Source organism: Phocoena sinus, chromosome X (assembly GCF_008692025.1).
Source record: "Phocoena sinus isolate mPhoSin1 chromosome X, mPhoSin1.pri, whole genome shotgun sequence".
In the NCBI taxonomy this organism is placed as follows: domain Eukaryota; kingdom Metazoa; phylum Chordata; class Mammalia; order Artiodactyla; family Phocoenidae; genus Phocoena; species Phocoena sinus.
The window spans coordinates 38,544,053-38,616,141 of NC_045784.1; positions in this window are offsets into that span (position 1 = coordinate 38,544,053).

A 72,089-nucleotide genomic window follows, 5' to 3' on the forward strand; every position below is an offset into this window, starting at 1 on the left:
ATGCATTGATGGGTAATCTCATAGAAGACAGTTGCACTGGAGGGTCACCTGACCCACAATAGATTTTATGTGTTCAAAGAAATAAACTTCATGTGTTAATCTACCAAAACTTGGGGCTTGCTTATTACTACAACATAACTCAATTCTATTTTGCTTAGAACAGGCTCAGATCATTGTATTTTCTTTCATGAGGCAGATAAAATACCTCTTCTGCTGTATGATGGCCAGGATATGAGTTTTACTGTTTCAGAATAGGAGAAAGGAAAGGCACTGAGCCCACCTCTTCAGAATGGAGGGATTATAAGACAAAGAAGGGAGACAAAGGGAGATCAAGAAAGGCAAGCATGGATGAGGGCTTTTGTTTTATCGTTTCTCAGTGTTGGTGTGGCAGAGTAGGAGTACAGATATCTGGATTCTTCCAAAGCCGCCTTCTTTGTCAATTTCACTTCCCATTTCTCATCGTGTATGTTAACTTTTATCATTCAGTAATTAAGTTTTCTCTTCCCTGGCCCTGGAGTTTTTACTGTTGCCCTTACACAATCCTATTTAATTCTCTTTTTAGTCCTGGGGTTACAAACACTCATTGGTACTCATGTTAGACTCATGATCCAGTGGAATAGAAGCATCGCCTTCCAAAACTGGTTTCAAAGGATGATTTAGTTGGATAAAGCACAGTCAGTATACGTCCGAACTCCCTGATTACTGAAATCAGTCACTCTAGTTTCTCTGCACGCTTTAGTATCTCTGACCAAGTTAATAATTTCCATTTTGCTTTCCTCTGAATACGTTTGCCAAATTTTCTACTAACCAGCACATTCCATTGCATTCTTAATATTCCCAATGTTTCTTGGGTTAAGATTCGCTCCTCTATTATGATGATGCTCTCCTAGGATGTCTTACAAGTGCTATTTTTCTAGATAGCATTTCATTTGGCCTTCACTACTTTGCTGATGTGCTTATAAGCCCATGCTTGCAGGTTGCTCACTGTTGTTATCTAAACCAAGTTCTGATTAAGCCTGTTAATCTCATCTACATTTTACAAAAGCCAAAGCTTTGCTTCCTCCAATTACAGGTTCAGTTTTTTTTACCAGTTGTCATACATCTTCTTTACTTGCCACCAGCCAAGCTTGCAGTCAGTTGGTGATAATTACTCTATCCTGAATTGCCACAACCTTTTGATCTCATTTCATAATGTTTTAACTATAAGTTGTACATGCTTTAATATAATCTTGTCCAAATCAATGCAGAGAAACATTGTTATCAGTATATAAAGTCAGGAGGCTTAAGAATTTGCTTCTTTCTGGTTTCATTGTCACAAGGTAATTCATTTCTAATACTGAAACGTGAGATGAAACACCTATAGCTGTAAACTAAGATATGGTGATGTGGATGTTGCTGAGATTTGGAGTATGTTGAAGTCCAGGTGACTAGGATATCTCTTCAGAGAGACAAGACTAGAATGTTCTTTGTAACCTAGAAAGTCGAATTCTAACCAGTTGCATTGTATTCAATCTGAATAGATGGGGGAAAGTGGACCTAGAAAAGAGGAGTAAAAAAAATGTGTCCAAAAGGGGAGATACACTGGACCTGAGGGACACACATTTTATAATCAACAAATAGAGTTTGGTGCACTGTGCTTGCCTGCCCCACTACAACAGATTTATCCATAGCCAGAACTATCCACCTCCTTTGGCTCTAAGTTCATGCTGACCACACAACTTATAAATTACTGTTTTGGTTACCCAGAGAACTTGACACAAGGTAGGAGATGCACTGGACCATGGTGATGAGTGTTTGAGTTTTGGATAAAGTGACCATATGCCCTGCTTTGTCCTAAACAATGACAATTTGTACCTCTTGTCCAGGCTTAATTGTTAATAGTTACTTTTTTTTTTAATCTTAAAAGTGTTGCAGTTTCGACAATAAATAACGTGATCATTCTAGTTTACGGGTAATTCTTTAGCAATGACTTCACTTGGATGCAATTTATACACCAGCCTCTTCTGTGTAGTCTGTCTCTGAGATCCTGATCAGCACAGAATAGACTGACAAATTAATCTGCTAGATCTGCAAATATGAGGAACAGACTGCAAACTTTGGGATTCCACCAAGATGCCACCCTGTGAAATGCTGAATGATTTCTTCTTGGACATCTCTAATTCATTTCTTACTTTCCTGTATGTGAAATTATGGTGGACTTGCTTTTAGACTTTTTGGCTAGGTTACACTTAACTTTCTAGGCAATTATCAGCTTTTAAATTGTCCTGAGAGGTTTTAAGATGTAAAGAATTTCTTAAAATTAATTGCAACTTTTTTGAAGGGTCTCAAGAATGTTTGGAATCACTAGGAACAGAAGACTGAGTTAGTGTAGGATGCTTGGGAAACGAAAACCATGAGAATTTTAACTCCGAGAAATGTCATGTAGTCGATCACAGAAATGAGAATAGAATATACAGCTGGTAAAAACTACCGAACGGTTGAGAAAGATATTAATTCCCCCCAAAACAGTTGTCCCATCATTGAATATTTTGGTTCCCTAAGCTATACAATGTTGTCATGATGATATTTAGAAAACTACCCTCGTAGAATTCATAAGGACTCATGTATCCAGCAATTCCCAAGGGTAAACAGGACTAAGACCTAAGCAGGAGCTGTGCCCTGACCAGCCTGTGGTATATCTGATGTTTACCACTACCAATGGTTATGATATTCTTTGCCTTGTGGATAGATATCAATGATAAATTAATATTTCTGGTTATTAGTGTGTAGATGGTTTCTTCAGGGGCTTGTCACAATCAGTCATAATACAGAATAAAATAAGACTGCTATAAACCTACCACTTGAGTTATGTAATATTTAAACTAGAAACTGTTGTAAAAGACATTTTAAAAGTTCTGTTTGTGACTGTCTATTCTTGAGGTATAGGGTAGGGAGACAGTGAAGGTGTATTAGGAATTATTGTCTTAGATGTTTTCTAATTCATAAAAATAGTAACCAACATTTGCTTATATGCGAGAGAGGGTTATTCTTTTCATTATTCTTTTCATTCTTGGCACTTTTTGGTCTTGTATGTCTGCTTTACCCAGAATTATTTAGACTCTAAATATTTAAAGTAAGTCCATTAAATACAAAGGAATTTTTCCCCGTAGTATCTTCATATGTAAACTGAATCTTTCTTTCTTTAATTACAGTGTGATGATTCCTCTTAACTGCTGGAACATGACCAATGATTTTAAATAATGGGAGGATGGGAAATGGCTTGTTTATTTCAACTGGTCAGCCATTTACGCAGAGATGAAGTAAATCTAAATTTCCTTTTCACTCCTCAAGTGAACCTGCTGACTTTGTTTTTTTCTCTTTTTTTGGCTGTGGTGGGTCTTCGTTGCTGTGCACAGGCTTTCTCTAGTTGCGGTGGGCAGGGGCTGCTCTTTGTTGCGGTGCACGGGCTTCTCATTGCAGTGGCTTCTCCTTGCGGAACACGGGCTCTAGTCGTGTGGGCTTCAGTAGGTGGCACGCGGGCTCAGTCGTTGTAGCTCGTGGGCTCTAGAGCGCAGGCTCAATAGTTGTGGCGAACAGACTTAGTTGCCCCATGGCATCTTCCCGGGCCATGGCCACGGCTCAAACACGTGTCTCCTGAATTGGCAGGTGGATTCTTAACCCCTGTGCCACCAGAGAAGTCCCTGACTTTGTTCTATTGGATAGGACTTCTAACCCCATGTCTACTGTCATACAAATGCATGCCATTAATCATGAGGAAGCAGGTAATGAATGACAATACAAACTTAAATGGTCTCCTGTAGGTGTGACAATTACATCTACTTCATATGGCTTAGATTGCTTTAAATAGCTGTCTGCATTATTTCTGTTTCTCTTTGTTCTTTTCCCTTTTATCTATTTCCTTTTTATGTGACCAAAGACAACATTACTGAAAATCTGGAAAACAGACTCTAAATAATATAAGCATAATCAGTAAGTCCAATCAATAGTGATGGTTCCTGCTAGCACTAGAGATCCTATTTATTTTGAAGTTCAACTCTTGTATTAATCCTTGGATTTATTTTTGTCTGAAAAAGCAAATGATTTTTATTTTCTAGCAAAAATCAACTTGAAAACTAGCTTTTTTGTGAAATAGTTTTTATTTCTTATTCAAAAAGTAATATATTCCTATGATAAAACATTAAAACATTTTAAAATATCTATGATTAAGAAAGTGAAATTACTTGTACTGCAGATATAGTTGTATAGAGATATAAGTGTTATCTATCGGTCTAGATCTAGATATATCTAGATCTAGATCTAGATATAGTTAGAGAGAAACAGCGAGAGCAAGCTGGTGATCCCTATATCCAGAAATCTGAAGAAACTTTAAAACTGCTAAAATTAATTTTAAATAATTGGATTAAAAAACAAATATACATTTAAAGCTTGTGTTTTCTTATGCAGAAAATTATAAGACACTGATGAAAGAAATTAAAGATGATACAAATAGATGGAGACATATACCATGTTCTTGGATTGGAAGAATCAACATTGTGAAAATGACTCTACTACCCAAAGCAATCTACAGATTCAATGCAATCCCTATCAAACTACCACTGGCATTTTTCACAGAACTAGAACAAAAAATTTCACAATTTGTATGGAAACACAAAAGACCCCGAATAGCCAAAGCCATCTTGAGAACGAAAAACGGAGCTGGAGGAATCAGGCTCCCTGACTTCAGACTATACTACAAAGCTACAGTAATCAAGACAGTATGGTACTGGCACAGAAACAGAAATATAGATCAATGGAACAGGATAGAAAGCCCAGAGATAAACCCACGCACATATGGTCACCTTATCTTTGATAAAGGAGGCAGGAATGTACAGTGGAGAAAGGACAGCCTCTTCAATAAGTGGTGCTGGGAAAACTGGACAGCTACATGTAAAAGTATGAGATTAGATCACTCCCTAACACCATACACAAAAATAAGCTCAAAATGGATTAAAGACCTAAATGTAAGGCCAGACACTACCAAACTCTTAGAGGAAAACATAGGCAGAACACTCTATGACATAAATCACAGCAAGATCCTTTTTGACCCACCTCCTAGCTAGAGTAATGGAAATAAAAACAAAAATAAACAAATGGGACCAAATGAAACTTAAAAGCTTTTGCACAGCAAAGGAAACCATAAACAAGACAAAAAGACAACCCTCAGAACGGGAGAAAATATTTCTACATGAAGCAACTGACAAAGGATTAATCTCCAAAATTTACAAGCAGCTCATGCAGCTCAATAACAAAAAAACAAACAACCCAATCCAAAAATGGGCAGAAGACCTAAATAGACATTTCTCCAAAGAAGATATACAGCTTGCCAACAAACACATGAAAGAATGCTCAACATCATTAATTATTAGAGAAATGCAAATCAAAACTACAATGAGATATCATCTCACACCAGTCAGAATGGGCATCATCAAAAAATCTACAAACAATAAATGCTGGAGAGGGTGTGGAGAAAAGGGAACACTCTTGCACTGCTGGTGGGAATGTGAATTGGTACAGCCACTGTGGAGAACAGTATGGAGGTTCCTTAAAAAACTACAAAAAGAACCACCATATGACCCAGCAATCCCACTACTGGGCATATACCCTGAGAAAACCATAATTCAAAAAGAGTCATGTACCAAAATGTTCATTGCAGCTCTATTTACAATAGCCCGGAGATGGAAACAACCTAAGTGCCCATCATCAGATGAATGGATAAAGAAGATGTGGCACATATACACAATGGAATATTACTCAGCCTTAAAAAGAAATGAAATTGAGCTATTTGTAATGAGGTGGATAGACCTAGAGTCTGTCATACAGAGTGAAGTAAGTCAGAAAGGGAAAGACAAATACCGTATGCTAACACATATATATGGAATTTAAGAAAAAAAATGTCATGAAGAACCTAGGGGTAAGACAGGAATAAAGACACAGACCTACTGGTGAACGGACTTGAGGATATGGGGAGGGGGAAGGGTGAGCTGTAACAAAGCGAGAGAGAGGCATGGACGTATATACACTACCAAACGTAAGGTATCAGATAGCTAGTGGGAAGCAGCCGCATAGCACAGGGATATCAGCTCCATGCTTTGTGACCACCTGGAGGGGTGGGATAGGGAGGGTGGGAGGGAGGGAGACGCAAGAGGGAAGAGATATGGGAACATATGTATATATATAACTGATTCACTTTGTTATAAAGCAGAAACTAACACACCATTGTAAATCAATTATACCCCAATAAAGATGTTAAAAAAAAAAAACTGATGAGAGCTGAGTAAGGTGCATAATGTAGTTATCAGTATTGTACCCATGTCAGTTTCTTCCTTTTGGTATTGTACTATAGTCATATAAGATACCATCACTGGAGGAAGCTGGGTGAAGGGTTCATGGGACTCTGTGCACTATTTTTGTAAGTTCCTGTGAGTAAATAATTATTTCAAAATAAAAAGTTAAAAAAAAATACAATAATCAATACCTTTTATCTACGTTTTTGCAATAACCATTTTAATATGGAAACAGTCTAGTAATACTTTAACTAGAAAGGTCTAAAAACTATATGAAGATATCTATAAAGTTATGCCGAAGAATGTTAAACAACACTTAGAGAGGGAAGACGCATTGTATTCATATTATATAAAAATGTAAATAATTCCTTCATTAATGATGAGCATTATTGAAATTTTAATTAGCATTCCTTTTATGTGAACTGGATAAAAAATATTTTATAACTTATATGGAAGAATAATAACCAAATATTGGTCAAGCAAATTATGCAAAATAAAAATAGTTGCTAAGGAACTCACCTCACCAGATAAATATAGAGCTACCATACTTCAAGTCATATTGAAATGACACAGAAATAGACAGATCAGTGAAATAAATAGAATAAAAAGTCTAGAAATAGATCCAAATAAATGTGAAGATTTATATATGATAAAGGTTTTAGTCCAACTTAGTGGAATATGGAAGATTTATTTTACCAGAGGTACTTGCATAACTGATTTTCCATCTGGAGTGAAAAGGCTAGATCTTTACCTCACAACACATATAAAAATTAATTCCAGATGAATTCAGAATTTAAGTTAAAAATACAAATATTTTAAAAAATGGAAGATATCTGCACAATTTCATAGTGGGAGAGAATTATCATCCTAAAGAAAATAGGAATTTAAAAGTTATATTTGAAAAAAACCAGGACTATTTAAAACCATTATAAAACAAAAATGAAAAAGTATGGCAAAAGGCACTATAAATGCAACCTAGAAAATGCAAATTAAATCAAAAGTTAAATATAATTTTACTCATCAGAATGCCAAAACAACAATGATTTAGGACTTTAAATCTAGGAAAGTGACTATGGATCTGTGAATTGCTATAACAGTTTTGGAAACAAATTTGTCAATGTCTATTTAATTTCTTAAAAATATACATGTCCTTGACTTAGCAATCCCAAATTTTAGAATTTATTCTCTGGAAGTAAAAACAAAAGTTTGCTTTACACATACATAAGAACATATACACATGTGTGCATGTGTGTGTGTGTACATGTGTGTATGGTTTCCTTCAGTAAACCTGTGCTAGGGAAAAACCTAGAAAGAATCAGAATGTCCACAATATATGAACACTTGAATGAACCGTAGTAGTATATCTGTGCTGTGATGGTTAATTTTATGTGTCAACTTGACTGGGCCACAGGGTGCACAGATATTTTGACAAATATTCTGGGTGTGTCCGAGGATGTTTGTTGATGACATTAATATTAAAATCAATAAACTTTGGTTAAAAGTAGACCGCCTTTCCTAATGTGGGTGGACTTAATCCAACCAGCTGAAGGTCTAAAAAGACTAAGATGGAACTCCTCCTGCCTGACTGCCTTTGAGCTGGGACGTTGATTCTTTCCTGCTTTTGGACCATACTGAAACATTGGCTATCCCAGTGTCTCAAGCCTGCTACCATTCAGACAAGAACTTACACAATCAGCTCTCCTGGATGTAAGGCCTTAGGATGCAGACTGAAACTACACTCTTGGCTCTCTTAGGTCTCCAGCTTGTCAAATGCAGATCTTGGGACTTGTCAGCTTCCATGATTGTGTAAGCCAATTCCTTAGAATAAAATCTCTTTATATACACACACACACCCTATTGGTTCTATTTCTATGGAGGACCCTGAGTAATGCACACACTATGGAATATTATGCAGCTGTCAAAAAGAATAAGATGGAGTCATATTTATTGACTTGAAGGATGTCCATGAGCTATAATATAATGCGTATGGTATGATTCCATCAGTGTTAATATAAATAAAATAATTTTAAAAATATGTGTGCATGTGCCTATTTTTATATTTGTGTGGGCAGCATGAAGTGTGAATGGACTCACACCAGGCTGTTAACATTAGTTGTCAGGTTAGAGGAGCTGGAGAATGGAATGAAGTGTGAAGAGATTATTAATTTTTTACTTTAATATTTGTAATATTTCACTGATAGTGGTAAGTTACACTAATTTTACAATTTCTGAAGAGGCTTTTGAGATAAAATTCACATAGCATAGAATTCATCATTTTAACGATTTAAAAATGTACAATTTAGTGATTTTTTTAGCATATTCTCAATGTTGTGCAACTATCACTGGTATATAATTCCAAAACATTTACATCACCACAAATTAAAACCCTTAACTCACCAATAAACGATGAACAAAGAGAACTTGACAATTCAACAAAATGCAGGAAAGACAATCAATTAAAAGCCAAAATATGCTAAATACAAATTAACACAGAGCTTGGGAAATAGAGAATATAAATAAGATTGGAGAAACGTGTGCAAACACATAAATCCTCATACTAAAGGTGGACAGACTTATGTCCCTAATAAATGGAGACCCTCTTACCAAGGGAAATGAGAAAGTTTTTCTTTCCTTCATATTTTTTACTCTTTTGGGAATTGAGTTCCTGTTTTCTGAACACTTATTACTTTGTAACGTAATTCTACAACTTTATTAACTAAAGCATATAATCCTCTACATTTACATATACCAAGAATAAATTCAAGATGGATAAAAATCTAAACCTAAAAATCCAAGGTATTGATATAAAAATTAAAGTGTACTTTTAAAATTTTTAAGTAGGAAAAATATAGATGTAAAAAAGGAAAAGAATGACTGATTTTATCATCTGAAAATTAAAGGAAATTGCCATATCCCCCTAAATACAAATACTTGGAAGAAGATATTTGTTACATATAACATATAATATATTAATATCAAGAACGTATAAAGAAATCCTACAAAATAATATGAAAACCACAATCAACACAACAGTAAAAAATAGACAAAAAAGAAGAAATATAAATATTATACTAATATCATGTAAATTACATACCTTCAAATGAATTAAAAGCAAGAAATATAATTATTCGGCCATCAGGTGAAAGCTGAGGATTAATAATGGCAAGAATTAGCACAAATTTGGGGAGTCAGGCTTTCTCATATACAGTTGTGTAAATTGGCAAAATAATCTTGGAGGATAATTTAGCAGTATGGAAACACATTTAGGTGCTTACTGGTAGCCATCCTTGAGAAAGACTTGGCATGCATGTGCACAAAGAAGCTTGTAGATGGAGATTAACTGCAACATTTTTTGGAATAATAATTGTGAAAAATTAGAAACCTAAATGCCCATCAATAAGGCTATAATCAAATAAATTTTGGAATATTCATGCCATTGGATATATGTAGCAGTTAAAAAGAATGAAGTACATCTGTTTGTACTGACACAGAAAGTTCACCAAGACATATTGCTTTTGAAGAAACAAGTAGAAAATAATTCAGATAGCTAACCTACCAAGTTAAATATCTAAATTTCATATATATAAATGAAATGACTGAAAAAAAAATGGAAGAAATTCACCAAACTATTTAAGGTGATTACTGCTGAGAAATAGAGTGGGAATGCAGGAAGGGTTTGCTCTGTTTACTTCTGCATTGGTTTAATTTTTTGCAATGATATTGATTATAATACTTGTGTATGTTAAAATACAAACTACAATCTAAATAGCCTTGAAAAACTGTATTATCAATATTACTTTATCATCTCATTTGTTTTCATCATTAGTGATTTATCAATTTAAATTGTCTATTTAGAAATAGGTGAGGGAGATTAAGAGGTACAAACTTCTAGCTGCAAAAGAAATGAGTCGCAGGTATGAAAGGTACAGTGTGAGGAATATGGTCAATAACTATGTAATATCTTTGTTTTTAAAAATTTATTTTTGGCTGCACTGGGTCTTCGTTGCTGTGCGTGGGCTTTCTCTAGTTGTGGTGAGTGGGGGCTACTCTTATATGCCGTGCACAGGCTCTAGGCACGCGCAGTAGTTGCAGCACGCAGGCTTTAGTAGTTGAAGCACTCGGGCTCAGTAGTTGTGGCTCGCGGGCTCTAGAGCGCAGGCTCAGTAGTTGTGGCGCGTGGGCTTAGCTGCTCCGCGGCATGTGGGATCTTCCCGGACCAGGGCTCGAACCCATGTCCCCTGCATTGGCAGGCGGATTCTTAACCACTGCATCACCAGGGAAGCCCTTTGTAATATCTTTGTATGTTACATACCATACCTTGACTTATCTTGGTGATCATTTTGAAATGTATGGAAATATCAAATCACTATGTTGTACAACAGGAACTAACAGTGTTTAGATCAATTATATTTCAAAAACAAACAAACAAACTCATAGAAAAAGAGATCAGATTTGTGGTTACCAGAGGTGGTGGGTGGGAGAAAGGAAAATTGGATGAAGGCAGTCAAGAGATATAAACTTCCAGTTATTAAGATAAATAAGTACTAGGGATATAATGTACAACATGATAACTATAATTAACTCTGCTCTGTGTTATATATGAAAGTTTTTAAGAGAGTAAATCTTAAGTGTTCTCATCACAAGGAAAATTTTTTTTTCTATTTCTTTAATTTTGTATCCATGTGAGATGGTGGATGTTCACTAATCGTATTGTGATAATTGTTTCATGATGGCTGTAAGTCAAACTGTTATACTGTACACCTTAAACAGTGCTGTATGTCAATTATATCTCAATAAAAGTAGAAGAAAAAATAACTTGTCTATATCAAAGACATATTAAAACAAACTAAAACAGAAAAAAATTAAAACCTAAAACAATGTTTAAAATAACTTTAAATGCAATAAAGTGCATAATTATTCTTAATTTTACTTAAAAATTATGGTTTTCATACATAGATTGGTACAATTCACATTTTCTGTCCATAGTATTAGTTCAAAGAGCTGGACTAGACTGGGAATCAGGAGGCCTGAATTCGAACTCACGTTCACCAATGTGCTAACTCTGGCAAGTTCCTCACCTGTTCAAACGTCATCATTGTATCATTTAAAGGGGATAGGCTAGGTGACCTCCAAGGTCTAACAACCTCTGATTCTGTGACAATCTCAAAATCAAATAAGTGTAGTTCAAGATGTTATTATGACTTTCATGTCCATAGATTCCATTTTTTAGGAACCTTTCAAATTCAAGTAATTTTCCCCATCTTTTCAAGAACGTACTGGTCACACTATATATCTGTATTTGTCACCTTGATATAATCGTCTTTAACAAAAAGAGTTTGAGAAATGGCTTCCTCAGAGTAAGATACTGGTAGATATCGCAGATAGCAAAGTATAGTGGGAATAGCATAATTTAGGAGCCAAGGAGGTATATATTCTCTGGAACACCTTGTAAAAGCTATTTAAGGGGACTGAACCTCATTGCCCACATCTATGAAGTGGAGCTAATACTACCTACCATTATATTTCTCTATTAATATTGATAGCCACCATTTACTAAGCCCACACTACATGTCTGGCAATGTATCAAGCACTTTACACAATATCTAATTTAATTCTCACAATAAATCATAGCTGCAGAGGAAAGCTGAGTTACTCTGTGACTCACTGTAGGAGAACGCTGATCTGTTGTGCAAAGGAGAACATGTCTCTTGTGTATGATGTAAGACCTCACTTTTGTTATCATGGTGATATCTGAATACAGAGTATATCGCAGTAGATCAGTGCTAGTAGCAATAATAATGTTCTTTTACTGCCAAATCATATTCCTTCAAGGCTAAATCTTTACTCTTATTTTATTTTGGAAACTCCCAATTAAGGAGTCACTATGAATAGTGGGAAATTTAATGCCAGGTCATATGTTGGTTCTCTATACCTTTGCTGATGAATACGTATTATAATTCCACTTTTCTTTTTATTTCCACTGATTTTGATTACAACCAGTTGATCCTTGTCAGTCACCCCGTATAATGTCAGCCCCTTCAAGGATCTTGCTTACTGGAAGATTCATCAATGTACAGAAGAATTGTTTTCACATATTTCCAAAATTATATGTAATTTTCAATTCTACCAAAATTAATTTGTGAATGCAACGCCATTCCAATCAAAATGCCAACAGGAAGTTAAAAAATAGAATGAGGAAAGCTAATTCTCAAGTTATCTAGAAGACAAATGCTTAAGACCAGCCAAAGAATTTTTGGAAACAATGGTGAGGAGAAAAAACAAACAGGAAATAGTATATGGGTTGTGATTTGGACTGAAATTTTATAAGGGAGTCTTCATGAGTTAGAAGCATGTCAGCAATCATGCTCACTCTTAACTATAATTATACCAGTGTTCACTGGAGTAGGTACAATTAGGTTATTGTTTACAACATTGTCCTTTTGCATTGGTAGACAGGGATAGCTTCTATTTTCTTAAAAAATATGGCATTAAAATTGAGACATATGCTATTGGCTGCTCACTCGAAAGCTATTTCTCCTTCTTTGGGAAGCAAACATAACCGACTCCAGGAGGAGCAGCAAGCTTGAGGTAGAAAGCCACCATCCTGTAAACAACAGAATAGAAACGGAAAGAACCTGGGTCCTCAGTACATCATTAAAATGCTGGGTCACCTATAAGACCACCCACTCCAGGGCTTTTTATTAAATAAATAAAACTATGTTTATATTTTAAGCCATTTTAGTCAAGTTATCTATTACCTGAGGCTAAAAACATTTCTAATTGATACAAGTGATGGAGGCAGAGGGGGGTAAAAATAAGCATTCTAAAATACATTTTACTTATTGAAAAGAATAAGCAAATATATAAAAATCTGTTGATCCACATGATATAAACAATGTCTTTATTGAAAAACCACTGAAATCCAAAAGCACGTATGGCAATAAAATGGAGAGAGCCAAGAAGCTGATCACAGGGATTAGAAGCGGAAAATTACTCAACTATAAATTGATTTCCCTGCTTTCTTCATTAAAGTCAGATTAGTTTTGTGAAATGACCAAAAGATTCTTCTGAGTATTTGTATGGCTCTATTCAATCATTTGTTATATATATATTTAAAATACACACACACACACACACACACACACACACACACACACACACAGAGATCTTTGGTGTTCAATGGGTTTTGACAGTTGTAGATATCTGTATACTTAGGACCCCAAAGTTGACAATAGCATGAGGGCAGCAGTAAAGTCGAATATTTTCCATTCTTTCCAAGTTTTCCTGAAACACTAATTTTTGAGGTAGGGAAAAGTTCCTAGATACACAAGGATTGCCTTGAGTGCCCCTTGAAGTGAAATATATTGGGGAAAGTAATTTAACTTCTGTAAACCTCAGTTTCTCATCTAGAAAACATCTTTAAGGTCCTTTTGAGTTTTAACATTCTATTCCATTAATCTTATTTTAAAAATTAACAGATGCTTTGGTGCAGGGAATTGTTATACTGGTACTGGCTTTGGATGTCATAGATCACATGTGGGTGTGATGTTGCCATTGAACTTTACCACCAATAATTGTTACTTTTATTTTGGTTTTACAGATTCAAAATGAGGGTTCTTTATACAATTTTACTTTCTTAAACAAGTCCACAGAGTACTCTTTGTTAAAAGAATTCTGAAAACTGTTAAACCTAACTACTGTCAGATATTTTAATTTAATCTTATATTTTGCCCTGGGAGAGAACAGTTGTAGTGAAAAAGTGAAATGTTTTTGCCTCCACTGGGTCCACACACTAGATGCCCTTGGGGCTATAAAGCTTGACCTTCAGTCACTAAGGATTTCAGTCACTAAATGTTCCCAATAGCATGAGCTTCTGCCTCCACTTCAGTAAGAGCATGAAGTATGACTCCCCTAATATCCCTGGATCACTTTCTGTGCTTAACAATGGCTCTCAAGGGAAATGCTTGTTATAGAGTGCCTAACCAGAGAGAAAGGATGTAATCAGAGCCCTGGAGAGAGAGGTATGGGATCTGAAGTCCACTTCTTTTTTACGACCTGTAGTAACTCAGCTAAAGATGTTAGGATTCACTGTTTAGTTAAAGGCAGAAAAAAAAGGAGGTTTCAAAGGATGGTGAGAAGAGCTGAAACTTACTATAAGCCAGTGTGGCAGGACTGTCTATGGCGATTTCAATGTCTGCCTTGTTCTTGCTGTAGTAGGAGATAGGAAAGATACTAAAGTACTTTTTTTAGTTCTAGGTCTGCTTATGGGAGGAACAACCAAAACTGTTTTAAGACCTAGGACCTTCTAAGCTCCATGTCTGGGACAAGAAACAGCTAGTTTGTGTTTTAGATGGCCTTAAAGGAACCTATTGGCCAGGCCCTTGTAGGGAATGTTAGACCTATAGAGGAATTAAACTTGAGCTTCCTTATAGGGGAAGAGATGTAGAAAGGCTGAAGCTCAGACAGGAAGTGGCAAGTGGCTCCTTACCCACATTTACTGGACTTCATAAATCCCAGACAATATAACTGAGATTGGATTGCCTGTCAGCCTTAACCAGATGCTTTGAGTTTACAAAACGAGTCATATTGTGTCATAGCACCAATTTTTACAGGCTACACAGATAATACTGAAGTTTCTACGGTTGGGATCTATTCTCTATAGGGGATGCTTCAGTTCTTGTCATGCATTCTCCTTGTCAGAATCCCAGCAGGCCATGGTCACTCTAATTTCTGATCCAAACAGTGGGTACTGTTTGGGTTCATGTTCATGGTGCCCATACAAGGTAATAATTTCAAACTGCACAGTTTGTCCTGTTAAAGAAAAAAAAATTATTCTGACACTTGTTAAAATAGTAAGGAAGACTTTACTCAGGACTGTTATGATAGTTGTCAAGACTATTGCAATAGGGGAGAAATCAGGCTCAACTCTGAATTCAGCAAAGACAGCGGGGGATTTATAGCCAATGAGCAGAATGAGGGGGGATCAGTGGATGGAAAATTAATAAAGAAGAGATATCAAGGATAGGGGGATTCTTGATAAACTGATTCAACAGGATTCTTGCTGAAGGCAGGTCAAGGATTTATATATAAAAGGTGGGAAATGAGTAACCTGATGAGATATCACAGGTGACCAGATATCAATGGGGGGGGGGGGGGGTCTCCCTAGACTGACTTAGTAAGATCTTGCTAAAACTGGACTAGGCAGGCTGAAGATAGGGTCCAAGGACCAGGCCTGGTCAAAAAGAGGACTCAGAGGAGGCGGACTAGAATTTGGTAAGGAAATAGTCTTTGTCAGTCCCAAGTAAGTAATGATTATGATGATGGTAGCTTACATTTATCTAACAATGGCAATGTGCCAGGCAGCTTGCAAAGCTCTCTTTCTTTCTCCATATATACATACAGAGATAGATAGATAGATATATGTGTGTGTGTGTGTATACCTTTTAATTTTACTTCACAGACACTACATGCATTAGATACTAGTCTTATTCGATTTTACTGATGAGAAAATTAAGGCTCAGAGGTTGTGGTAGACATCATGTTGTATCACCCAGATCCCCATTCAATGAAGAACTGGTTTGCCCCAGTTGCAGAAAGTGCCTTCTGCAGACAGATTTCAGCTTTCAGCCTCTAGGATCACCTTGGCTGCAGAGAGCTCCCTCACCCACGGTCACACCCCTTTAGTGTGTGCTGGAACCTGCAGGTACTGCTCAAGCCCATTGTGTATATCTCTTCCTAATATCATGTATAGTGACATGAGGTTGATAGCTTGAAATAGTCACGGATGGGAGTATTTACATCATGGAAATCAGTAAACACTACACAGATTGGTCATTCCCCCCACCCTCCCGCCACCACCCCCAGAGAGCCAGTTGTTAAATATTTACCCACATCTAATGACTATGTGGGAACATAAAGACCTGACATCTGGATCCAACTTGAGCCAACTCTATAAGACCTTTCTAGCTACAGAGCCCCTCAGGAGATTGGTGGAGGCTATTTTGGGGTTTGCACTGCAACTAGATTTCTCCTTTTACCCATTCCTGCTTCCTTCGCATCCCTTCCACAGACGTTGATTCCAAGCTCCTCCTAAATAAACATCCTATACCCTAAACTCCATCACTTCCTGGGGAAACTAACCTTCCAAGGAGGTTAAATAACTTGATGAAGGTCACTCAGATAGTAAGGGTCAGAGCCAGAATTCAATCATCTACCTAGCCCCAAAGCCCATGTGCTTAACAACCATGCAGTGTGCCTCTAGATGTCAATGATAATTCTTGGAGAGCAATGACTTTCTATTTCTCAACTACTTTTGATTCTACATGGCAATTTTAAAAAGCATTCAGGGTGGATAACTCCGAGAGATTAGTCTGTGCCTCATATTTTACAGTTATTAAAATTGAGGAGGTAACTCGAGATATTCATAAAAAGACAGAAGAAGATTTCTTACCAGGAGTTATTCACCATGGGATCAACATGGAAAGTGAACCTGGAAAAATTGGTGATGTAAGCAAAACTTGTCTTGGTTTTCTCCTCTTTTCCATTCAATGCAATCAATTCAATTTAATACATTTATTATTGCCTACAGTGTGTAAAACATTGTGATAGATACTGTGGGGAATACAAGATAAGAAGTGTTTCCTAAAATTCACCATATAATAGGCAGGTGAATAAGCAGGTAAAAGGCAGAAAACTAAAACAAAGCAGAATGGTACACTGATGCAAATGACGTGCTAAGGAACTATAAGAACTTATGATACTAATTTTACGGATGATCCTGGAATAGGTGGAACTGGAATTTGGCCTTGAAGAGTGAGATTTTGACAGGCAGCAATGGAATGTGGGGGGGCAGACTTGGGGAAGGGAACAGCTGGAACAATTATTTTGAGGCAAGAAATATCAGAGAGTGTGAAAGGACAAGAGCTTGTTCTGGTGTATCTTGAATGTCTATGCTATTTACCTGTAATAACCTGATATCCTTATTTTATTAATGTTCTTTAAAAATCTTAGTCTCCTGGAAGGATCCAGAAAGAGCTAGGTTTTAGGTATTCTTTTGACCTTAACTCTGCTCGAGTATTCAAATTTTTTATTTTTTCTCATACTTATTTAGGCACTAATCCTCATTGGAGTTAGGAAATATTTCCAGAGGAATCTTGGTTGGAGATGAAAAACTGGGGGAAAGGGTTTGGTTGGAAATAAAGCTGCGAAAGTTAAGAACTGAAATTGTGGGGAGGCCTATAAATGCAAATTTGGGTGTTTGAACCATAGCACGGGAGAAAGGGAATGACACGATCATACTTGTTTTTCAACAAGAAAAAGGTAAAGTGTGGAGATGAGTTGGAATAAAAGTGTTACCTAACAAAGTTTGTGTGCCTGACACCCAACAAACCAAAACATCGGACTCTGGAGCAGAGAAAGGTTGATGGCAGGGCCAAGCAAGGAGAATGGGTGGCTTGTGCTCAAAAACCCCAAACTTCCTGATGGTTTCGGGGGAGAAGTTTTTATAGGCAAAATTTGTGGGGAGGGCTGCAGGGTGTGTGACTTTCTTCTGATTGGTGGGTGGTGAGGTAACAGGGAGGTGCTCCAGGAATCTCCTGCTCAGCCTGAAGTTACCATCCTCCACCTGGGTGGGGGCCTTGGTTCCTGCAGATGAATTCAAATATATTGTTATGTATACTCCTTGAGGAGGAACCAGGACCCGGCTTTCATCGCTGCACTATTGTTCCTTGATTGTTCCTTGACTGCTCCTCCTTTGTTTCTGCATTCTTTCCCTTCCCTGATTAGCAACTGTTTGAATCTGCCTCTTCAAACTCAGGGAAGGTCTAGGAGGCTGAATGAAGGCTATTTCCTACAAACTAGAAATGGGGACATGGAAAGGAGTTGTACCCAGAGGGCCCCACAGGGTTCTGCTCAGTTTCAATCCCCGCTTTTCTTTGATACTCCTCAATCTTGAAGAGAACAAGTGTTGGACAAAGAAAGGAATAATGTTTTGGATACAGAGTTTCTGAGCAGAGGCACTCGGTTTTAGGGGGGCTCAGTTTCGATAGGAATGGAAGCGTATGGGATCAGGAGGCTATAGGGATAGGCCAGCTGAGTGATAAGGACATTCTGGATATAAGGTCAGCAATAGAAAAGAAATGATATAGTAGGAATACTGAGAAGGTAGAATTAACAGAGAGTTGATTATACAGTGAGTAAAATACAAGGAAAAGTCTAAAACAAAGATGTGTTTAGGGGAAAAAAACCCACTGCCAGTTTGTAGTTTTGCCAAAGAAAGAGGTTTACTCCCAGTTTAGTCTAGTTTTACCCACATCTCTCAGCAGGGCAGTTTCTACACTCCCTAGTGGAAAGCATTCTGTATTGCAAAAGCCTCCACTGCATATTCATTCTCATGTCCAAAGAACTTGTCTCATGTCCAATGTAGAAAACACCAGCTGGCAAGAATGGACAAGGATTTCAGATAACCTTGCTCATTTCTCTGCATCTGTCTCCTGACAGAAGTGGCCTAGGAGAAATTCAGGATTAATCCCTAACTTTTTTTTGTTTCAATTGTTTCTCAAATATACAAAGGCTAAGAATTCGGTGTCCTGGGAGCACCTACGCATATTTCTAGAATTTTCAATTGAAGTAAGACTTAACCAGAGGCAAACAATTATTCAGTTCCCTTTGAGGGACTTGATAGTCTCTTAGAAGAATCTGTTAAATTCCCCTTACAGTAATCACTAGAATCACAAAGAGCTTCCCTGTGTCCTAAGGCATTTGGTAGTCATTTGTGGTAAGGACCCTCATCCAGTTTTGTTTTAGTTCTACCCAAACTAAAGGACTTTTATCTCTTTATATAGATAACTCCTAAGAAGTTAAACATATCCATACTCAAATAGACATGTTCCTTTGGCAAGATATGTAAATTACAACCTTCTCTAACCCACTGACCTTCTCTGGAGTTAAGTGTTAAATGTTCTGAAAGAAAGTTTATCCATGAAACATCACTCATCAATCCTCTAAGGTAAGGTAGCTTTCCTGAAGAATGAGAAAGAGAAAATCACCAACAAAGGCTATTATTGATTAACTAGCTCAAGTCAAATCCCCCAACCTTCCATAGTTCTGAAAACGTGAAAAGGAAATGCTCTTGTCTTAATTTGTGTGTAAGAATCATCAAAAACATTAAATTGGCTCCTGAGTCCTTTTAACCTAATCCCAATAGCCTTTGTCAACATCCTTGCTTTAGGGTATGGCAAGATATTCCAACCTTAGCTTGCACATTTCCTGCCCCAGAGCTAGAATCAGCCATTGTTCCAAAGAACCTTTGTTCCTTTTAATGAGAAATGATATTTAGAGACCACAATTCAGGTACCAGAAATACTCATTACTATTAGACTGCACATTGCTTCTGGCCTTTTTGGACAGTAAGTAAGTTCATCTAATTCAAACTGTATTTTATATGCTTTTTTCAGGGAAGGGAAACAGGTAGAGATACAGATGAAACAGAACTGCCCATACAGTTGTTGATAGTTGTTGAAGTCAGGCAATAAGTACATGAAAGATTATAAGCTTCTCCTTTGAGAATGTTGGAAATCCTTCATAATATAAAGTTTTTAAAAAGTCTCTATAGGAACAGTAATGCTAGCGAGTGATGTTGAAGTTGCCTATAAAGGGTTTGAATAAAAGTGTTTCATGAAATGAGAGCAGGAGAAATTATAAAGCACTAAATGTGTATATAATGTTATTTAAAATGTGTGTATATGTATTTAAGTTAACATATTAAATATTTTAGAACTTTGAAAATTACATCTACATAATAGATAGATAGATATTGAGTTGGCCAAAAACTATGTTCAGGTTTTTCTGTAAGATGTTACAGAAAAACCCAAATTAACTTTTTGGTCAACCCAGTGCATACATGCATATACATATATAGAGAAAAATAGGTATAGCTAATGATCACAGATCTTTCGGGCAGAACCTTTTATTTGAGGCTCCAAGGTCTTCTATTAGGTAATCACTGCTTATTGCACTCAGAAGATTATTTGTGACCTTAAGTGAAACAAGACTCAACAGGTATTTATGGGGCATCTTTGAGCTGTGCACTAAACTCATTGGGTATGATATTAATTCATTTACATATATTCATTTGAAATGTTTATAAAATAAGACAAGATTACATAAGGTAGACATCAGGTGTTTCTGGCGTCAGGAGCGGAAAGGTGCTTCAGTTTGACTGGTGAGCCAACAAAACTGGGCATCGGAAAACCCCAGCATAAGTGGAAGCTGTAAATGTTGGAGCTTACAAGAAAGCACCAAGAGAAGAACAAGGAAGAGAGGACCTTCAGGATGGCAGAGGAGTAAGACGTTGAGATGACTTTCCTCCCCACAAATACATCAAAAATACATCTACACAGGGAACAACTCCTACAGAACACCTACTGAAAACTGGAAGAAAATCTCAGACTTCCCAAAAGGCAAGAAACTCCCCACATACCTGGCCGTGTGGTGGACAGGGTCTTGGTGCTCCGGCCAGGTGTAAGGCCTGAGTCTCTGAGGTGGGAGAGCTGAGTTCAGGACATGGGACCACCAGAGACCTCCCGGCCCCACATAATATCAATTGGAGAGAGCTCTCCCAGAGATCTCCATATCAATGCAAAGACCCAGCTCCACTAAACGACCAGCAAGCTCCAGTGCTGGACACCCTATGCCAAACAACTAGCAAGATAGGAACGCAACCCCACCCATTACCTGAGAGGCTGCCTAAAATCATAATAAGGTCACAGACGACCCAAAACACACCACCAGACATGGTCCTGCCCACCAGAAAGACAAGATCCAGCCTCATCCACCAGAACACAGGCACCAGTCCCCTCCACCAGGAAGCCTACACAAACACTGAAACAAACTTAGTCACTGGGGGTAGACACCAAAAACAATGGGGACTATGAACGTGCAGCCTGGGAAAAGGAGACCCCAAACACACTAAGTTAAGCAAAATAAGAAGACAGAGAAACACACAGCAGACGAAGGAGCAAGGTAAAAACCCACCTGACCAAACAAATGAAGAGGAAATAGGCAGTCTACCTGAAAAAGAATTCAGAGTAATGATAGTAAAGATGATCCAAACTCTTGGAAATAGAATGGACAAAATGCAAGAAACGTTTAACAAGGACCTAGAAGAACTAAAGAGCAAACAAGCAATTATGAACAGCACAGTAAATGCAATTAAAAATTCTCTAGAAGGAATCAGTAGCAGAATAACTGAGGCAGAGGAACGGATAAGTGATGTGGAAGATAAAACAGTGGAAATAACTACCGCAGAGGAGAATAAGGCAGAAAGAATGAAAATAATTGAGGACAGTCTCAGAGACCTCTGGGACAACATTAAATGCACCAACATTCGAAATATAGGGGTCCCAGAAGAAGAGAAAAAGTGAGGGACTAAGAAAATATTTGAAAACTTCCTTAATATGGGAAAGGAAATAGTCAATCCTGTCCAGGAAGCACAGAGTCCCACATAGGATAAATCCAAGGAGAAACATGCCAAGACACATATAATCAAACTACCTAAAATTAAATACAAAGAAAAAATACGAAACGCTGCAAGGGAAAAAAGCAACAAATAACACACAAGGGAATCCCCATAAGGTTAACAGCTGATCTTTCAGCAGAAACTCTGCAAGCCAGAAGGGAGTGGCAGGACATATTTAAAGTGATGAAAGGGAAAAGCCTACAACCAATATTACTCTACCCAGAAAGGATCTCATTCAGACTTGACAGAGAAATTAAAACCTTTACAGACAAGCAAAAGCTGAGAGAGTTCAGCACGACCAAACCAGCTTTACAACAAATGCTAAAGGAACTTCTCTAGACACGAAACACAAGAGAAGGAAACGACCTATAATAACGAACCCCAAACGGTTAAGAAAATGGTAATCGGAACATACATATCAATAATTACCTTACATGTAAATGGATTAAATGCGCCCAACAAAAGACATAGACTGGCTGAATGGACACAAAAACAAGACCTGTATATACGCTGCCTACAAGAGACCCACTTCAGACCTAGGGACACATACAGAATGAAAGTGCAGGGATGGAAAAAGATATTCCATGCAAATGGAAACCAAAAGAAAGCTGGAGTAGCAATTCTCATATCAGACAAAATAGACTTTAAAATAAAGACTATTACAAGAGACAAAGGAGGACACTACATAATGATCAAGGAATCAATCCAAGAAGAAGAAATAAAAATTGTAAATATTTATGCACCCAACATAGGAGCACCTCAATACATAAGGCAAATGCGAACAGCCATAAAAGGGGAAATCGACTGTAACACAATCACTGTAGGGGACTTTAACACCCCACTTTCACCAATGGACAGATCATCCAAAATGAAAATAAATAAGGAAACACAAGCTTTAAATGATACATTAAACAAGATGGACTTAATTGATACTTATAGGATATTCCATGCAAAAACAACAGAATACACTTTCTTTTCAAGTGCTCATGGAACATTCTCCAGGATAGATCATATCTTGGGTCACAAATCAAGCCTTGGCAAATTTAAGAATATTGAAATCGTATCAAATATGTGCTCTGACCACAATGCTATGAGACTAGTTATCAATTACAGGAAAAAAGACTGTAAAAAACACAAACACATGGAGGCTAAACAACATGCTACTAAATAACTAAGACATCACTGAAGAAATCAAAGAGGAAATCAAGAAATACCTAGAAACAAATGACGATGAAATCACGACAGCCCAAAACCTATGGGATGCAGAAAAAGCAGTTCTAAGAGGGAAGTTTATAGTAATACAATCCTACCTCAAGAAACAAGAAACATCTCAAATGAACAACCTAACCTTGCACCTAAAGCAATTAGAGAAAGAAGAACAGAATAACCCCAAAGTTATCAGAAGGAAAGAAATCATAAAGATCAGATCAGAAATAAATGGAAAAGATATGAAGGAAACAATAGCAAAGATCCATAAAACTCAAAGCTGGTTCTTTGAGAGGATAAACAACTTGATAAACCATTAGCCAGACTCATCAAGAAAAAAAGGGAGAACACTCAAATCAACAGAATTAGAAATGAAAAAGGAGAAGTAACAACTGACACTGCAGAAATACAAAGGATCATGAGAGATTACTGCAAGCAACTCTACACCAATAAAATGGACAACCTGGAAGAAATGGACAAATTCTTAGAAAAGCACAACCTCCCAAGACTGAACCAGGAAGAAATAGAAAATATAAACAGAACAATCACAAGTGATGAAATTGAGACTGTGATTAAAAATCTTCCAACAAACAAAAGCCCAGGACCAGATGGCTTCACAGGCGAATTCTATCAAACATTTAGAGAATAGCTAACACCTATACTTCTCAAACTCTTCCAAAATACAGCAGAGGGAGGGACACTCCCAAACTCATTCTACGGGGCCACCATCACCCTGATACCGAAACCAGACAAGGATGTCACAAAGAAAGAAACCTACAGGTCAATATCACTGATGAAGAGAGATGCAAAAATCCTCAACAAAATACTAGCAAACAGAATCCAACAGCACATTAAAAGGATCATACACCATGATCAAGTGGGGTTTATCCCAGGAATGCAAGGATTCTTCAATGTACACAAATTAATCAATGTGATAAACCATATTAGAAAATTGAATGAGAAAAACCATATGATCATCTCAACAGATGCAGAGAAAGCTTTCAAAAAAATTCAACACCCAGTTATGATAAAAACCCGCCAGAACGTAGGCATAAATGGAACTTACCTCAAGATAATAAAGGCCATATATGACAAATCCACAGCGAACATCGTCCTCAATGGTGAAAAACTAAAACTATTTCCACTAAGATCAGGAATAAGGCAAGGTTGCCCACTCTCACCACTTTTATTCAACATAGCTTTGGAAGTTTTAGCCACAGCAATCAGAGAAGAAAAAGAAATAAAAGGAATCCAAATCGGAAAAGAAGAAGTAAAGCTGTCACTGTGTGCAGATGACATGATACTATACATAGAGAATCCTAAAGATGGTAGCAGAAAACTACTAGAGCTAATCAATGAATTTGGTAAAGCAGCAGGATACAAAATTAATGCACAGAAAACTCTTGCATTCCTATACACTAATGATGAAAAATCCAAAAGGGAAATTAAGGAAACACTCCCATTTACCATTGAAACAAAAAGAGTAAAATACCTAGGGATAAACCTACCTAAGGAGACAAAGGACCTATGTACAGAAAACTATAAGACACTTATGAAAGAAATTAAAGATGATAGAAAGAGATGCAGAGATATACCATGTTCTTGGATTGGAAGAATCAACATTGTGAAAATGACTATACTACCCAAAGCAATCTACAGATTCAATGCAATCCCTATCAAACTACCAATGGCATTTTTCACAGAACTAGAAAAAAATTTCACAATTTGTATGGAAGCACAAAAGACCCTTAATAGCCAAAGCAATCCTGAGAAAGAATAATGGAGCTGGAGGAATCAGGCTCCCGGACTTCAGGCTATACTACAAAGCTACAGTAATCAAGACAGTATGGTACTGGTACAAAAACAGAAATATAGATCAGTGGAACAGGATAGAAAGCCCAGAGATAAACGCATGCACATATGGTCACCTTATTTCTGGTAAACGAGGCAAGAATATACAATGGAGAAAAGACAGCCTCTTCAATAAGTGGTGCTGGGAAAACTGGACAGCTACACGTAAAAAAATGAAATTAGAACAGTTCCTAACAACATGCATGAAAGTAAACCCAAAATGGATTAAAGACCTAAATGTAAGGCCAGACTCTATAAAACTCTTAGAGGAAAACATAGGCAGAACACTCTATGACATAAATCACAGCAAGATACTTTTTGACTCACCTCCTAGAGAAATGGAAATAAAAGCAAACATAAACAGATGGGACCTAATGAAACTTAAAAGCTTCTGCACAGCAAAGGAAACCATAAATAAGACAAAAAGACAACCCTCAGAATGGGAGAAAATATTTGCAAATGAAGCAACTGACAAAGGATTAATCTCCACAAGATACAAGCAGCTCATGCAGCTCCATATCAAAGAAACAAACTACCCAATCCAAAAATGGGCAGAAGACCTAAATAGATATATCTCCAAAGAAGACATACAGATTGCCCACAAACACATGAAAGGATGCTCAACATCACTAATAATTAGGGAAATGCAAATCAAAACTACAATGAGGTATCACCTCACACCGGTCAGAATGGCCATTGTCAAAAAATCTACAAACGATAAATGCTGGAGAAGGTGTGGAGAAAAGGGAACCCTCTTGCACTGTTGGTGGGAATGTAAATGGATACGGCCACTATGGATAACAGTATGGATGTTCCTTAAAAATCTAAAAATAAAACTATCATACGACCCAGCAATCCCACTACCGGGCATATACCCTGAGTAAACCATAATTCAAAAACAGTCATGTACCACAATGTTCATTTCAGCACTATTTACAATAGCCACGACATGGATCAACCTAAGTGCCCATCGACATATGAATGGATAAAGAAGATGTGGCACATATATACCATGGAATATTACTCAGCCATAAAATGAAATGAAATGGAGTTATTTGTAGTGAGGTGGATGGACCTAGAGTGTGTCATACAGAGTGAAGCAAATCAGAAAGAGAAAGACAAATACCGTATGCTAACACATATATATGGAATCTAAAAAAAAAAAACAAAAGGGTTGTGAAGAACCTAGGGGCAGGAAAGGAATAAAGACGCAAACGTAGAGAATGGACTTGAGGACATGGGGAGGGAAAGGGTAAGCTGGGATGAAATGAGAGAGTGGCATGGACATATATACACTACCAAATGTAAAAGAGATAGCTAGTGGGAAGCAGCCGCATAGCACAAGGAGATCAGCTTGGTGCTTTGTGACCACCTAGAGGGGTGGGATAGGGAGGGTGGGAGGGAGGGAGACACAAGAGGGAGGGGATATGTATAGCTGATTCACTTTGTTATAAAGCAGAAACTAAGACACCATTGTAAATCAGTTATACTCCATAAAGATGATTTTAAAAAGAAAAAGCAAACAAAACAAAACAAAAGAAAAAAAAGATTATGTAAGATAAACACAGGTGAGAAGGAGAGGAGGAAAAGATGGAACAAAGATACTTTTTGGAAATTAGGATCCAAGAATGAGCTTAATGGAAAATTACATCTTACAAACGTCTAAACTGTTGTTCTTTGTGGGTTTCGAACTTATTTTCAAGTTTTCTAGTCCTCAGAATGAAAAAGTCCAGCTTAATCAACTTCATAACGAATGGTGACCGCAAAATAAAGCTAAACCAAATTCTGTGGAGAAGTACTCATATTCCTGGTATTAAAAAAGAAAGATTCTGAAGATACAAGTCTTCTTACCCAAGCCAAAAAATTTCAGGCTTAACACAGGAGGTTTGCAAAGAGGAAGAAAGTGGTCTTTTCATTTATTGTCATTTTCTGGATTAGAAAACCAAGAAGTGATGTCTACCTATATTACATTGCAAGCCTCTTTGGTGGGAAGCAAAAGAAAGTGACTTTCCATTGGTCAAATCAAACTCAAGGTGACACTGTAAATATATAGAAATACTGAGGAGGAAAAAAATTGTCAGATCCCATGGAAAGTGGTACAAGAAACTGAGAATATGTGAGAGAATGACTTTTCTCTGTCACTGAAAAAAATGAGATTGTTTCCTTTGTCCTTGAAAACCTGAATTGGGTCTGTTTCTCAGGGTTCTCTCGTGGGCTTTTGGTGAATCTGCAGCCCTCCCCTTTCTGAAGACCAGCTTTTTCTGCTTTAGTTTTCTAATTCCCTCGTGGCTTCACTTTACATGGCTTCGACTTCAGCTCAGTAACTTCTAATTGGTTCATTCTAGGCGGATCAAATAGTCGTGGGAGGGGAGAGGAGTGTGTGTAGCAGAATGGTTTCTAGAAAAAGAGGTGACAATGGGCTGGCAAACAGTCCCAAAGTTTTCCACAATGCATCACCATTCCAAAATTATAGTGTGTGTTTAAAATTCTCATCTCCAACTGAAATCCTACTCAGAGTTTGTGTGTAATCCAGGGAAACCAGAAACTAATTTAGAGGGCCAGAATAAACTGGGGAACATGAGCAGAGGGAAGAACAATATTTCTTCTGAGTCTCTGCTGCATAGCAAACACATTTGTTGATAAAAGACATTTTACAAAAAAATGCCAAAAGTAATAAATGGAAAACTCTTCCCAATGTCTCTATTAAGTAACTTTAGCAGTCAAGGGCAGGCAATTTAAGGGATATTTTTCATGAGCCTTAAACTGCCAAAAAAAAATAATAAAATAAAACCCTTATATAAAGTCAGCATCTAAAGACTGATCCAGGCAGTTAGGGAATATGCTCACCACGTTATAGAAGGAATTTCTTGCTATGAAAGCTTGGTATCTAATTATTCCCCCAATTACATTTTATTTGAAGTGAGAACTGCCTCCTTTTATAATACCATATGAAAGATGTATTTGTTCCAAAATGGAGGCCAGTGTGTAGCACCTATGATTATATGAAATGGTTAATATCTACTAACTGGCTAGTTCAGTTAATGACAAAAACTATTTGATCATTAACAAAATATTATTTTGTAATCAACAATTAACTTTGGGAAAACAGAAAATGTAAAATGGTTAGAATCAGACCTATGTGCCTCTTGATGTGATACAATAAAAAGTCCCTAGTACATATATGGTGAATTCTTGCCATTTGAACTGAATTGAATTTGAAAATAATCAGACCTATATATCTTATTGCTAGTTTTCAGGAAATACAGAGGATAAGAGAACCAATTAATCAAACCACCATGAGGAAACAGATACTTCTAGAAGATGGGACATTCTGAGGATAATTGGCCTGGTATTTTTTAACAAGTCAATGTCATGGAAAAAGAAAGTGTGACAGCTGTTGCAGATTATATTACTTCAGAGCTCTCACAAATAAATAGAATGTATAATCCTCATTTAAACAAACCAGCTGTAGAAGACATTTTGGGGACAACTAGAAAATATGTGAATATAAACCTGGTAGTAGATGATATTAGAAATAATAGCTAATTTTGTTAAGTGTGATAATGATGCTGTGGTTATGTGACAGCATGTCCTCTTTAGAGAAGTAAATGGAAGCATTTTGGAATGAACTATCATGAAATCTGTCATTTATTTTGAAATACTTCAGTCAAAAATAGATGAAGAAATATGGCAAAATATTGAACATTGTTAATTCTAGGTTTTGGATAAATGGGTTCATTACACTATTTTCTTTAAGTTTGAAAGTTTTCATAATAAAGAATTTTTTTATGAGAATCCAAAATTTTATAAGCTATTAAACCCTAATGAGAAAATCAGGATCAGATAAACAAGAAAAAATTGGGATCAGATAAATGCAGAAACTATGAGTTTCATTTTCATTCTCTCTGTCAATGAACCTATAATTTTCCATAATTTTGAGTAAAATCAAAGGAACATTACAAATAGCTCTGGATAGTATTCTTCCCTTTCTTCATCAACTTACGATACCTTTTTACTCAAATGGGAAAATATTATGTTGGTTTCCATTTCCATTATCTTCAATTTCCCAAAAGTAGAAGGTAAAAACATGGCAGATATCCTAAAATCCTTTGCAAGAGTCAATGTGCTGTAAACATAGATATGTTATTCTTCTGTTTACTGAAACATTTGGGTACCTCATTGGTGGTTTTACAATTTGAAAATGAGTGAGCATTTTTATGGGAAATCCTGGTTGAATTCATGGATTCTTATTTAGTCTTCTGCAAGAAGCCTTCTAAGACTTGAGTTCAAGGCTGTTCTATCCTGTTATTGTCATAGCTTTCAGGTCAGAGGCTTTGCTTTCCTGATGGTAGTTTGACTGAGTTGCTTAGTTTGCATCATTGGTATCATGTGGGCCATGTGTGTTAGAAAGGAGGTCATCTGGATATTGTCATGTGGCATATTACCTTGATGGAACAGTGGAGTGGCCTTCATGTAGGCTCCCGCAGAGGCCATGAAAGAGAACGGCTCTTAAACCAAATTAAGATGTACAAATCACACAGTTTAAATTTTAAATTTAAATGTTAAATTTAAACTGTGTGATTTGTACATCTTAATTTGGGACAATTAAAACACACAATGAGAAGCAAGGGGAAAGAGATGGGGTAGGTTCACATACTTAGGACAGGGTACCAGTGGCAAAAGGACCACACCACCTGAATCCTAGGTTAGGCAATGGTTTTCTCTCTCTCTCTCTCTCTCTCTCCTGCAACCATCTTCTCTGCTATCAGAGTGGTTATGAGGACCAGACTTGAAGTTCAAGCAAGGAGGATCACAGACAGAAGGGGCCCCAGGCTAATGGCACACATTACTCTACTAGAGAGACACAGGGTAAAGAACACCTGACCACAGCTGTAGCTCACCAACAAACCTACTGAATAGTCATGGATTTTATCTACGTTTTCTGGGTAGAGCACATGTGGGGCTGGAATGGGACTATACTCATGGATGTATGGTTGATTTAGAAAAATGGATGGTTGATTCAGAAACTCAATGGATGGTTGATTTAGAAAAATGACACAGCTTCCAGCTATTTGTAATGAATATGATGTGGTCTTTCCATCCCTTTCTAACTCTCAATAGACTCTTGATTTTTTCAATCATACACTGCATTTATTGTATCTTTAACATATCTTACAGGTTACCAAATTACTATATATTTAATACATCTTCAGAATTCTGTCTATGTCTCTCAAGCTATTTGCTTACTCATTATTTGTACTTAACATAGCGTCTAAGTATTGCTACTATGTTAAAGCTACTAGCTCTACTTGCAATTTATGCTTGACACTTCTAATGAGTCTCAGATATCCTATTTGTTTTACTCTGGGACCACTAGTGGATGAATGAACCCATCTGGACTTAAATTTACACATCTGTAAAATGAAGTGGAGGCAGGAGATCCTGGAGACTCAGCCTTTTTGTCAATGATGCCCCTTGTGCAATTCTCCTTGGGTTAGATAACCTAGAATGTATAAAAGCAAAACAATGAAAAAAATAAGCCTTTGTTTTCCACATCGTCACCAATGTGGAAAACAAAGGCCATAGGTTGTGAATGTAGAAGGTGTTACATTGATCATTTTACGTTGAATAATATTTGTCATTTTACTGTGATGACAATGATGGCAATGATATCTTACACTGTACCAAACTATACTGTTAAAGTGCTTTGAGTTAAATTACATTTGCCGACGACCAAAGTCACCGTGTAAAGTCAATTACAGAAGATAATGATGCCACTTTACAGACAAGGACATAATCAGGGGAAATGAAATGACATGTGCTAATTTCAGGCCACTCATTGACTGGACCGTGTCCTTACAAATAAATATCTTTATTACAAGGGGAGCTAACTCATAGCTATTTGTTTTTCTTTAACACACTTATTTTCTGGCTCTGAGCCCACATTTACCAAACAAACTTCCAATCTAGAACTTTGTTTTCTGTTTGAGTGCTCGGGGTAGTCAGATCAATCTGGATGCCAGGATATTATCCAGACAACTATGTTTCTTAGTCAATATTGCTACGAAGACTCCTAATAAACTATAAGTTCAATGGATACAGGGATCAAATCTGTTGGATTACTATTTTATCCTCAGTGCCTTGCACCATGCTTGGTGCTTTGTTAGTATTAAACAACTGTTGAATGAATGAATGAATGAATGAATAGATTAACTAATGAGGAGTAAGAAGTCAAAACCTGAAAGAGAAGGCTGAATTTCTCCCTTTTAAATGTACCTAGCAAGCCAACATAGAAACTAAGCTATAGTGGAATGTCTGGTGTTTTCTTCCCGTTGGGCTCTGACTCCCTTTTTACTACCTGCTGGGTTGAGGAGGAATCCAACCTGGTACCCAGACGTAGCTATTCTTGTACCTAGAGGTGGTTATTTCTCTCCAGAACTGATATGTCCTGCCAGGACCTGACTGGCCAGTGATGAGTGACACCTGGCGTCATGAATACAAAGAAGCTCTTGGAACTCTGAAGTGCACCAAAGACCCACGCTCCACGCCAAGGGAAAGAGAACATCACGATCTCTCTTCGGGATATTAACTTTCTGCATGGTTACCAAAGCTGTCTGAATATAACCCAATGCCATAAAAAATTCAGGAATAAAGCTTATTCACTTTTCCACATTTCCCAGGATACATGGTATGGCCAGATCAGGATATAAATTTGGTTTTAAAAAACACCATGCTGTCCTCAAAAATCCCTCCACGGACAAAGCGTGTCAGAAATCTGACTCTTCTTTTTGGCAAAAGTTCTCTCCCATGAGACTCCAAATTCTCTCATCTAAATGATCTCAGGCACCTCATTCCTCCAGTTCTCAAGGCTAAACCTTTATACTGAAAACAGCAGAAGCCCTCTCTCTTTATTCCTTCCTCTATTCTCTCCCACCCCCAAATGCCCCACTCAGAACAATAATTTGGGAAATTTGCTCATGCTTTTGATTACTGATCAGTAGCAATATACAGCAGAAAAATGCTGGCAGGAGTGTAAATTAACACAACTGCTTTGGAAAACTGCTTAGTAGTATCTATTAAAGAGCAAAATTTGCATACTCTGTGACCCATTCATAGGTATATGTATGCATAAAAGAAATGTATACACACATTTATCAAAAGATATATTCAAGGATATTATAATACTTTTTGTAATATCTCCGAACAAGAGAGTACACAAAAGTCCTTCAACAGTAAAAAGAAAAATTAACCATGGTACATTCAAACAATACAATATCATAGAGAACTAACTGTTGCCAGTGGAGAGGGGGAAGTGGGGGAGGGGCAAGATAGGGGCAGGGGATTAAGAGGTACAAACTACTATGTATAAAATAAATAAGCTACAAGGAAATATTGTACAGCACAGGGAATATAGCCAATATTTTATAATTACTATAAGTGTAGTATAACCTTTAAAAATTGAGAATCACTATGTTGTACACCTGAAACTTACATAATATTGTAGATTATACCTCATTAATAAAATAAAATATATCCAATATTTTAACAATAAAAATTAAAAAAACAAAAAAATAGAATATTATGTAGCCATGAGAATGAATAACTTACAACTACACACAAAAATGTGGATAATTATCACAAACTGTTGAGTGAAAGAAGCCAGACACAAAGAGAGTACCTATACTGTATTATTGCATTTATACAAAGTTAAAAATCAGACAAAACTAATCTGTGTGGTTAGAAGTTAGGATAGTGCGTAGTGATAGTGGGTACCCTTGTGGAGAGGGTAGTGACTGGAAGGAACACTTCCAGTCCCTTGGAAGCTTCTAGAATGCTTATGATATTCTATTTCTTTATCTGGGTGCTGATTATACAGATGTGTTCAGTTTGTAAAAATTTATTGAGATGTACATTATGATTTATGCACTTTTTTATATGTATAATGTACTTCAATAGAAGTTTTTTTTTTAAAGAAAGCCAAAATAAAAAGAACTTTTACTCTGAAGGAGAAAATATGGCAGTAAATACACGTAGGGTGAACAATAAGTAACATTAAAATGGGTGAACGTTAAAAGTGAGAGTCATAACTTTTTATATTTAAATGTGAGTTGCCAAATCTTCTATCTTGATAAATGATAAAATACTTCTTCTACCCCTCCTTACCTGGTACCTCCTTTCCTCTTCTCTATTTATATTGGATGTGAATTTTGTATCAACCATATGAAAATCTTAATGGACTTTTATTAACATTGCTCTGAACAAAAGATACTAGTAGTTGGTTTTCAAATATACACATATACACATTCAAGCACAAACTAAAGAAAAATTGATAAAATCAAAGTTCTACTGAGACTGCCTATTTGTTAATTACTAATTAACTGATCTGATCGAAAGAAAAATGGTGATTGTCAAGTCTCCCCAAGCATTTATCTGTCCCCTTTCTGGAAGGGAAGGATTGAAATGCTAAATCACTCTTTATAAAAGACATCATTCTTTCATAAGGAGTAAGAAATCCAACACTAAGTGTAATGACATTTTCTGTCTTTGTGTTTACTTTGCTACTTTGCCTGATTAATGTTCTAATAAGAAGAGGAGGGAGAAGTGAGGAGAGCAGCTGATGTAGAAAGGATTAATCAGTCCCAGAAGACTCAGGATTCCAGCGTACTCTAGCTTACTATATATACCGTCTTAGGAAGAATAAGACAATTTTGCCAAAACTTCTGCATGGAAGATTAGAATACCCAAGTGTAACCAAAAGAAGTCAAAGATAGGGCTGATGCAGTTGAAAGGACTTTCTTAGAGTTTCCCAGTATTGCCATGCTTTATTTAACGCAAAAACTGTATTAATCTTGCAAAGACCTTAGGAAAAACCGTCCCAATGGCCACATTATACTGTAGGAGAAGCAAAATCGTTTTCTTCAATGCTGAAATCTCCTTTCAGGAGAATGTGTTACCTATGAAAATTAATGTCAAAATCTTTGTGCAGATTTTAACTATGTGGCATATAGTTTCCTGCAAGCTTTCCAAAATCAACAATATATACTGTATTTGTCTTAAGCAAGTATCGGCAGCCCTAGTCCACAGACAAAAAGAGACTAAGTTATTAGCCTGACCCAAACTAAACACAGTGCAGCCACCTAACACTTATATTGTGAAAGTGTCTAGATGATTGAAGAAAGAGAGATTGAAATGTACATTGGTTTCCAGAGAACATGGCCATCTACTAGCATTTCTTTGGTCTTATTGAATAGGTTGGCTAATGACACTGTATTTTCTCCTCAGAAGATTCCCACCGCCCCCCAGTCCAAGAAGCCATTTCTTTTCTGTTAGAAAAGTTGGGGGATTTCAATATGCCTCACTGGGCAAACCACTCTGGTGGATCTATCTAACAGAATTCTTTTCACCTGGAACAGCACCTTTTGTAGTTGACTCCTCTGATGGGCCCTATTTTGAGTCTCAACCTTAAATGTGGGCCAATGTTCCCTGCCTCTGCTGCAAGAGACAGAAACTACCATCGAAATAAATTATGGCATTGCCACATCATGTACTGATTGTATCATTGTTTATTTAGAAGCTAACCAACTTATCTTCCTGAGGTGGTGTAAGGCGGGGCAAAGTGTGTGGGATTTGAAGTCAGAGGATCGGGATTGAAACCTGGCTGAGATGCTTATTTATTTAATTTCTTTAAATGTACAATGAGGAATGTTATCAATAATTCCAAAAGCACAGAGTATCTGTAAGGATTCAGTTATAACTATAGGGAGAAATTTTTGTATATATGAAAGCAGAAGACACCAGCCTCCGAGTTCACCTGAAACCCTTCCTGAGTTTGGTTCCCACCTAAAGCACCTGAGGCTCCCTGCTTCTCTGCCTGAGCGCTTTCTCTGGATTTACGGGAGCTTGCTTAGGTGTACAACAGATATAACAGGATGATGCAGAAAGTTGATGCCGCTCAGGACAACCTTCAAACAACTGAGGATCAGAGTTGGTAAAGAAACGCCCAAGATTCTGGAGTATATTTCATTTAGTTTCCTAGAGGGTACCCAGCAGGATTGAGCCCCAGTAACCATAGCAACCTGTTCTTCAACATGCCCTCTGTTGACTTTTCTCCTCCCATGTCTCACTTTCTCCGTTTCCTCGCTTATGCGGCCTTGGATCACCTCCCAAATAAAATATATCTCAAGGTTTGCTTTGGGTGGGGAGTGGGGATGGGACATATCAAGAGAGTGGTAGTGGTTCTTGAATTGTTGGGTGAATTCACTCCTCCACACCCCTACCCCCAACCTCTCCAAACCAAAGGGAAAAATCTTTCCCAGCTTCTATTTCTGGGTGGAGGGTATGCTGCTGCTCTGGCTTGCCTGAAGGCTCAAAGCCCTGATTCAGCACCTGAGGTGATTCCAGAATCTATCTTTTGACTGCAGCAAGTCTTGAGAGACCAATTGCAGAAATTCACAACCAAGGAATGGGACTTATTATGACTCTTCTATCATTTTGATGAATGTTTTAAATGTACTTTTTTAGGAAGATTATTCATAAGTTGTCCCAATTTTATATCTGTACTAATTAATGACTCATGTATTCAGTTCTTGTGTTTATTCAATGAACATTATAGAGAGTTTCCTGTGTGTCAGACACAGTGCTGGGCAGTGACGATACAGCAATAAAGACAGCATATGTGGACCATGTTCTCATGGAACTTAGATTCTAGGAGGAGATACAGACAATAAGCTACCCATTAGATAATCTACTTTTTAATTTTAATTGTGATAAGTGCCATAAAAGGTAATATATCAATTTGATTGCGCTTCTGAACTTCTAGAGACCAAACACTATGCAAACCAACAAAATAGAATTACTGATGTATTCTTAGCCTTCATGAAGTGGTCACCATACCCTTTACCTATGTAGTTTTATTTCCCTCTTTGTCTAACAGTGGAAGAATATAGTGCTGCATGTTTCTGTTTTGTTACTCTTAACAGCACAATGACTGTCATTGCTATTACCTGGTTCCAAGAAGCTTTTACTGCTGCCTATAGTGGCAGAATGAATTACTGATGGGGTTAATCTTCTCCCAAATAATTTAGGCCTCCTGCAATTTACAACACTAAGTTTCACAAGTGTGTATTTACTACAAACCCCGCCCCCCTCGCCTTTGGCTTTCATAAAAGCTGTAGGGGACATTTGTTACGTTGTCCTGTCATCCTATGTAATGTTAAATATAATAGCGATGGTTTAATGTCATAAAACATAGCGAGGAAGACTGCTGAAACTTGAGTATAATCAGTTTATTCCAATTCTAGTTTAGGTGAAAATTTATTGCTACATCTCCTTTTTAAGAGCTGCTTTGGTTATTTAATATTGATCTCAAAATGATTAAGAAGTAGAATGCTATTGATCTTTAAACAACGACAACAAAGAGTCCTTGTAATGAGAGTAAGAACCAGATTGCAAAATTCTTAGGTTCTATTACAGAAGTAGATTTTAATGGTCCCCATTAGCTGCTAGAGTTGCATTCACAAGCTACATAGTTCTTTTGCTTAGGTTGGAAATTCTTATAAGGGAAAAAGTTCAGTTTATTAACTGTGGAATGAAAGACATGTATATAAATGTCGATATTTTTGAAGAGCATGTAATATAACTAGATTTGACTATGACCACCAATGATTTAGATCTAAAGTCACTAACTCATCACTGAATCTTAGAAAACTCCTGTGGAGGAGGGGGTCGGGGGAGGCATACAAAGATTCTTCCTAGTTCGGGCTTCCTGAATTATTTTCTGGTTGTGCCCATGTCCTGATATTCCTTGAGCTGGAGTGATCCATATAGTTCTCCTGATGCTTTAAAGACATTTCCTATTACTTGGAGAGAAATATCAAAGAAGAATTCACTGTGACATCTTGTTGATTCAGGTTAAAAAAAAAAAAAAACCCTAGGGCTTCCCTGGTGGCGCAGTGGTTGAGAGTCCGCCTGCCGATGCAGGGGACAAGGGTTCGTGCCCCGGTCTGGGAAGATCCCACATGCCACGGAGTGGCTGGGCCCGTGAGCCATGGCCGCTGAGCCTGCGCGTCCGGAGCCTGTGCTCCACAACAGGAGAGGCCACAACAGTGAGAGGCCCACGTACCATAAAAAAAAACCCCAAAATCTAAATTTTCTAGATAACTGAAATGTATTCCATTCATAAAACAATTAGTCTGTTTTAGATTAAAACCTTACCAGAAATTTCCTTGCCTTTCTTTCCTCAAAGAAGTAGGTTTCTTGGGATCACTTCTGGCTTCTCTGCTCTATTTCAGAAAAAGGTCTTCTTTGTAAGCAGCATGTTTGTACAACATTGTAAGTACCCGTACTTGTCTATTTCCCCTATAAAAGCCTCTTCATTCCATGACTAAGGATTTTTGAATGGGCTATTTTGTTTTATTTTTATTTTCACCTTACATAAACATTGGGTTCACTCTTTAGGAACTAGTATGTGAATGTTTTTCTTGTCTCCATTCTTATCTAAAATCCTCCATTCCCCTGGATGTTACTCAGGACCAGATTTTTTAACATCCCAGCGCTAGGCAAGTAAAGAAATTCTTATCCTTAAGTAGACCCTTAACTTACAACAAATTCCACAACCACCCTAGCAATGAAAATAAAGAAACTAATACAAAAATTGGTCACATCAACTTATAATTCAGTCCCCATTCCTTTGTATGATTTCTGTACCACCTGCTGAATTCTAAAAATAATTTTTTTCAAAGCAGCTGTCGATTTAAAAGAAATCTTCCTTTGCCACACTCTTCTAAATTTTAATACCAGTGATAAAAACCACCAGTAGAAATGTAGCTTTTTAAATTAAAATTCTCGCCTTTCCTGAGTTACCCCATCTGTGTACAGGTATATACATCAATGTGCCATTTATACTCAACTTGCTTATCAGGATGGATAACTATAAATAAGGCAAAGATGGAAGCTGAGAAATTAAAGTCAAAATTAAATGGCAATTTTATAATAGAAATTTTACTCAATTTCTAATCAGTCTGAATTAAAGCTTCACCTTTCACCTGCGGTAAACAGTATTTACGGTTATATCTTTGAGCCCTGTGTTGTATTAGCTATAAGGAGTTTGAAAGAGAAAAGGAAGTGAAGTCTACCAGAAGGTTTGTTTTCTCTCTTCAGAGGACTTTGGTAATGAAATTGGCTATACTCAGTGTTCCAGTTTCAAAGGACAACAGCAGTGGTAATTTCTGCAGTGGCCAATTAAATTTCATCACCAGGTTCTAACATCCTGGCCATCCATTGTTACCAATTCAAAAGATGTGCTTTTTGCTTTCAAAAGGATCTTATTATTAAATTGGAAAGCAAAGTACCTTTGGCTTTAATAAAAAATATCTGAAGAGGTATTTTATTACTTGAGGATTCACACCTTGTTGTCTATCTTTCTGTTATTTATACTTATTAACAAATTCCTGCCGCTCTAAATCCTAGCTATATTCATATGCTCAATACAGTTTTATTCCCATTATGTTAAACAAATATTAGCTTAAATTACAATAGCAATAGTGATGAATACAATTCTAAGTGACTGCTGATCTAATAGTAAATATTTTCCTTCTTTAAAATTCCCTTCTTCAGGCCTCTTTTTTCAACACCATACACTATAATATGGACCATCTAAAACTTTCCAAGCTAACGTGGCATTACACATTTTATTAAGTGGATTCTGATTTAAAGGACATCCTGATAAAGACTGCAGATGAGAGGAATCCTTCACAAAGACAAGAGATTATTTAAATGAATGTTACAATTAGGAAGTACATTGATAAGGACATCAGAGTTTGAGAGATAGGAGATTAACAAAACCTACTAAATAAACATCATCCATTTAAAGAGCAGGAAGTTTTATTTTGATTTTAGTGATTATTACAGGGTAAGAATCTAAAAGAGTTGGAAGAGAAGAAATCAAAGAAACCTTCATCTTCACTCTACTGCTTCTCAAGGACATGAGAGATAAGCAGTCTCTGAGGTCCAGGTTGGGAGGAGACATTCATAATTATCTGAAGCTGCTACTCCCAGAGCCAGTCACCTGGAGAACCTGCAGGTCATTGAGCTCTCTGAGGCAGGCAAGACTAAAACCCACACTTTCCGAAGGTTTTACTCCAGATCACTCTCACTCTTGCTGACTCCCAGCCTCTTTCTTGTGGAAACATTCTCTTTTGTTTGTATGCTTTGCTCAAATAAAATGGTTTACAGGAAGTCATGTAGCCTAGGATTCATCGTCAATGGGAATGGCAATGATGACCTTGCCTTGGAAACTCAGGTAAGAGTCAGATGCTCTTGAATTTCTGAGAATAATCTCTCTCCCTTACATGTGCATGTGTGTGTGTGTGTGTGTGTGCGTGTGTGTGTGCGTGTGTGTGTGTGTGCGTGCGTGTGTGTGTCTAACCACAATGACCTCAGGACCAACGGGAGGATGTCAGTGAGAATTTGTGAGAGGAGTGTAGGAGAGTGAGAAAAGACGGCTTCTCAACTAGATGTTGATGCCTTGATGTGACGGAATACTCACATTCCGTCAAAGCATTTTAGCGCTGAATTTCCAACTATCAGCACCTGAATTCCTTTGCCCAGGAAAGTTCTCTGGTCTTCAGAGCCTGCTTTGTCCACCTTTGGGACAGGCTTGAAGTGCCCTGGAGTCTTCCCTCACCCATACCACCTGCTAGAGATAGGCCTCAACCAATGACTGACAGGAGTTGGGGTGTAACTACACCAGTTCCTTCATACCTCTGATGCTGAAGGTGAGTTACTTGTGAGCTGTCTATTCTAGACTATCTCCTAGAGTTTGCTAGTGGGCTTATGCTGCAGTTTTGTGAAAGTCCTGACCAGTGTGATAGCATAATAAAATATACAAACAAAGTAACAGACAAAACTTTCCCGAAGGCAGGGGAAAGCTATTATCTGCAGATACATATTGATGCTTCACTTGAGAAAATCAACTGAAAACCTTTAGAATTAAAGAGTTCCATAAAATGCCAGGATAAAGATACACTTGCATACATATCAGAAAATACTACTGAAGTTAAAAGATGAAATCAATAATAGTATCAATATCATGAAACCCAAAAGGCACAGCTCTACCATGAAAATGCAGAATCTCTATGAGTAAGACTGAACAAGAGAAAATATTTGAAAAAAAACTACAGCAACATACCATATTGCTGAATGAGAAAATCAAATGCTTTAGAGAGTACATTTCTTACCAAAATCATTTAAAGGTTTAACTCAATCCCAATCAAAATGAATATATTTGTAAATATGTGCAGTTATTTTAAAGTTTAGCAGGAAGAGTAAATAGGCAAGAACAATTAAAAAGTATAAGAATATTATAAAAATTTCAAAATTTACCATAAAGCTACAGTAATCAAGACAATGTGATATTGGCAAAAGGACAGACAGATAGATCAATGGAATAGAATGGAAAGCCTAGAGGCAGACTCTGGGAAAGCCCAGAAATACAGCCAACTGACTTTGCAATTGAAAGTTTTATTGAAATAATTATAAATCCACCTGTAGTTATAAGAAATAATATGGAGAGATCCCTTTTACACTTTGCCCAGTTTTTCTCAATGGAAACATTTTACAAAACTATAGCAAAATATCACAACAAGAATACTGACATTAATACAATCTATTAACCTTATTCAGATTTCCCCAGTTTTACTTGCATTCATTTTTGTGCGTGTGTGTGTATGTATTTAGTTCTTTACAAGTTAATTCCATCTATAAGTTTGTGCATCCACCACTGTAGACAAGATACAGAATAGTTACATCACCAAAGAATCCACAAAAGTTACTCTTCTATAGCTGCAGCCACATCTCCTGCTATAACTCTCCACCTCATTGCTAAACTCTGGCAGCCACTAACCTGTTCACCATTTCTATAACTTCGTCATTTCGAGAATGTCATATAAACAAATTCATACCATATGTCTCTGTGGTTGGCTTTTCCACTCACTCTAATTCTCTGGAGATTCGTCCCTGCTGTTGAATGTATCAAGTTGGTTTCCTTTTATTACTGAGTAGTATTTCATGGCATGCATTTACCATAAGTTGTTCAACTATTCACCTGTTGGAAGACATCTAGGCTGATTCCAGTTTTTGCCTACTGTGATTAAAGCTGCTATGAATATTTATGTACAGGATTTTGTGTAAACATAAATTTTAATTTTTCTGGGATAAACGCCCAATAGTGAAATTGCTGTCTCTTATATTAATTGCATGTTTAGCTTTATAAGAAACTGCCAAAGAGTTTGGCAGGTTGTAACATTTTATATTCCCCACAGCAATATATATGTGTTAGCATACAGTATTTGCTTTTCTCCTTCTGACTTACTTCACTCTGTATGACAGACTCTAGGTCCATCCACCTCACCACAAATAACTCAATTTCGTTTCTTTTTATGGCTGAGTAATATTCCATTGTATATATGTGCCACATCTTCTTTATCCACTTGTCTGTCAATGGACAATTAGGTTGCTTCCATGTCCTGGCTATTGTAAATAGAGCTGCAGTGAACATTGGGTTCATGACTCGTTTTGAATTATGGTTTTCTCAGGGTCTATGCCCAGTAGTGGGATTGCTGGGTCATATAGTAGTTCTATTTTTAGATTCTTAAGGAACCTCCATATTGTTCCCCATAGAGGATGTATCAATTTACATTCCCACCAACAGTGCAAGAGGGTTCCCTTTTCTCCACACCTTCTCCAGCATTTATTGTTTGTAAATTTTTTGACAATGGCCATTCTGACCAGAGTGAGATGATACCTCATTGTAGTTTTGATTTGCATTTCTCTAATGATTAGTGATGTTGAGTATCCTTTCATGTGTTTGTTGGCAATCTGTATGTCTTTTCTGAAGAAATGTCTATTTAGGTCTTCTGCCCATTTTTGGATTGGGTAGTTTCTTTCTTTGATATTGAACTGCATGAGCTGCTTGTATATTGTGGAGATTAATCCTTTATCAGTTGCTTCATTTGCAAATATTTTCTCCCAGTCTGAGGGTTGTCTTTTCATCTTGTTTATGGATTCCTTTGCATTGTAAAAGCTTTTCAGTTTCATTAGGTCCCATTTATTTATTTATTTATTTATTTAATTTATTTTTTATTTCCATTTCACTAAGAGGTGGGTCAAAAGGGTCTTGCTGTGATGTATGCCATTGAGTGTTCTGCCTGTTTCCATTCTTTTTGTTGCAGTGGTAAATGGGAGCATTTCCTAAATTTCTCTTTCAGATTTTTCATCATTAGTGTATAGGAATGCCAGAGATTTCTGTGCATTAATTTTGTATCCTGCTACTTTACCAAATTCATTGATTAGCTCTAGTAGTTTTCAGGTAACATCTTTAGGATTCTCTATGTACAGTATTATGTCATCTGCAAACAGTGACGGCTTTACTTCTTCTTTTCCAATGTGGATTCCTTTTATTTCTTTTTCTTCTCTGATTATTGTGGCTAAAACTTCCAATACTATGTTGACTAACAGTGGTGAGAGTGGGTAACCTTCTCTTGTTCCTGACCTTAGTGTAGATGATTTCAGTTTTTCACCATTGAGAATGATGTTGGCTATGGGTTTGTCATATAGGGCCTTTATTATGTTGAGGTAAGTTCCCTCTATCCCTACTTTCTGGGTTTTTTTTTTTTTTTATCATAACTGGGTGTTGAATTTTGTTGAAAGCCTTTTCTGCATCTATTGAGATGATCGTATGGTTTTTATCCTTACATTTGTCAATATGGCTTATCTCATTGATTGATTTGTGTACATTGAAGAATCCTTGCATTCCTAGGATAAACCCCACTTGATCACAGTGTATGATCCCTTTAATGTGCTGTTGGATTCTGTTTGCTAGTATTTTGTTGAGTATTTTTGCAACTATGTTCAACAGTGATATTGGCCTGTAGTTTTCTTTCTTTGTGACATCCTTGTCTGGTTTTGGTATCAGGGTGATGGTGGCATCATAGAATGAGTTTGGGAGTGTTCCTCCCTCTGCTATATTTTGGAAGAGCTTGAGAAGGATAGGTGGTAGCTCTTCCCTAAATGTTTGATAGAATTCACCTGTGAAGCCATCTGGTTCTGGGCTTTCGTTTGTTGGAAGATTTTTAATCACAGTTTCAATTTCAGCGCTTGTGACTGGTCTGTTTATATTTTCTATTTCTTCCTGGCTCAGTCTCAGAAGGTTGTGCTTTTCAAAGAATGTGTCCATTTCTTCCAGGTTGTCCATTTTATTGGCGTAGAGTTGCTTGTAGTAATCTCCCATGATCCTTTGTATTTCTGCAGTGTCAGTTGTTACTTCTCCTTTTTCATTTCTGATTCTGTTGATTTGAGTCTTCTCCCTTTTTTTCTTGATGAGTCTGGCTAATGGTTTATCAATTTTCTTTATCTTCTCAAAGAACGAGCTTTCAGTTCTATAGATCTTTGCTATCATTTCCTTAATTTCTTTTTAATTTATTTTTTTCTGATCTTTATGATTTCTTTCCTTCTGCTAACTTTGGGGTTTTCTTGTTCTTCTTTCTCTAATTGCTTTAAGTGTAAGGTTAGGTTGTTTATTAGAGATGTTTTTTGCTTCTTGAGGTAGGATTGTATTACTATAAACTTCCCTCTTAGAACTGCTTTTGCTACATTCCATAGGTTTTGGGTCGTTGTGTTTTCATTGTCATTTGTTCCTAGGTATTTTTTGATTTCCTCTTTGATTTCTTCAGTGATCTCTTGGTTATTTAGTATTGTTTAGCCTCCACATGTTTGTTTTTTTTACATATTTTTTCTTGTAATTGATATCTAGTCTCACAGTATTGTGATCAGAAAAGATACCTGATATGATTTCAATTTTCTAAAATTGACCAAGGCTTGATTTGTGACCCAAGGTATGATCTATCCTGGAGAATGTTCCATGAGCACTTGAGAGGAAATTTTATTTTGTTGTTTTTGGATGGAATGTCCTACAAATATCGATTAAGTCCACCTTGTTTAATGTGTCATTTAAAGCTTGTGTTTCCTTATTTATTTTCATTTTGGTTGATCTATCCATTGGTGAAAGTGGGGTGTTAAAGTCCCATACTATTATCGTGTTACTGTCGATTTCCCATTTCATGGCTGTTAGCATTTGCCTTATGTATTGAGGCGCTCCTATCATGGGTGCATAAATGTTTACAATTGTTTCATCCTCTTCTTGGATTGATCCCTTGATCATTATGTAGTGTCCTTCCTTGTCTCTTGTAACATTCTTTATTTTAAAGTCTATTTTTTCAGATGTGAGAATTGCTACTCCAGCTTTCTTTTGGTTTCCTTTTGCATGGAATATCTTTTTCCATCCCCTCACTTTTAGTCTGTATGTGCCCCTAGGTCTGAAGTGGGTCTCTTGTAGACAGCATACATATGGGTCTTGTTTTTGTATCCATTCAGTCAGTCTATGTCTTTTGGGTGGAGCATTTAATCCATTTATTTAAGGTGATTATCGATATGTATGTTCCTATTACCATTTTCTTAATCGTTTTCAGTTTGTTATTGTAGGTCTTTCCCTTCTCGTGTTTCCTGCCTAGAGAAGTTCCTTTAGCATTTGTTGTAAAGCTGGTTTGGTGGTGCTGAATTCTCTGAACTTTTGCTTCTCTGTAAAGTTTTTAATTTCTCTGTCAAATCTCAATGAGATCCTTGCTGTAGAGTAATCTTGGTTGTAGGTTTTTCCCTTTCATCACTTTAAATATGTCCTGTCACTTCCTTCTGGCTTGCAGAGCTTCTGCTGAAAGATCAGCTGTTAACCTTATGGAGATTCCCTTGTATGTTATTTGTTGCTTTTCCCTTGCTGCTTTTAAGATATTTTGTTTGTATTTAATTTTTGATAATTTGATTAATATGTGTCTTGGCATGTTTCTCCTTGGATTTATCCTGTATGGGACTCTCTGCACTTCCTGGACTTGATTGACTATTTGTTTCCCATATTAGGGAAATTTTCAACTATAATCTCTTCAAATAGTTTCTCAGTCCCTTTCTTTTTCTCTTCTTCTTCTGGGACCCCTATAATTAAAATGTTGCTGCATTTAATGTTTTCCCAGAGGTCTCTGAGACTCTCCTCAGTTCTTTTCATTCTTTTTTCTTTATTCTGCTATGTGGTAGTTATTTCCACTATTTTACCTTCCATGTCACTTATCCGTTCTTCTGCCTCAGTTATTCTGCTACTGATTCCTTCTAAAGAGTTTTTCATTTCGTTTATTGTGTTGTTTATCACTGTTTGTTTGCTCTTCAATTCTTCTAGGTCCTTGTTAAATGTTTCTTCTTTTTCTCCATTCTATGTCCAAGATTTTGGATCATCTTGACTATCATTACTCTGAATTCTTTTTCAGTAGACTGCCTATTTTCTCTTCATGTGTTAGGTCTGGTGGGTTTTTACCTCGCTCCTCATCTGCTGCGTATTTCTCTGTCTTCTCATTTTGCTTAGCTTACTGTATTTATGTTCTCCTTTTCACAGGCTGCAGGTTCATAGTTCTTGTTGTTTTTGGTGTCTGCCTCCAGTGGCTAAGGTTGGTTCTGTGGGTTGTGTAGGCTTCCCCGTGGAGGGGAGTGGTGCCTGTGTTCTGATGGATGAGGCTGTGTCTTGTCTTTCTGGTGGGGAGGACTGTGTCCGGTGGTGTCTTTTGGGGTGTCTGTGAACTTATTATGATTTTAGCTGCCTCTCTGCTAATGGGTGGGGTTTTGTTCCTGTCTTGCTAGTTGTTTGACATGGGTGTGCAGCACTGGAGCTCTCTGGTCATTGAGTGGAGCTGGGTCTTAGCGTTGAGACAGAGATCTCTCAGAGAGCTTTTGCTGTTTGATATTATGTGGAGCCAGGAGGTCTCTGGTGTACCAATGTCCTGAACTCGGCTCTGCCACCTCAGAGGCACAGGCCTGACACCCGGCCGGAGCACCGAGACCCTGTCAGCCACACGGCTGCTAGTGTTGGGGGAGTCTCCTGAAGAGGTGGGGGGTGCCTATGGCTCACTGCAGATACAAGGACATAGGCAACAGAAGTTCTGGGAAGTTCTCCTTGGCGTGAGCCCTCCTAGAGTCCCCCATTATTAATTTAGCCTCATTGGATTTTAATTTAATGTTATGAAGTCTAGTGTCTGATATTTACCAATGAAACTCTATTATGAGTGTTCTTAAAGAACTTCATAAATCAGAGTTATTAACCAAAAAATACTATAGTTTATACTGCTTGCACTAAATAGAATACTTCACTGGCTCCAAAGGAGAATATTCACCTTGCTCTTGGGTTGGTATCTTATCTCTATTTCTCATTTTCTCTGTCTCTCTGCGGGTGTTTCTCATTTTCTTTTCATATACGTTTTATTTTCTCTTTTTCATGTTGTGTTTTCTCCCTTGGCCACCCTACTCTGCCTTATAACCTCATTTCATTTGTCAGATGGGTGATCTTTGCTAGAATTACATAAATAGTGTAATAACGGAAGATTTTTCACCCTCTCATTTGTTGCTGTGAATCCAGAATCACATTATCGAGGACTGCTGAGCACAACCAATGTTATTATCTGCAAAGAAAGGAAGGAGAATCTTTGAAATCACATAGTCATTTTGCTTTGCAATCCAGGCACTTACAAAGAATGCAAATGACTGTTTGCAAAACGGAGAAATAAATGTTATTTATTTAAATTTATTTGCTAGCCACCTGGTAGAGGGCCTAGATAGAAGGGCCTTGGAGTAGAGGAAGCCTTTCCCTCCTTGCCTGTTGTCTGCTGTGATCTTCTTTGTTCTTTTTTTTTTGTTGTTCTATGAAATAAGCAGTGAGGTGATTTTGACAAAGCACCTCTGTTTCTCAACTATACTGTATAATGCAACACCTGGTAAGCATGTTTCATCCTATGGTTTCCAGGCTCCTATTTATCATTCCTTAGATGCATTCTTAGGGGACAAAATGTAAGATTTTTTTTTAACAAATTGAACATTTCAATTCAGTTGCAGTCTAAAAATATATAAAGAAATTTCATCTTGATCATCTGGATGACTACTTCATCTCCAAGTGCTGCCAGAGAATTCCAGGAACCAAAATTGTTTATGATTATACTCACAAGTAAAGGCCAAGTATATTACTACCTGCTGCATGAAGGGCTTTTTACAGAGGTTCAAATGGAGAATTGAGTCATCAAAAAGCTCTCAGAGTACAAGTCTCATCAAACAAAAGGCATAAGAGCCGCTGTAGTCAGGATTACTTCAAAATACCAATAAATGCATTGTGCACTCTTTTTTATGTAAGAAAAAGGCAAAAGTAGTATGTAGTAAACCTGCAATTACTTATTTTTAACTTTTCAGTATTGGATTTTGGAGTACAGTATTAAATCGACTATACCATTGTCAACTACAAATGGCATTTTCCATTGGCACTTGCCATCTACCCCTACAAGGATTAAATCATGTGCTGCTGCAGCTGCTGACCTTCAACACGCCCTGAAAGGAGCTCAGGGGGGAGAGATGAAATGAGGCCCTCTGTGCTCTGGGGAAAACTGGCAGAACAGGGCTTCAGATAGATATTTTCAGGAGACAATTGTATGAGCCCAATTCTTGTATCTGCTCATATCTAGAAAAGCACTAAAATCCTTCATGGTGATGACCGCTCCTCGTGCCTAGCAGTAACCTTCACGAGACTAGCAGAAACCTTCTACAAAAAATATGTGCTTGACTGCATGTATTCCCCCTTCACCAAAATCACGTATATACTGATCTTCCCCCCGTCTCTTTGGAGCAGTTTCTCAGAGCTATCTGGGATGCTGTCTCCCGGGCTGCAGTCCTCATTTTGCCCCAAATAAAACGTAACTCGCAACTCTCACGTTGTGCATTTTTTTAAAAGTCTAAACCATCAAGGTAAAGAATTGGTGATTTAAAATTAGGTCATTGTTAAAATTGAAAAATTGCACTAGTAAAAATAGCAATGAGACATGATTCTCAATATAAATCATTCTCAATATAAAAATAATCAAATAAACAAAAATTATAAAATATTCAAATATATCTGCCTGTTTTCATCAAAAATAACATCATCAATTTAGTTTTGGGGAAATATCCTTGATCATATTAAGTTAATATTTTTAGTTTTATTTATTTTCTTTTGTAGCTTCGTTTGTATTTATAATTCACTGTTGATTTACAAGTGAAAAGGTTTCTATTCAGCTTTATGGCTATACATATTTTAGAAGCATTTCCAGTAGTGAAATGAAATCAAGGGTGTGATAATGAGTATAAGATGCTTTAGGGCACTGGAGAGATTAAGGAGCGTAGAGGTTAGATAAGCCCAAGAGTGACATGATCGGTGATTTCAGGTGAGAGCATTCAAAACTAGATAGAGACTGAATTCAGCAGAGTAAGAAATAAGAAGACAGGGACAGAAAACTAAACCATTATCATTATACTGAAAGGAGTGGAAAGGGGAAATCAAAGAGCTTGGGAAGGATGATGCTACAGAAATTTGGACACAAGGTGATAGAGATCTGACCTAAGATAGTGACAAAAATAATGGAGAGTGACATTCTGAAATTAAATAAAATCTAACATAGTGATCGCACCATGAAACTACCTGGAATACAAACATAATTACTCTGATTTAATCTTTGGGTTTTTTCTTTTCCACAGAGAAAGAGATAGTCACCCTGGAGCCAAAGCAGGACCTCAGTACTAAAAGACCAGGGATTTAGTGCTGGATCTTATACCTACTTATTGTCATTCATGTAGTCTTTGTGGTCTCATTTACCTCATCCATAAACAAAATGGATTAGCTGAAAGGGTGGTTTTCAAATATCATTTGCTCCCCTCACTATTGAACGTTTTATTCTAAGCTACTTGACATCTTATATAGAACTCAAAAAGTTGAGAAAGATAAAAGCAGCCCCGAAGTTTTGTTAAAAATTTGGCACATATGTATCATATGATCTGGCCATTCCACTCCCAGGTACTTATCTGAGATAAACAAAAGCAAATGTCAATTACAAAGACTAGTATAAGAATTTTATAGCAGCTTCATTTGTAATAGCCAAAAACTAGTGACAACAGAAATCTTCACCAACAGATAGATAGTGGTATGTCCATACAAAGGGATACTCTTTAGCAATAAAAAGGAATTTTCTGTGAATACACACAACTTGAGTCAATCTCAAAATGACTATAGCAGTGAAAGAAGCCCAACAAAAGAGAGTACGTATTATATGATTCATTTTATAAAACTAGCAAATGCAAACTATTTTATAATGACAAAAATTAGATCAGTGGTTACTATGGATGGATGGAGAGATGGGGGTGGGAGGAATTACAAAGGGGCATCAAGAAACTTTTGGGGTGGTGATGGATTCATTTACCATCTTGATTGTGGTGATGGTTTCAAGGATATATATATGTCAAAATTTATCAAATTTTACACATTAAGTATGTGTAATTTGTGTGTCAATTATATCTCAATAAAGCTGTTCTTAAAAATATAGAGCAATCCTGACAGTTGACCCCTGGAAGTTGGTCTAGTTGCTTCCAGTTAGGGCATGGTGTTCCTTTGGGGGACAAAAACAATATCACAGGATATCAACATTAGACAAGGACTCCCCATGACTGTGATGGAACAAAAGAATGGAAAGACCACTTCACACTCCACAATGATACCTAAACAGAGATATTAGCAGAGCCATTAGGCAGAGAATGACCAAACACCACTGCACCGCCTTCTAAGTTAACATGAGCGACAACTGCTTCTTCAATGAATACTCTAGCTCCATTTTTTCCCTTAACTCCTAGATAAAAAATAAGGTAGTCAATTATCAAACTGCCCCAGATTCCTGACAGCAGTCAGTCCAAAACAGACCCTTGCCTCCTGAGCCGTCCCACTAAAATAAAACAAAATAAAAAACACAAGCCTCAATCCTATAATAAGTGACCCCCTCCCCGTACCCATTTCCTCTTTCAGAGACTCTCCAGTGTTTCTGCATAGTGCGCAGTCTCACTTGCTGCAATAATAATAAACCTAACTTTATTGACTAAAAGTTTTCCTGGTGATCTCTGGCTGGTGGATATAACAAAGAACAACTTGAAAAGAGAGTTCTCTGAACTGTGGGATGTGGGAAACCTCTCTTGTTCTCCATTCTACCTCCCCCTGAGGGCCTTCCACTCTGGAAGCCACTGAAGCAGATACTCTCTAACAACTACTAAAACCCATATTTTCATGGTGTTGATGATGATAATCTCAGTCTCTGGAGATAATAATAGCCTTTCTGCAGCTTTTTAATTGAGACAGTCTCTTGAAAGAACTGGAATGTTTGTTTTAACATTAGTATCGTGTCTGAGAATGTGATCAACAGTTAATGGAGAGGCCGTTATTTATGCAGAGAAATCATTTTGACATCTCTTTAACAGTTTAATATTTTCCCCAGGGCTCTCAATTTCCCTCTATACTTGGTCTGTGGCATTGGGGAGAGGAAGTCCATTTTTGCTGACTTAAAAGAGATTGATCCATGAATGTGTTTTCCTTAGCTTCCTGCTGATAAATGTTTTTCCCCTGCTTTTTTCCTGAGTTATTTCTGTCCTGGATTCTCATCTTGAATAAGCAGACAGGGAACTGAGATGAAGAACAGACTTGAATATTTGGGATGTTTTCCAGAATGCACTGGCCAATGATGGAAGGCTGTGATGGGGCAAAGAAAATTTGATTCGTGAAAGTTAATTCTGGAACTTTAAATATACCCAAATGTCAAACTTACTTTTTTGAAAGGTAAGAGTATGTATCTATAAACTTCTTTTTCTATCCTACTAAAATCCTTAAAAAATTTACTATCTGCCGTCTAATCTATATTGTCACTTTACAGAGGCCTAGAAGGAATTTTTATAACATCTTCTGTTGTTTAAATATGTATAATAGGCAGCACAGTAATAGAAGCCCAAGACTAAAAGAATATTGAGGTTATAAAAGTGGATTTTGATTTGTGACTATAATTCTTTGATTTTAGGAAAAGTGGGGCAGGCGGGGTGGGGGGGAACAGAAGTGGTAATATCAGAAGGAAGAAACCATCTTCCCGTGTTATATTCATCCTTCCAAGCATGGCAGTTTTGGTACCACAGCCTATATTTTGGGACTGGAGCTCAGTTGGGAAGAGATAATCAGGGAACAAAATCTACAGCCTGGCAATGGAGACAGTGAAGCAAGAGTCCAGCTGAGAAGGAAAGTTTAAATTTTATAGACTGACAGGAAATTTCAAAAGAACATACTCTTCTGTAGCTTTTTAATCTTTTTAAAGACCTTTCACATTTATTGTCTCACTGAAAATCTAGAAAACTCCAGGGAGGTAAGTAAGGCTGGTAAAATTATAAAATGTGAGTATAGTTAGGACTCAGGGCCCTGTAGCCCTGAGCTAAGGGCCCTGTAGTCCAGGAGCTGAGACTCTCATCTTAGCAAAGCCACTTGCCAAATACTAACTTTGGACAATTTATGAAACCTCTTTAAGCCTTAATGTTATTAATGTATTCCTGAAAAATAGTACCTACTTCAGATGAGGCCCGTGAGGATTACATAAGACAATGAATGAAAAGCTCTTAGCATAGGCCTTGCCACACTGTAAGCCCTTGATAAAGATTAGTTACTATTACTACTATTGCTACTATTCACTGCAAAGAAAGTAATTATGCTCTAGCACTGAACATTCTTTTTATGTGTATCAAACTAGTACACATACCTTAAAAAGTGAAATACTACTAAAAGTTTATAATTAAACAGCCTTACTACTTCCTTTCACATGTGATTCTCTTTTCCCAGAGGGAGCAACTCAATTTTTCTAGATGCTTTTTTTTTTTAGTATTCATTGTCATATTTCTAAATAACATGCCCTGCTGCTATTTATTAAGTTTTCCATTTTCAAGCATCACGCATTAATTTCTTGTGATAAAAAAATCAGAATTTTGTATTCTTACACTACCCCACATTAACTTCCTGTTCTACACCTCTCCCTATTTTTCTACGTTATATCACATTTTTGACAAACTGAATACTCAGTTTATATTATCATAACTAAATATGTATTATTCAGAGTTAAACTGCTTGTATGTGATAATTATCTCTCCTTTCTTGTACAACTTTGTTTTTCCTGGAAATTAGTATAATTATCACATTTGCTCATTTGCTTGGTTTCCTATTTTCCTATCAACAATTCTTGCCACACTCACCAATAAAACTGTGAAATTTCTCTCAATTCAGTCAAATATATCAGTTCATTTCTCTGAGGGGGTAGTGGGAAGAGATACCCATGTATCTAATATAAAGCATACAATCTATTTTTATTTTTTCTCTGCAAGTTTTAAAGGTAGCTTTTGTGCCCACAGTATTGTGAAATTTAATAATGTTTTAATAATTATAAATAAATAATATATAAATATATTAGGACAGGTATTTTTCTCATAGAAGCATTTTAATGCTATAAATTTCCCTCTAAGCACAGCTTTAGCTGTATCCCATGAATTTTTATACATTGTATTTTCATATTCACTCAATTCAAAATATTTTCTAATTTCCCTGAGACTTACTCTTTCACCCACAGATTATTTAAAAGTATGTTGTTTCCAAATGTTTGGAGATATTCTTGTTAGCTTTCTATTATTAATCTTTAGAAAATTTTTCTTCTAAAAAAAGAAAACAAACTGTAATTCTCACAAATCACATATTCTCTTTCAAAGAACTATATAAGGCAGATAAATTTTATTCACAAAATCCCCAAGTTGCCATTCCATTATTGAAGTAGATAAAATACACAGAGTTCCCCTTATTAATTTGTGCTGCACATCTTGCCATTAAGAGCATCACTTTTTCCCTATCCTAAATAAACAATCATTGTGTGGACACACATTATGGACAAAGACCACACTTGGTAGGATTTCAATTCTTTTATATTTGTTAAGGTTTGTTTTATGCCCCAAGATATGATGTATCTTGGTGAATATTCCATGTGCACTTGAAACACATGTATATTATTGTGTTGTCGGATGGAATGTTCTTTAAATGCAAGTTAGATCCAGTGAGCTAATGGCTTTGTTCAATATATTCGTTGATTTTCTGTTTACTACTTCTGTTACTAAAAAGAGTGTTAAAATTTTCAACTACAATTGTGTATTTTTTAACTTTTTCTTTTGGTTCTGTAAATTTTTGCTTCACGTACTTTTCAGTTTTTAAGTGACTACATGCCTAGGATCGTGTTTTCTTTGCAAATCTACACTTTTATCAATTTATAATATCTCTCTTTATTTTGGGTATCTTTCTTTGTGCTAAAGTCTACTTTGTCTGATGCTAATATAGTCACTCCAGTTTTATTTTAAACTAGTATTTGCATGATATACCTTTCTTCATCCCTTAACTTTTAGCCTACCATATTGTTATATTTGAAATGAGCTTCTTGTAAACAGCATATGGGTCGTTTCTTAAGAATCCATCTCAAAAACCTCTATCTTTTAATGAGTATGTTTAAATCATTTACATTAATCTAATTATTGATATGTTTGTATTTAGGTCTACTATTTTGTAATTTTACTGTTTGTTTCCTCTGGTTGTTCTTTTCCTGCCCTTTTTAAAAGTTATTAAGCCAATTTTTTTTTATTTATTTATTTTTGGCTATGCCATGCAGCTTGCAGGATCTTTGAACCTGGGCCCCGACAGTGAAAGCACTGAGTCCTAACCACTGCACTGACAGGGAATTCCCATATTTAACCAATTTTTAGTATTTTGTTTCAATTTATCTGTTGTGATTTTTGACTCCATCTCTTTGTATAATGCATTTAGTGGTTGCTCTACGGATTAAAATATACATACTTAACTTTTCACAGTCTACTTAGAATCAGTGTTTTACAACTTTAATAGGAATATAGAAACCTTACTTCCATGTAGGTCCATTTATCTCCTCCTTGCAACTGGTAGTATGTATTACACCTACATACATTGACAACTCCATAGTTTTTGCTTACAATCATTAAACATGCTTTAAAGAACTCGAGATAGTCTACTATATTAATCCAAATATTTACCATTTATATTACTTTCCATCATTCCTGACGATTCAAGTTTCCTTCCGTTCTGTCTGTAGAATTTTCTTTAGAAATTATTTCAGGATAGATCTGTATAGATTCTAATTTCCTTCATCTGGGAATGTCTTAATTTCACTTTCATTTCTATAGAATACTTTTGCTGGATATAAAATTCTGGGTTGGCAGCTATTTATTTCAGTGCTTGAAAAATGTTGTGCCACTTCTTGCTTCAGTGGTTTCAGATGAGAAATTCCCAGTTATTTGGATTATTCTTCTTCTATAAGTAACGTGTCTGTTTCTTCTGGCAGCTTTGAAGATTTTTTTTCATTGTCTTCAGTTGTCATCACTTTTATTATGCTTTGTCTGGGCATGAATTTCTTTGGGTTTATCCTATTTTAGGGCCACTTAGCTTCTTGAGTATTTGATCTTTGGAAGTTTTCCGTCATCATGTATTTCAAGATTTTTTTTTCAATGTCTTACTCTTTTTCTTCTCCTCTGAGGCTGCAAGGACAGGAAGGTTAGCTCTTTTGGTATTGTCCCACAGCCTCTGTGGTTCTGTTCATTGTTTTTCCGTATTTTTTCTCTTTTCTGTTCATTGTTTTTCCGTATTTTTTCTCTTTTCTGTCTAGATTAGGTAATTTTTATTGATTTACCTTAAAGTTCACTGACTCTTTATTCTGTCATTTCCATTCCATTATTGAGTCTACCCGGTTATTTTTTTTCTTACTTCAGTTACATTTTTCCATTCTAAAATTTCCACTTTGTTATTTTTATATTCTCTTTCTTTGTTGATACTCTCTATTTTAACTTTTGTTTCAAGAGTGCCCATGATTGCTCATTCAAGCATTTTTCTTTTTATCTATTTATTTTTTCTTTTACTTTTTTTATACAGCAGGTTCTTATTAGTCATCCATTTTATACACAACAGTGTATACATGTCAATCCCAATCTCCCAATTCATCACACCACCACCCCCACCATCCACCACTTTCTCCCCCTGGTGTCCATACATTTGTTCTCTACTTCTGTGTTTCAATTTCTGTCCTGCAAAGCAGTTCATCTGTACCAATTTTCTAGGTTCCACATGTATGAGTTAATATATGATATTTGTTTTTCTCTTTCTGATTTACTTCACTCTGTATGACAGTCTCTAGATCCATCCACATCTCTACAAATGACCCAATTTCATTCCTTTTTATGGCTGAGTAATATTCCATTATATACATGTACCACATCTTCATTATCGATTCGTCTGTCGATGGGCATTTAGGTTGCTTCCCTGACCTGGCTATTGTAAATAGTGCCGCAATGAACATTGGGGGGCATGTGTCTTTTTGAATTATGGTTTTCTCTGGGTATATGCCCAGTAGTGGGATTGATGGGTCACATGGTAATTCTACTGTTAGGTAAGGAACCTCCATACTGTTCTCCATAGTGGCTGTATCAATTTACATTCCCACCAACAGTGCAAGATGGTTCTGTTTTCTCCACACCCTCTCCAGCATTTGTTGCTTGCAGATTTTCTGATAATGCCCATTCTAACTGGTATGAGGTGATACCTCATTGTAGTTTTGATTTGCATTTCTCTAATAATTAGTGATGTTTAGCAGCTTTTCATGTGATTCTTCAACATCTGTATATCTTCTTTGGAGAAATGTCTATGTCTTCTGTCCATTTTTGGATTGGGTTGTTTGTTTTTTTAATATTGAGCTGCATGAGCTGTTTATATATTTTGGAGATCAATCCTTTGTCTGTTGATTCCTTTGAAAATATTTTCTCCTATTCTGAGGGTTGTCTTTTCGTCTTGTTTATGGTTTCCTTTGCTGTGCAAAAGCTTTTAAGTTTCATTAGGTCCCATTTGCTTATGTTCGGGTTTATTTCCATTACTCTAGGAGGTGGATCAAAAAAGATCTTGCTGTGATTTATGTCAAAGAGTGTTCTTCCTATGTTTTCCTCTAAGAGTTTTATAGTGTTCAGTCACACATTTAGGTCTCTAATCCATTTTGAGTTTATTTTTGTGTATGGTGTTAGGGAGTGTTCTAATTTTATTATTTTACATGTAGCTATCCAGTTTTCCCAGCACCACTTATGAAGAGACTGTCTTTTCTCCATTGTATATCTTTGCCTCCTTTGTCAAAGATTAGTTGACCATAGGTGTGTGAGTTTACCTCTGGGCTTTCTATCCTGTTCCATTGATCTATATTTCTGTTTTTGTGCCAGTAGTATATTGTCTTGATCACTGTAGCTTTGTAGTATAGTCTGAAGTCAGGAAGTCTGATTCCTCCAGCTCCATTTTTTTCCCTCAAGACTACTTTGGTTATTCAGGGTCTTTTGTGTCTCCAAACAAATTTTAAGATTTTTTTTCTAGCTCTGTAAAAAATGCCATTGGTAATTCGATAGGGAATGCATTGAACCTGTAGACTGCTTTGGGTAGTATAGTCATTTTCACAATACTGATTCTTCCAATCCAAGAACATGGTATATCTCTCCATCTGTTGGTATCATCTTTAATTTCTTTCATCAGTGTCTTATAGTTTTCTGCATAAAGGTCTTTTGTCTCCCTAGGTAGGTTTTAAGTGTTATCAGTAAACACACCAACTAAAAAAAGAGTCAGCAAATTACATAAACATAGAATTCACAAAAGAGTGGAAAAATGACTTAAAGGTAAACGAATAGATGCTCAACCTCACAAGTCACAGAACATGTATATTAACATCATAATGAGATACCATTTCACTCCAATATTACTGGAAAAAAATTAAAAGACTGGTACTAATATAGAATAACAGAAACTCATGGAGGTGTCATTATACCATCACTTGTGGAAAATAATTTGGTAGTATCTAGTAAAGTTGAAAAGGAACACACATTATAATGCAGCATATGCACCCTTAGTTATTTGCCCTGGGGAGATTATAGCTCATATATAAAAGGAGAAGTGTACAAAAATGTTCTTAGCAGAAGTTTTATAATAAGCAAAAATGGGAAACAACCTAAATGCCCATGGAATAAACCAAATATGTTCTATTTATATAATGGACTTTTATACAGCAATGAGAATGAATGAATTCAAACTACAAGTATGAACAAGAAAGAATAAAACAAATAAAATATGAATGAGAAAGGAAAAGTAAATTACAGTGGTATAAATATAACATATAGTCTTCCCATGAAATATTTTTCATAAAGTTTAATATGTAAGCAATACTATATATTGCTTATATAATTGTTAACGTAGATTTATAATTTCTTATATATGTATATGTACATAAAAAGGAAGGTATATATATATGTGTGTGTGTATATATATATATTTGTCAACTGTATTAATAATGTTTAATTATGTAGGTTTATGGTAGGTACATTGTTATTGGTTTTATTACCATTTATACATTAAAAAAAATTATGGCAAAAGCCATGAGCTTGAAGTTTGTATGTGTCTTTTGTCATTTCAGTGAATCTGCTTATCCTCAGAAGGATAAGAACCAACCAAAACAGTTCCCAGACATATTTTACTGTAGCTCCTCCTCCCTTTCTTTCCACCATGTACAATGTAGGCCTCCACATTGGCATACCAGGTGTTCAAACACATTTCTGCCTTGTCTAAGATTTTCCCCTCTGTTTGGAATGCTCTTCCCTACACGTATACCAGAACACTCTTTTCTTAAAGACATACCTCAGTCTTACCACAAGAAACTGTCCTCTACACAGTGCTGATCTGGAACCACCATGTACCAGCTTGCAAAAGCCAACTGTTACATTTTCAGAAAATTTTGAGACAACTGACATCACGTTGGTAGCTTGAAATTGGCCATGATGAAAATATTTTTACCATGGAAATTAGCAAATGGTACAAATCAGGGCTTTTATCCTCAGAGGGTCAGTTGTTAAACATTTACCAGTATACCACTGTCAACTCTTCCGGATGGAATTTATTCCTCCTCCCCCTATACTCTCTTGACAGTCTGTAGCACTCGTTACTGTTTACCTTACACTTTAGTTTTTAATGAATGCCTCTGTCATTGTTAGCTACTCTAGGGCAGAGAGGGGTCTCATTCATCCTTATATCTCCCACAACACCTAACAGAGTCTCTTCAATATGATAGGTACTCAATAATTTTGATGAGTTGAATGCAAAAAAAGATTCAAGTTTCCCCCTTATCCAACCTGGAGTGAACTGGGGATGTACACTGATCCCATAGGAGGTATGGCAAGTCATGTGGCAATGAGTAGAGTTAGCTAATACACTTATGAAAAGAAGGGAAAAACAATTTTACAGGATGGCCACCATCAAAAAATCTAGAAACAATAAATGCTGGAGAGGGTGTGGAGAAAAGGGAACCCTCTTGCCCTGTTGGTGGGAATGTAAATTGATACAGCCACTATGGAGAACAGTATGGAGGTTCCTTAAAAAACTACATATAGAACTATCATATGACCCAGCAATCCCACTACTGGGCATATACCCTGAGAAAACCATAATTCAAAAAGAGTCATGTACCAAAATGTTCATTGAAGCTCTATTTACAATAGCCCGGAGATGGAAACAACCTAAGTGTCCATCAACAGATGAATGGATAAAGAAGATGTGGCACATATATACAATGGAATATTACTCAGCCATAAAAAGAAACGAAATTGAGCTATTTGTAATGAGGTAGATGGACCTAGAGTCTGTCATACAGAGTGAAGTAAGTCAGAAAGAGAAAGACAAATACTGTATGCTAACACATATATATGGAATTTAAGAAAAAAATGTCATGAAGAACCTAGGGGTAAAACAGGAATAAAGACACAGACCTACTGGAGAATGGACTTGAGGATATGGGGAGGGGGAAGGGGAAGCTGTGACAAAGTGAGAGAGAGGCATGGACATATATACACTACCAAATGTAAGGTAGATAGCTAGTGGGAAGCAGCTGCATGGCACAGGGAGATTAGCTCGGTGTTTTGTGACTGCCTGGAGGGGTAGGATGGGGAGGGTGGTGGGGAGGGAGACGCAAGAGGGAAGAGATATGGCAACATATGTATATGTATAACTGATTCACTTTGTTATAGAGCAGAAACTAACGCACCATTGTAAAGCAATTATACTCCAATAAAGATGTTAAAAAAAAAACACACTTTATAATACTCCCACACTTATACTTTTTCTTAATCCTAATAATCACTGAATTACAACTATCAGGGGAACATATTTTTATTCTTATAAAACGTACTTTTCTGGGCTTCCCTGGTGGCGCAGTGGTTGAGAGTCCGCCTGCCAATGCAGGGGACACGGGTTCATGCTCCGGTCCAGGAAGATCCCACATGCTGCGGAGTGGCTGGGACTGTGAGCCATGGCCGCTGAGCCTGCGCATCTGGAGCCTGTGCTCCGCAATGGGAGAGGCCACAACAGTGAGAGGCCCGCGTACCACAAAAAAAAAAAAAAAAAAAAAAAAAAGTACTTTTCTACTTGTACAGATCAAATATGAGACGTGGATTCTTTTAAATTTCTTGCAGTTTGAAACAACAAAAATTAAGCATTTTATAAAGTTGCCTGAAAAAAATACAACTTTACAAAAAACTAAAACAAAATACTTATAATTGAGGAAGTCTGAGAATAAAAACATGTGAAAATCACTTTCCTACACAGCAGCATAGCAGTCTACATGCCCTAAAAAAAAAACCTCCCACTAAATATAACTTTAAAACCTGTTACATAAAACATTTAATTATTTGTAATGTATCAATGGGCCTTCAAGTTTGTAACCATCGCTCAGAACTGAAAATTAAATTAAAGCAGAAACTCAGAGACGTGAAGGAACCATTAATCTATCTTTGATCTTGAGAGCATTTGCGAAACCAGGTGAACTTGTGCTTAAGATGTACTGGCCTCACAGACATAAAGGATAGGATACAAAGCTCTGAGCCCACCCAGAGCAAAGGTTCTGACAGGAGAGCACCCATATGCCTATATACATGCTTACTGTTGAAACCCAACAGACTATACCTTCAAAATAGAGTGAATTAGACACCCCTTTCCACAAGGAGACTAAAAGGCAATACTTACATTAAAATTTGGTAATGAATGGAGGCGGAAAAACTCTCCCTTGAGAATACATGTAACAACAAGTTATTCCTCATGTACACTGTAGCTGGAATTCACACAATCTGGATGATCCGATAAAACCTAAGGAGATTTAGTTAATGTGGTCCCCAGCTACACGTGTCCTAGGTGCTTAACAGAAATAAATGCAAATCTCCTTTGAATAAACTGTTTCAACCATTACCTCAAAGAATTCTCTTAAATCAAGTTCCCCAAAATACGACCTCACAGTCAAAAGGAGTAAAACATCAAACATGCAAAGCATGGTTAAGTGCAAAGCAGCAAAAACAATGAGCAGAGAATCAGGCCCAGAATGATGCACATGTTGAATTAGAAACACCATAGATTTTTAAAATAGGTTCAATACTTTAAAAGATACAAATGAAGGGGTTAAAATATAAATAAGGAACAAAAAGCTGTGCAAATGGACAAACAGATTTGAAAAACACAAAGCATTTCAAAGTGACAGAAATATAACTGAAAAAAAATTTTAAACTCAATTAATGGATATAACAGCATATTATAAATAACTGATAAGAAAAAATGTAAAATAGAATGAGATCTGGCTGAGCACTCACTCCCGAGCACAGGCAACGTGCAGAGAGCGAGCTTGGGGTGAAAGCGAGCTAGGCTGCACCCCCGGAGCTGCAGGGGGCTCGGCGGGGTTCCTAGAAAGCAGCTGGGAAACCCAACCACAAAGGTTACAGAATGCCCAGAGCCAATTAATATGCACACATCTGCAGATGGTTTTGAAAGAAACTAATGCCGTGTGCTGACAGGGTCTTGGTGCTCTGGCCTGGTGTCAGGCCTGAGCCTCTGAAGTGGGAGAGCTGAGTTCAGGACACTGGACCACCAGAGACCTCCAAGCCCCACATATTATCAAATGGCAAGAGCTCTCCGAGAGATCTCCATCTCAACCAAAAGACCCAGCTCCACTCAAAGATGGGCAAGCAACAGTGCTGGATGCCCCATGCCAATCAACCAGCAAGACAGAAACACAACCTCACCCATTAGCAGAGAAGCTGCCGAAAATCATAATAAGTTCACAGACACCCCAAAACACACCACCGGACGTGGCCCTGCCCACCAGAAAAAGAAGATCCAGCCCCACCCACCAGAACACAGGGACTGTTCCCCTCCACCAGGAAGCCTACACAACCCACTGAACCAACCTCACCTAATGTGGGCAGACACCAAAAAGAACGGGAACTATGAACCTGCAGCCTGTAAAAGGAGAACCCAAAAACAGTAAGCTAAGCAAAATGAGAAGACAGAGAAATACACAGCAGATGAAGGAGCAAGGTAAAAACCCACCAGAACAAACAAATGAAGAGAAAATAGGCAGTCTACCTGCAAAAGAATTCAGAGTAATGATAGTAACAGTGATCCAAAACCTTGGAAATAGAATGGAGAAAATAAAGAAACGTTTAACAAGGACCTAGAAGAACTAAACAGCAAGCAAACAATGTTGAACAACACAATAAATGAAATTAAAAATTCTCTACAAGGAATCAACAGCAGAGTAACTGAGGCAGAAGAACAGAAAAGTGACCTGGAAAACAAAATAGTGGAAATAACTACTGCAGAGAGGAATAAAGAAAAAAGAATGAAAAGAATTGAGGACAGTCTCAGAGACCTATGGAACAACATTAAACACACCGACATTCAAATTATAGGGTTCCCAGAAGAAGAAGAGAAAAAGAAAGGGACTGAGAAAATATTTGAAGTGCTTATAGCTGAAAACTTCCCTAATATGGGAAAGGAAATAGTCAGTCAAGTCCAGGAAGGGCAGAGAGTCCCATACAGGATAAATCCAAGGAGAAACACGCCAAGACACATATTAATCACACTATCAAAAATTAAATACAAAGAAAAAATATTAAAAGCAGCAAGGGAAAAACAATAAATAACATACAAGAGAATCCCCATAAGGTTAACAGCTGATCTTTCAGCAGAAACTCTGCAAGCCAGAAGGGACTGGCAGGACATATTTAAAGGGATGAAAGGGAAAAACCTACAACCAAGATTACTCTACACAGCAAGGATCTCATTGAGATTCGATAGAGAAATTAAAACCTTTACAGAGAAGCAAAAGCTAAGAGAATGCAGCACCACCAAACCAGCTTTACCACAAATACTAAACGAAGTTCTCTAGGCAGGAAACACAAGAGAAGGAAAAGACCTACAATAACAAACCCAAAACAATTAAGAAAATGGTAATAGGAACATACATATCGATAATTACCTTAAACGTGCATGGATTAAATGGTCTAAGCAAAAGACACAGGCTTGCTGAATGGATACAAAAACAACACCCATATATATGCTGTCTATAACAGACCCACTTCAGACCTAGGGACACATACAGACTGAAAGTGAGGGGATGGAAAAAGATATTCCATGAAAATGGAAATCAAAAGAAAGCTGGAGTAGCAATACTCATATCACATAAAATAGACTTTAAAATAAAGAATGTTACAAGAGACAAGGAAGGACACTACATAATGATCAAGGGATCAATCCAAGAAGATGCAACAATTGTAAATATTTATGCACCCAAAATAGGAGCACCTCAATATATAAGGCAAATGCTAACAGCCATAAAAGGGGAAGTTGACAGTAACACAGTCATAGTAGGGGACTTTAACATCCCACTTTCAACAATGGATAGATCATTCACACAGAAAATTAATAAGGAAACACAAGCTTTAAATGATACATTAAACAAGATGGACTTAATTGATATTTATAGGACATTCCATCCAAAAACAACAGAATACACTTTCTTCTCATGTGCTCAAGGAACATTATCCAAGATAGATCATATCTTGGGTCACAAATCAAGCCTTGGTAAATTTAAGAAAATTAAAATCTTATCAAGTATCTTTTCCGACCACAACACTATGAGACTAGATATAAATTACAGGAAAAAATCTGTAAAAAATACAAACACATGGAGGCTAAACAGTACACTACTAAATAACCAAAAGATCACTGAAGAAATCAAAGAGGAAATCAAAAATACCTAGAGGGCTTCCCTGGTGGCTCAGTGGTTGAGAGTCTGCCTGCCATTGCAGGGGACACAGGTTCACGTCCCGGTCCAGGAAGATCCCACATGCCGCGGACTGGCTGGGACTGTGAGCCATGGCCGCTGAGCCTGAGCATCCGGAGGCTGTGCTCCACAATGGGAGAGGCCACAACAGTGAAAAGCCCGCATACCCAAAAAAAAAAACAAACCTAGAAACAAATGACAATGAAAACACGACGACCCAGTAGAGACATGGATGGATCTAGAGACTGTTATACAGAGTGAAGTAAGTCAGAAAGAGAGAAACAAGTATTGTACATTAATGCATATATGTGGAACCTAGAAAAGTGGTACAGATGAACTGGTTTCCTGGGCAGAAATACACAGTTGTAGAGAACAAACATATAGACACCATGGGGGGAAAGTGGTGGTGGGGGGTGGTGGTGGTGGGATGAATTGGGAGATTAGGATTGACATATATACACTAATATCTATAAAATGGATAACTAACAAGAACCTGCTGTATAAAAAAATAAATAAAATAAATCCAAAAGTAAAAAAAAAAAAAAAAAAAAAACCACCCCACAACAACCCAAAACCTATGGGATGCACCTAAAGCACTTCTAAGAGGGAAGCTTATAGCAATACTATCCTACCTCAAGAAACAAGAAACATCTCAAATAAACAACCTAAAGCAATTAGAGAAAGAAGAACAAAAAAACCCCAAAGTTAGCAAAAGGAAAGAGATCATAAAGATCAGATCAGAAAGAAATGAAGACGAAATGAGGGAAACAATAGCAAAGATCAATAAAACTAAAATCTGGTTCTTTGAGAAGATAAAGAAAATTGATAAACCATTAGCCAGACTCATCAAGAAAAAAAGAGAGAAGACTCAAATCAATAGAATTAGAAATGAAAAAGGAAAAGTAACAACTGACACTGCAGAAATACAAAGGGTCATGAGAGATTAGTACAAGCAACTCTATGCCAATAAAATGGACAGCCTGGAAGAAATGGACAAATTCTTAGAAAAGCACAACCTCCCGAGACTGAACCAGGAAGAAATAGAAAATATAAACAGAACAATCACAAGCACTGAAATTGAGACTGTGATTAAAAATCTTCCAACAAAAGCCCAGGACCAGATGGCTTCACAGGCGAATTCCATCAAACATTTAGAGAAGAGCTAACACCTATCCTTCTCAAACTCTTCCAAAATACAGCAGAGGGAGGAACACTCCCAAACTCATTCTATGAGGCCACCATCACCCTGATACCAAAACCAGACAGAGATGTCACAAAAAAGGAAAACTACAGGCCAATATCACAGATGAACATAGATGCAAAAATCCTCAACAAATACTAGCAAACAGAACCCAAGAGCACATTGAAAGGATCCTACACCATGATCAAATGGGGTTTATCCCAGGAATGCAAGGATTCTTTGATATACACTAATCAATCAATGTGATACACCATATTAACAGACTGAAGAACAAAAACCATATGATCATCTCAATAGATGCAGAAAAAGCTTTTGACAAAATTCAACACCTATTTATGATTAAAAAGAACCCTCCAGAAAGTAGGCATAGAGGGAACTTACCTCAACAAAATAAAGTCCATATATGAAAAACCCACAGCCAACGTCATTCTCAATGGCAAAAAACTGAAACCATTTCCTCTAAGATCAGGAATAACACAAGGTTGCCCACTCTCACTGCTATTATTCAACACAGTTTTGGAAGTTTTAGCCACAGCAATCAGAAAAGAAAAAGAAATAAAAGGAATCCAAATCGGAAAAGAAGAAGTAAAGCTGTTACTGTTTGCAGATGACATGATATTCTACATAGAGAATCCTAAAGATGCTACCAGAAAATGACTAGAGCTAATCAATGAATTTGGTAAAGTAGCAGGATACAAAATTAATGCACAGAAATCTCATGCATTCCTATACACTAATGATGAAAAATCTGAAAGAGAAATTAAGAAAACACTCCCATTTATCACCGCAACAAAATGAATAAAATACCTAGGAATAAACCTCCCTAAGGAGACAAAAGACCTGTATGCAGAAAACTATAAGACACTGAAGAAAGAAATTAAAGACGATACAAACAGATGGAGACATATACTATGTTCTTGGATTGAAAGAATTAACATTGTGAAAATAACTATACTACCCAAAGCAAACTACAGATTCAATGCAATGCCTATCAAACTACCACTGGCATTTTTCACAGAACTGGAACAAAAAATTTCACTATTTGTATGGAAACACAAAAGACCCCGAATAGCCAAAGCAATCTTGAGAAAGAAAAACAGAGCTGGAGGAATCAGGCTCCCTGATTTCAGACTATACTACAAAGCTACAGTAATCAAGACAGTATGGTACTGGCACAAAAACAGAAATACAGATCAATGGAACAGGATAGAAAGCCCAGAGATAAACCCACGCACATATGGTCAGCTTATCGTTGATAAAGGAGGCAAGAATAGACAATGGAGAAAAGACAGCCTCTTTAATAAGTGGTGCTGGGAAGACTGGACAGCTACATGTAAAAGAATGAAATTAGAACACTCCCTACCACCACACACAAAAATAAACTCAAAATGGATTAAAGACCTACTTGTAAGGACAGATACTATAAAGCTCTTAGATGAAAACATAGGCAGAACACTCTATGACATAAATCACAGCAATATCCTTTTTGGCCCACTTCCTATAGAATTGGAAATAAAAACAAAAATAAACAAATGGGACCTAATGAAACAAAAGCTTTTGCACAGCAAAGGAAACCATAAACAAGATGAAAAGACAACCCTCAGAATGGGAGAAAATATTTGCAAATGAAGCAACTGACAAAGGATTAATCTCCCAAATATACAAGCAGCTCATGCAGCTCAATATTAAAAAAACAAACAATCCAATCCAAAATGGGCAGAAGACCTAGACAGACATTTCTCCAAAGAAGATGTACAGTTTGCCAACAAACACATGAAAGGATGCTCAACATCACTAATCATTAGAGAAATGCAAATCAAAACTACAATGAGGTATTACCTCACACCAGTCAGAATGGCCATCATCAAAAAATCTACAAGAGGGAGGGGATATGCGGATATATGTATACATGCAGCTGATTCACTTTGTTATATAGCAGAAACTAACATGATATTGTAAAGCCAGTATACTCCATTAAAAATGTTAATAAAAGAATAAGAGCTGATGAAATTATTAATATCTCATTAAAACTAATACAAGGAGAAATGAAAAAGTAAACAGCCCTATAATCATTAAATATTTCACATCAGTAGCCAAAATGTTTACCACTACTTTTGTTCAAGGTTAAATTCATTTCACAGTTGACTTCAAACACACATGGAATATATATATTTTTAAGTTTACCATGTACTGGCATACAAAGCAAGTCTCAGTAAAGTCCAAAAGATTCCATAGACCAGTGGTCCCCATCTGTTTTGGCACCAGGAACCGGTTTTGTGGAAGACAATTTTTCCACGGACGGGGGCGGCAGGGGGAAGGATGGTTCAGGTGGTAATGCGAGCGATGGGAGCAATGGGGAGTGGCAGATTAAGCTTCAGTTGCTTGCCCACTGCTCACTTCCTGCTGCGCGGCCCAGTTCCTAACAAGCTGCGGACCAGTACCAGTCTGCAGCCCAGGGTTTGGGGACCCCTGCCATAGACTATCTTCTCTGACCACAAAACAATTAAGTTAGAAATCAATGTTATGAAGATAATTTTAAAAATCCAAGTGTTATAGAATTAAGAAATTCACTACTAAATATCACATAGATCAAAGAAGAAATATTAAAAGTTAGAAAATATTTATAATTGAATTATAATGATAGAATTTTATATAAAATTATGTGGGGTCCAGTTATAGCAGAACATACAGGGAGAGTTTAAGCCTTCAATACTAAAAGTGATCTACAGATGCAATGAAATTCCAATCAAATGCCAAAATGATTTCTTTTGGAAAGTTGATGAACTGATTCTAAAAAATTTATGTGGAATTTTATATTGCCAAGAAAATCCAAGACTTCTGAAAAAGAAGTTGAGAGACTTGCCTTACCTGAAATCAAGAGTTATTATGAAGCTACATTAATAAGACAACAAAGTTTTGGCCGACAGATAGACAAATTGACCAATGGACCAAAATAGAGGTCCAGAAAGCATCTATTTTATATGGAAACTTGGTATATGGCAAAGCTTTTATTGAAAATCGGTGCAAAAGGGAGAGCCAGTTCAATAAATGTTGATATGACATTTGGCTCTCTTAATGGAAAAAAATTATATAGGATTCCTATCTCACAGCAACCAATTAAGTTGAATTTAGGGCTCAACTGTGAAGACTGACTAATAATACTTTTAGAAGAAAATATAAGAGATTGTCTTCCTGAGTTCTGTTAACGGGAGAATTTCTTAAAGACACAAAAATGTAAATAATCGATAAATTTGACTATCTTAATTTGACACCTTCTAGAGATACTATAAAAGAATGGAGAAAAAAAGCCACAAATTGAAAGAACATACTTGAGACAAATATAAGTGACACAGAATTAGTATCTAGACTATATAAGGAACTCCTACAAATAGGTAATGAAAAGATAAGTGTCCCAATTTTTAAAAAGCGAGAGAAAAATTTTAAAGAGACACTTCATAGAAGAGGAAATATAAGTGACAATTAATAACATGAGGTAGCAATAAATTTTATCAGTAACTGGGAAAAAGCAAATTCAAACTACAATGAAATAGATACCATCATATACTGACCAGTTGGCAAAATTTTAAAAGGTTGACAATATCATACACTGATTGGTGGGCGGGGGGGCGGGTATGTAATACAACTTTACAACTACTTTGGAAGAAAATTTATCAGTAGTTGGTAAAGTAAAAGGTTCATACCCCGTGGGCCAGAAATTGATTCCTTTATGTAAATGTCCTAGAAAAATTAAGCACATACATCTTAGGATGCATTTACAAAAATGTTTATGTTTGTACTGAGCATTGTTTGTAATGTCATAAAAGTGAAAAACCCCCCATATGGAGATCAGCAGTAGGATGGAAAAAGAACATTATGACATATTCATATTATGGAATACTGCTTAGCAGTGTAAATGGATGAAATGCAGTTGCATGCAACGACGTTCATGAATCTCTAAAGCGTAATGCTCTGCAAAAAAAAGAAATTGCAGAATGATGTATTCAGTATGTTCAAAGCAGTTTAAAAACCACGTGACATTAAACACTTTTATTTTTAGGAATATAAATATATGTGATAAACTAGAAAAAAAAATCAAGGAGTTACTTCTGAGTTGGGGAGGCAATGGGGTTGAGACCAGAGTGATTCTCACAGAGGATCTCATAGATATTATTCTTTTTCTTAAGCTGGTTGGGGAGGTACATGGGTGTTCCTTGTATTATTGCTTTTCTCTTACATATATTTCATAAGCATTCTTCTATATCCACTCAATATTTACTAAAACAATGTTAACGACACAGAGAAACATGAATATGAATGTGAATTTCTGTGTTTACATGGGAAGATTGCCGGAGCTGACCTCCTAGGTAGACTAGGAGTATGATCTGGATATATCACAATAAGTTCTCAGTGGACTGTGCCTGATATTTAAAACTTAAGAGTACTATCTTTGCTCAAGCGTTACTCTCTCCATATTAACTTTAGAACACGCAAAGGGCCACAGGGTATGTAATTTCTGGACTGTTATTCACAAAGTCAAAATGACTTAAAGAAATCAGCATGTATTCAGCTATAATTTTTGTTTCCTGCATCACAGAAACTAGAAATTGGTAAGTAAGGTTCTGCAACTTTGGAGGAGAAAGTGCTGGAGATCTAAAAAGAAAACAGCATTTTTCTGATTGAAAATTTATGAACTATTGGACTTCCCTGGCGGCGCCGTGGCTAAGAATCGCCTGCCAATGCAGGGGACATGGGTTCGAGCCCTGGTCCAGGAAGATCCCACATGCTGCGGAGCAACTAAGCCCGTGAGCCACAGTTACTGAGCCTGCAGTCTAGAGCCCGTGAGCCACAACTACTGAGCCTGCGAGCCACAACTACTGAAGCCCGCACGCCTAGAGCCGGTGCTCCGCAACAAGAGAAGCCACAACAGTGAGAAGCCCGCGAACCGCAATGAAGAGTAGCCCCCGCACAGCAACGAAGACCCAATGTAACCATAAATAAATAAATAAGAAAATGTATTAACTATTGACATGATTCTCTTCCTCAAACAGCTACTCTTCTCTCATTACAGTAGTTCATTCTTATTGGTACTGAATTTCTCATTTTTTCTTGTAATCTAACACAACTTAATGTGCTTTTGAAAAATGTTGAGAAAGAAACCAATTTGCCTGAATGTTGACAGTATTAAAATCAGTAAGAAAAATAGGCATATATGGATTTGGGTTTGAATAATTAGTATTTACAAATCTCCTTCTCCATTTTTGTACTATGCCTTGATGTGAAATTCAATTCTTTACTGCCAAAACCGGCTGTAGAGAGAGAAAAAATATGTGTGTTAAGTTCATTCCAAATATTGAGACAGAGTAGTATTACCTCTGCCAAACTGAGGTATCATTTGAAGGTTTGGGTTCTTAAATATTAATACATTCTTAAAGTACATATTGAAGTATAATATATATTCTATTTGGATTCTGAAACAATATTGACAATTTTCAGTATGTAATATGTTTACTAATACTCAGGAAAATAAAGAATAATTAATGTAAATAAAAACAAATGGATGTTATTCTTTTACATGATAATTCTCCTACAAGGGGTGGGGAGTGGGATGGGAGTGGTGTTTAATGGGAGTAAATATGGGAAGAATTCTACATCTGAAGAGGAATCTATTGGAAATCAAGAGTCTACAAATTCACTTATAGATTTAATTAGGTCATGTAGCTACAGCAACTGAGGCCCTTGTCAGAAATATTCAATGATTGGCTATATAATCACCCACTTCTGCCCAACGGAGGAAGAGAGGAGAGAAAAATATTATTTTTCTTTTAAAAATCGGGGAAGAATTAAAGAACCATGGATTAGTCTCAATGAAATAATGTCAGATTTACCCATGATTCCAGAGCTAATGTCCCTTTTAAAAGCCTCAATCCTGGGCTGCTTAGAACAGAGGGAAAGCAGTGCCAGCTCTGGAGCCTTGCTATGTCCATGTGGTGACTCTACCATGAACTGGCTCTGTCACTGATGGCACATGGTTCTGTCCCACTGGTATGAGTCTGTGTAGTGTCCCATCAACACCACTTGTAAACACTGGAAGCAAAATAAAGACACTAGTTGCACTTCAAGAAAAAAGATTACTGAGATTGTTTGGTTTTCCTAATAACTTTGTTTCCCATACAGTTTTCTTAAAGTTATGAATTAAGAAAATGCAAATTACACTGTCAGGAAAGGACACAACTGTTCCTCTTCCTGTCCTGGAGGTGGCCTTTGTCCCCATATAGCCTCATTATACTCTCACAGCCATCCTGTGCAGTTATCTGTTATCATCCCCATTTTACAGATGGGAAAATGCAGGAGGTCAACAGACTTACTCAATATCATCCAGCTCTCACTTAGCTGAGCTGAAACCAGGCATCTGCCCTGAGTCTCTAAAGGAGAGAGAAACAAGCACAAAAATATCAAACTGGGGCCTAACAGACATAGATTGTTAACTAAGAGTGGTATTTCCTCAGAGCAAGATTCTATTGATAGTGGTAACTATCAAGTGGTAGATATTGGCTGATATTTACTGGGTATTTACTGGGTATTGTCAAGCCTTGGGCTCAGTGAATTATATACACTATCTCAATTTATTCTTAAAAGAATCCTGCAAGGCAGGCAAGTAATCAACATCGTGGAAATGATGAAAAATTTCAGAGAGAATCAATAGCTTAAGGGCAGCCATCTGCTTTTGGATAGGAGTAGGAGTGGTTGCAACCTATGCCTTTAATCTGCATTTGCATTGTGAAGGTTTTATTTAGACTGTTTATTACAGAAGCTTTAAAATATCAAAGTTTTCCAAAGATGCTTCTATTCATTCTAGGTCACATTTCACATTAGACCTAGAGAACATACATTTTGCTGTTGCAATATCCTTTTCTTTTCTTTGTGGTATCACTTTTGGAGATGGCAGCAAAAGAAGCTTTTCCTCACTCCTTGGTACTGCCGCTGGTTGTAGAGCTGGGCTTCAAGGCCCAATCAGTCTGAGTGGCTCTGCCCTCTGTCCCCCAGGCTCCAAGTATTCTAGTCTTTCAAATACTATAGCTTAAAGTGACTTCAATGCATGGAGGAATTTGAGGAAAATGAGAATGGCTTTTCCATGGCATTATTTCTTGTTTTAGTTATCTATAGCTGCATAATAAATCACTCTAAACTTAGTTGTATTAAAAACTATTGCTGTTGTTGTTGTTATTATTATTATTATTGTCTTTCACAGTTCTAGGGGTTGACTCAGCTCGGCTAGGTGGCTCTCACTTGGGGCATTTCTTGCAGTTACATTCAGATGGTGGCTGGAGCTGGAGTTATCTGGAAGACGTCTCTGTGTGGCCCGAGCTTTCTCATAGCATGGCACCTGGGTTCTAAGAGCAAAGGTCCCAAGAGAAGTGGAGAGCCAGGTGAAGGTCTTTTATGATTTAGTCTGGGAAGTTAGACAGCACCACTTTTGTTGCATTCTATTAATGAGAAGCAAATCATTCAGGCCAGCCCATATTCAGGCAGAGGGAAATTAGACTCTACCTCTTAATGAAAGAAGTGTCAAAGAATTTGCAAATATGATTTTACAACCACTACTCCTCTCTCACTGATGAAGACAGGAAATCCTGTTGTGATCTGATCGGCAGGGTTCTAAAGGATAAAAGACAGTATATACCAACAAAGGAAACAACTCTGTGTGCAGTGATTGTTTCATTAAAGTACTCAAAGGAAGTTTACTGTCTAACCAAGACTGTTTTCCTAACCTTTGCATGAGAACAGCTGTTTCCCCTCTGTCCCTAACC